Source organism: Mustela nivalis, assembly GCF_964662115.1.
Source record: "Mustela nivalis genome assembly, contig: HAP1_SCAFFOLD_2122, whole genome shotgun sequence".
NCBI lineage: Eukaryota > Metazoa > Chordata > Mammalia > Carnivora > Mustelidae > Mustela > Mustela nivalis.
This window is the reverse complement of record NW_028134542.1, coordinates 16324-77479: the sequence shown is the minus strand read 5'-3', so window position 1 is coordinate 77479 and position 61156 is coordinate 16324. Positions and strand designations below refer to the sequence as shown.

Here is a 61156-nt window from a genome sequence, read left to right as displayed (position 1 = left end):
AAGCATCTTCTCCAACTACAATGCTATGAGACTAAAAATCAACCACAAGAAAATATCTGGGGGAAAAAAAATACATGGATGTTAAATAACATACTAGTATGCAATGAGTGTGTCATCCAAGAAGTCAAAGAGAAAATTTAAAAATACATGGAGAAAAATCAAAGTGAAAACACAATGGTCCAAAATCTTTGGGATGTACCAGTGCTGTTCTAAGAGGAAAGTTTATATCAATACAGGTCCCACAAGAAACAAGAAAAATCTCAAATAAGCAACCAAACCTTACACAGAACAGAACTAGAAAAAGAAAAAAACAAAATCCAAAACCAGTAGAAGATGTAAAGTAATACAGATTAGAGCAGAAATAAATGAAACAGAAACTAAAAGAGAAAGAGAGAGAACTCAAATAAAGTAAGAAAAGAAAAAGAAGGGACACCTGGGTGGCTCAGTTGGTTAAGCAGCTGCCTTCGGCTCAGGTCATGATCCCAGTGTCCTGGGATCGAGTCCCACATCGGGCTCCTTGCTCAGCGGGGAGCCTGCTTCTCCCTCTGCCTCTGCCTGCCATTCTGTCTGCCTGTTCTCTCTCTCTCTCTCTCTCTCTCTCTCTGATAAATAAATAAAATTTATAAAAAAATAAAAAAGAAAAAGGAAAAGGAAAACTAACAACCAACACCACGGAAATACAAAGGATTGTAAGAGAATATGATGAAAGACTGTATGTCAACAAACTGGACAACCTAGAAGAAATGGATAAATTCCTAGAGACATATAACCTTCCAAAACTGAATCAGGAAAGAATAGAAAATTTGAACAAAAAACTCCCAAGAGGGACGCCTGGGTGGCTCAGTTGGTTGAGCAGCTGCCTTCAGCTCAGGTCATGATCCCAGTGTCCTGGGATCGAGTCCCGCATCGGGCTCCTTGCTCAGCAGGGAGCCTGCTTCTCTCTCTGCCTCTGCCTGCCATTCCGTCTGCCTGTGCTCACTCTCTCTCCCTCTCTCTCTCTGATGAATAAATAAAATCTTTAAAAAAAAAAACAACTCCCAAGAAACAAAAGTCAAATGTCATTCTCAATGGCAAAAGACTGAACGCTGTTCCTCTAAGAGAAGGAACACAGCAGGAATGCTGGCTTTCACCACTTCTATTCAACATAGAACTGAAAGTTCTAGCCAGAGCCATCTGGCAAGGAAAAAAAATAAGTCTTACAAACTGGAAAAGAAGAAGCAAAATTATCTCTGTTCACAGATGATATGATCCTATATGTAGAAAACTTTAAAGATTAAACACACACAAATGAATTCAGCAAAGTAGCAGCATACAATGTCAAAAATCAGTTGCCTTTCTACACTTGAACAATGATCATTCTGAAAAGCAAAATTATGAAAACAATTCCATTTATAAAAGCATCAAACAGAATAAATGTGTATCCAAGGAAGTAAATGACACAGAATGAAAACTAGAGGGCACCTGGATGGCTCAGTGGGTTAATAAGCCTGAGCCTTCGGCTCAGGTCATGGTCTCAGGGGCCTAGGATTGAGCCCAGCATTAGGCTCTCTAGTCCCACATGGAGCCTGCTTCCCCCTCTCTCTTTCTCTGCCTGCCTCTCTGCCTACTTGTGATCTCTCTCTCTCTCTGTCAAATAAGTAAATAAATAATCTTTAAAAAAAAAAAAGGAAGAAGAAAACTAGAAAACTTTGCTCAAAGAAATTCTAAATGATATAAATAAATGTTCATGGACTGGAAGGCTTATCATTAAGATGTCAATACTACTCACAGTGATCTACATATTAGTATAATCCCTGTCAAAATCCCACCGACAATTTTTTTTGCAGAAATAGAAAAGCCCATCCTAAAACTCATATGGAATCTCAAGGAACCCTGAACAGCTAAAACAATATAGAAAAAGAACAAAGCTGAAGGACTCACGTTTCCCTATTTCAACACTTACGACAAAGCTCCAGTAATGACAGCAAAGTAATACTGGCACAAAGACTGAAACACAGATCGATGGAATAGAATAGAGAACCCAGAAATAAACCCATGCATATATGATCAAATGACTTTTTTAAAAATATTTTACTCAACAGTTAATACGGATAATAAAAAATAAAGCCCCTCGTCAGAATGGTGATTGTAGTTTTCACATCCATAATTATTCAATGGTGAAGTGATTTCAAAATGGTGCCAGCACGACACGATGGGGAAGGAAAACGCAGTACCCACAACAAGAATGAAATGCAGTTGGATCCTTACCTAGTATCATACGTAAAAACAAACCCTAAAATCTTAGCAAGGCTTTCTGCAGCTATCCACAAGCTCTTTTATAGTTAACATGGAAAGGCAGAGGGAAAAAATCAGCCAAAATAATTCTGGAGAATAAAGATGAAGTATCCCTGTAGCCCATTTTAAGATTTCCTGTAACCTCCAGACAGTGTGATGCTGGTGAAAGATCAGACACAAGATGAATGAAACAGCAAGCGGAGCTTAGAAATAGACCCATACAGGGGTGCCTGGGTGGCTCAGTGGGTTAAAGCCTCTGCCTTCGGCTCAGGTCATGACTCCAGGGTCCTAGGATCGAGCCCCGCATCGGGCTCCCTACTCAGCAAGGAGCCTGCTTCCTCCTCTCTCTGTGCCTGTCTCTCTGCCTGCTTGTGATCTCTGTCTCTCAAATAAATAAATAAAATCTTTAAAAAAAAAAAAAGAAAGAAATAGACCCATACAAAGCTTGTCTCCTGATTTTTGTTTTTGTTTTTAAACAAAGACATAAAAGCAATTCAATGTATAGAGGAAAATCTCTGTCAAATAAAATAAATAAATAAATCTTTAAAAAAAAAGTCTGCCTTTGGCTCAGATCATGATCCCCGGGGTCCTGGGATCGAGCCCTGCATGGGGCTCCTTGCTCAGCGGGGAGCCTGCTTCTGCCTCACCCTCTGCCCGCGACTCCCCCTACTTGTGCTCATTCCCTGTCAAATAAATGAATGAAATCATTTTTAAAATTTTTAGAAAGTAAACCTCAACACATAACCCAACCCTATACAAAATTTAACTAAAAATGGGTCAGGGGTTTTGAAGGGGTTGGGGGTGGGAGGTTGGGGGAACCAGGTGGTGGGTATTGGAGAGGGCACGGATTGCATGGAGCACTGGGTGTGGTGCAAAAACAATGAATACTGTTATGCTGAAAATAAATTTAAAAAAAAATTTTTTTAAATGGGTCGTAGACTTAAATGTAAAAGCTAAAACTATAAAAGTCTAGAGAAATACAAGAGAAAATTTGTGTACTTTGATTTGGGTAATAAGATTTTATTTTTATTTATTCATTTTGTTCAGCAGGCTTCACTCCCAGTGTGGGGCTTAAATTCATGACCCAGAGATCAAGAGTTGCATGTTCCACCAACTGAGTCAAACAGGTGCCCGGCAATGAGATTTCAGATATAAACTCAATCCATTCTAAAAAATAAAATCGAGAAAACAGAATTTATCAAAATCAAAATACTTGGTCTGTGAAAGTCAGTGTTACAAAAATGAAAAGACAAGCCAGAGACTGGGAGAAAACATTTACACATACTTTTTTGATGAAAGACTTGAATCTCAAATAGGTAAAGAACTCTTCAAAATCAATGGCAAGAAAACAACCCAAGTAAAAACTGGGGAAAAGATCAGGCACAGAACAGATACTTCACCAAAGATATTCAGAGAGCAAAATATTAAAGATACTCAATAATACTAGGTATAGGGAAATGCAATTTAAACCCACAATGTAATACCACTTCACATGTACGAGTATGACAAGTTTTATGGACATGACAACACCAAGCACTGGCCAGGACAAGGAGCAACAGGAACCCTCATTCACTGCTGCTAAGAGCACAGAATCGCACAGCCACTTTGGCAGACAGTTTTTTACAAAGATAAATACACGGTTACCATACAACCCAGCAATCAAGCTCTTAGGTATTTACCCAGCTGGTGGGAAAACTCATGCTTACATAAAAACCCATATGACCGGACACTGGGGAGGGTATGTGCTACGATGAGTGCTGTGAAGTGTGTAAGTCTGATGACTCACAGACCTGTACCCTGGGCAAATAATACATTCTATGTTAATAAAAATAATTTTTCAAATAATGAAATTTTAAAAACCCATTGATGAATGAGGACAGCATTTGTAATCACCAAAAACTGGAATCACATGGATATCAAGGCTTACTATAAATAAAGACCGTGAGGCCGGCACAAGGCCAGAAAAGCAGACCAAGTGCGGAGAGCACGGTGGGGTCACTCGTGTCCAATGGCAACACAAGCAGCCAAGGGCACTGCCGGGAAGACCGGTTATCACGGAAACCAGCGTCCAGAACCAAAAACCAGAACAAGAAGAGGCCTGCAGAGGTCTAAGACTGATTAAACTCCCTTAACGATTCATAATACATATTCGAGAGCGAGAAAGAGCACAGAGCAGAGGGAGGGGCACGGGAGGGAGAGAGAATCTTAAGCAGCTTCCGAGCTGAGTGTGGAGCCTGACGCAGGGCTCGATCCCACCACCCTGAGATTGTGACCTGAGCCAAACCTGAGTCACTTAACCTGCTGAGCCACCTGGGCACCCCTGATTAAACTGCTTTGACAAGGGGAGATTTTGCCATACACCATCAGAGTCCTCAGATACTGACTCATTCAATCCAAAGGTATCAGAAAGGCGACTGCCGCCGCAGGCTCTGCCCAAGTGACCTCTGAGCAGAAGAGCCTCCCCACAGCTTGAACAGTGAGAAGCACGTGGCAAGAGCGACCAGACTAGACTGTGTCCTCAGCCCAACTCATGGACACTCATGGACACACTTCGCATTTGGTTTGTTCAGCTCCTACCCCTTGGTACCTCTTGTTTGTTGCGGGACTTTGTACGAAGCTTTGCTCTGTGTGATGTGTCCGAAGCCACAATAAGTGAAATGGCATTGAGTTTGAAATCCTGAATTGCTTCACAGTTTTGTTAACCTTGTTTTGTAACTGAAGACACCAGACGCAGCTCATGCACCCTCACAGCACGCCCGTGACACCGACGGAACGGAAGAAAGAGTTAGGAAACCACACCACACGCATGGACGCCTGACACGTGACAAAGCCGGCACTGCCGGGCCAGAGGCAGAAACCAATCGCTCCACTGGAATCAGGACAGGTGGACAGCTCTGTGAAAAAAATACATCTTGACTTGTACCCACACCAACATAAAAATTCAATCTAGATATATTATAAATCTCAATGTGAAAGGTAAAATAATAACAAAGAAAAACATCCTCCTGAGCTTCAGATTAGAGAAAAGCACTTAAACTGGACACAAGGGGCGCCTGGGTGGCTCAGTGGGTTAAAGCCTCTGCCTTTGGCTCAGGTCATGATCCCAGGGTCCTGGGATCGAGCTCCGCATCGGGCTCTCTGCTCGGCGGGGAGCCTGCTTCCTCCTTCTCTCTCTCTGCCTGCCTCTCAGCCTGCTTGTGATCTCTGCCTGTCAAATAAATAAACAAAATCTTTAAAAAATAAAAAAAATAAAATAAAATAAAAATAAACTGGACACAAAAAGCACAAACAATAAAAATTATATAAATCAGAATAAGTTAAAATGAGAAATATCTGTTCATCAAAAGAGCACTAACAGAATGAAAAGGGAAGCAAAACAAAAAAATATTGAACAAGAGTTAGTGCTATTCATACTGAAATATTTAGATGAAGCATGAAGATATTTGAAATATATTAAGAAATGCACCAAAAATAAGATGGCTTCAAGGATGCAAAGAGAGACAGAGACAAAGGCAGATACTGTGACAGCGCAAGTACAGGACAATGTCAATGGCAGATTCCGGGGGTCGGGTACACAGAGGTCCGCCGACATCCTTTCAACCTTGCCCTCTGTTTGAAGATTTTTGTAACACAGTATTAGAGGTAAAAGAAGCACCCTGAGTAAAATTTGAAAATGGATTTGGTATCAAGTAAGTTTTGAACTTCCATGTGCATGAATCACTGAATCCTGTGAAAATGAAAAGTCGGGGCTCCTGGGTGGCTCAGTGGGTTAAAGCCTCTGCTTTCAGCTCAGGTCATGATCCTGGGGTCCTGGGATCGAGCCCCACATCAGGCTCTCTGCTCGGTGGGGATCCTGCTTCCCCCCCCCCACCCCCACCTTCCCCCCCCCCCCCCCCCGTCTCTGCCTGCCTCTCTGCCTACTTGTGATCTCTCTCTCTCTGTCAAATTAAAAAAAAAAAATCTTAAAAAAAAAACAACAGTATTGAGGTGGGACATGGTATTCTGCATTTCTTTCCTTTTTTTTTTTAAAGATTTTATTTATTTATATGACAGACAGAGACACAGCGAGAGGGAACACAAGCAGGGGAACTGGGAGAGGGAGGAGCAGGCTTCCTGCGGAGCAGGGAGCCCGATGCGGGGCTGGATCCCACGACTCGGGGATCATGACCTGAGCCATACCCAGCCCCTTACTGACTGAGCCACCCAGGCGCTCCAATATTCTACATTTCTAACAAGCTTCCAGAACACAAAAAATCCATGTAAACCAGTAAGAAAAAGACAGAAAAACCAAAGGCAACTAGATGTCAAATAAACACGACAAAAGGTATTCATTCTCTTCAGCTAGCAGGAAATGCAAATTAAACCCACAAAGAGACACCACCACCACACAACCACAACAATGGCTCAAATGCAAAAGACTAACAATAGAAATTGCTGGCCAAGAACTTAAAGCAAGCAGAACACGCAAACACTGTTCTCCTAGCATGAGTTGTAAATAGAAGCCGACGGGTATTTAATGAAACAAAGTGCTTACTGAGGAACAGAAACAGTAAACAGAGACAAACCTGCCACAGCCGGGTGGCTCAGCAGGTTAAGTGTTTGCCTTTGGCTCAGCTCGTGACCCCAGGGTCCTGGGACAGAGCCAGGGAGCCTGCTTCTCCCTCTGCCGCTACCCCTGCTTGTGTTATCTTTCTCTCTCTCTGACAAATAAATAAATAAAATCTTAAAATTAAAAAAAAAGATACAGGTGTCACACCATTAACATAAACTAAAAATGCATCTATAGCAATAACAGTACATATTTTGTGAACACATACAAACAAAAGAAATCCATGGAAAACAAAGTAGTTGGGGGGGGATCGAAATAGACTACAGGAAATCAGAAAATATGTAAATAAAGACAGATAGGGACCTTACACAGACCGAGAGAGAACTAAAGAAAAGCAGGAATAAATAAGCAAACAACTCACCCGAGACTGGGTGGTTTTTGGCTGCTCCTGGGAAATAAACAGCCACTCTAGAACCTGCTCTGTCCTATGATTCTTGTGTCTTTGCCAGGGTCCTCCAGGGAGAGGCCGGTGGTCAGGGGTCCCTTGACCCAGGACGGCGTCCTGACCCTGCAGCTCTCCCGCTCTGAGGCGTGAACTCTCTTGTTCCTGGAGAGGTGGGACCTGTGGGCACAAGAGCAAACTCACGTTAACGACCAGAACTCCCCTGGGCCCCAACCTCAGTCTCCTGTGCCGGAGAACACACTCGCAGGAGGCCGGCTGGCGTCACTGTGGGGCGGAACCCCAGTGCAGTGACGACAGCCCCCGCCCCGCTTCTGCACACAGATGCTCAGGAGCCCCGAAGCTGCACCAGCCAGCCTAGGAGCTGAACAACCGCAGGCGGTCACTCAAATAGAGCGCAACAAGGGCACTTAGGCCGGGCGTATGCAAGCCACAGATTTCAAATGAGCCACACTGCCTTAGAGTCTCTTCCCTCATTATTTAAATGCCCATCAACAAGTCACTTCCTCTCTCCGCGGAGTCTTACTGTTTGCTGCAGTGAGAACACCAGCACAGGGTGGCACCAGGTAGAGCAGCGCAGTTTTTTATTCTTCCAAAAATGCCCAATGAATGCAGATGAGCCCAATCACAGTGGTACAGGAAAAAGCCCGCAGACGTCCACACCAAACCAACACAGTCTAGGTGACAACGTCTCCGCACAAACATCAGGATAGAGGCAGAGGTGACCTCAGAGCACAGGACAGATCCCAGGAGAGAAGAGTGAACGATGAGGGAAGATTCTGATGGGCCACACACCGCAGATCCCCAAAGTCACCGATACTGCGTGCCCCCAATCGGAAGACAATCCCGAAGTCACTAAGTGACCTGATGCACTGCCGCCACCTAAGCACATGGGAATTTGAAAAATGACCGGCAAACAGTCCTCTCCAGACACAAAGATCTTCGCTCTGAGGGAAAAGTGCTAAAAATCATGCCCCAATTGCTCAACACGGAAGATTAAGGTAGTGAGAGGAATGACAGAGGAGGGGAGAGGAAGGGAGGGGAGGGGGAAGGAGGGGCGGAGAGAGGAGAGGTCCAGGTGACTAGAGGGAACGGACAGAGAAAGGAGAAAGGGTACCAGACAGTAAGAGGGAGCACTGAGATCCTATTCCAGAAATTACCACAAAATACGTGAATGTGAAAGAAATGCATTAGAAGACCAGGCATGCTGAAGGAAGCAGAGGCTAGAGGCCAAATAAAGGGCTTCCTGATACGGCGCAGCACTGAAGTACGAGTTTGTTTCTGTCTGCAAAAGAAGCACTGAGAAGATGAAGTGGAACAGTAAAAATGGAGACTTCTGCAGGAGGGACGGAACGGGGCAGAAGGGATAACAGCAAGTCAGTTTCCACTTGTGAATCATGTATAAATATCTTACATAATCAGAAAGAGGGAGGGCAGTCCTTACAGCTGCAAGTAAGTGTCAACAAATATGTATTTATCAAACTGAAAACAAAACTACAAAAGGATAATTTTTCTAACTGATCTTTAGATAAAATGAGCTACCAAGACAAACTGAACTTCATTCAGCATCCTTGTTAGTAAAAACAAATTATAATTTTAAAACCATTCTATGGGGCGCCTGGGTGGCTCAGTGGGTTAAAGCCTCTGCCTTCAGCTCGGGTCATGATCTCAGGGTCCTGGGATCAAGTCCCGCATCAGGCTCTCTGCTTGGCTCTCTGCTTCCTCTTCTCTCTCTCTTCCTACTTGTGATCTTGCTCTGTCAAGTAAATAAATAAAATCTTTAAAAAAAAAATAAAATAAATCTTAAAAACCATTCTATGGACATTGTAGGATATGACAGTTCTATTACCATTATTAAGAATGAAGATATCTGGATTTAACAGATACATTCATCACATCCCCTCATAAACAGCAGATACACACTCTTTTCACATACACATGGAACAGTCTCCCGAGCAGATCACACATTAGGCCATAAAACAAATCTCAACAAACTCCAAAAGACTGAAGTCATTCCAAGCATCTTTTCTGACACAATGCTATGAAACTAAGAATCAACCAAGAAAAAAATTTGGAAAAAAACACAAATATATAGAGGTTAAGTAACATATTACCAAACGATGAATATGTCGCCCAGGAAATCAAAGAAAAAATCAAGAAAACACATGTAGAAAAAACACGGTAGTCCCAAATGTCTGGAATGTTTTAAGAGAAACGTTCATAACAATACAGGCCCACCTCAAGAAACAAGAAAAATCTCAACCTACCAACCATACACCTAAAGGAACCAGAAAAAGAACAAACAAAACCCAAAACCAGGAGAAGGAAGGAAATAATAAAGATCAGAGCTGAAATAAATGTAAGAGAAACTAAAACAAACAATGGAACAGACCAGTGAGACAAGAAGCTGGTTCTTTGAAAAGATCAACCAAATTGATGAACTTTTCACTAGACTCACCAAGAGCGACAGAGAGAGACAGAGAGACATAGAGAGGCTTCAAATAAAATTAGAAAAGAAAGGGGAACTAATAAGTAATACTACAGAAATACAAAGGCTCATAAGAGAATACTATGAATACGTGAATATGAACATTGTCCCAACAAACTGGACAACCGGGAAGAAATGGATAAAACCCTAGAGACATACAACCTCCCAAACTGAATCAGGAAGACACAGAGAATCTGAACAGACCGATTCCCGGCGATGACACTGAATCAGTAAGCAAAAAACTCCCAACGCACAGAAGTCACCTCACGGGCAGCCTCACGGGTTAAGTTCTACCAAACATTTGAAGGGGAGTTAACATCCATTCTTCTCCAAGTATTCCAAAAAAGGGAAGAACGAAAACTTCCAAACTGATTCTATGAGGGCTGCATTATCCTGATCCCAAAACCAAATAAAGACACTACAAAATAAGAGGAACTTGGGGCACCTGAGTGGCTCAATCTGTTAAGCATCTGTCTTTGGCTCAGGTCATGATCCCAGAGTCCTGAGATCAAGCCCCACGTCAGGCCCCTGCTCAGAGGAAAGCCTGTTTCTCACTCTTTCGCTCTGCCTGCTTGTGCTCTCTCTCTCTCAAATACATAAATAAAATCTTAAAAAAAAAAAAAAACAGGAACTACAGGCCAGTATCTCTGATGAATACAGATGCAAAAATCCTCAACAAAATATCGGCAAACCAAATCCAACAATACTCTAAAAACATCATTCACTTCGATCAAGTGGGATTTATTCCTGGGTGGTTCCATATTCACAAATCAATCATCAATCAACACGAAAGATTGCATCAACAACAGAAAGCATAAAAACCATATGATCATTTCCACAGATGCAGAAAAAGCATTTCACAGAGTATAACAGACATTCATGATTTAAAAAAAAAAAAATCACCGATGAACGGATAAAGATACGGTGTACACACACGCACGCACGCATGCACGCACACGGGACTATTAATCAGCCATCAAAAAGAATGAAATCGGGCGCCTGCGTGGCTCAGTGGGCTAAGCCTCTGCCTTCAGCTCGGGTCATGCCTGATCTCAACGTCCTGGGTTTGAGCCCCACATCGGGCTCTCTGCTCAGCAGGGAGCCTGCTTCCCTCCCCCTCTCTCTGCCTGCTTCTCTGCCTGCTTGTGATCTCTGTCTGTCAGATAAACAAGTAAAATCTTAAAAAAAAAAAAAAAAAGGCAAAAAGAATGAGATCGTGCCCTGTGCAATGAGACAGACGAAGCTGGAAAGGATGACGCTCAGTGAAATAAGGCAGAGACAGACGAATACCGTATGATCTCTGTCATATGTGGAATTGAAGAAACCAAACAAAAGGAAAAAAAAAGAGAGAGACAAGCCAAGAAAGAGTGTCTTAGCTACAGAGAGCACAGGGTCAGCAGAGGGGGCGGTGACCCAGGTCAGAGGACGAGGAGCGCGCGGTGATGTGTGGCAGCGCTGCATCAGCACCCGGCTCGCCCGAAACCAACACGACACTGCACGGTCACCACACTGGAATTAAAACGATCACTTCATAAAATAAAAACAAGATACCTAGCACATGACAAAAAAGATGCAACAGTAAGTTGTACACATGTACACCGATGTTTGTAGCGGCAGCTCAGTATTGGGAACCACCCAGATGTCCACCAATGGATGATCGGATACACGAGATGTGGCCTCACCAGCAGAGGCCACTGAGCCACACCGAGGAATTAAGTGCTGATAAACGGTACCACACTGATGAACCCTTGGAGAGGAAGCGCCCAGCAATTAGCTTTTTTGACCGTAATTTAAGTGTCTGAGGCGAGCTTTTCATTGTCAAGCCATCCAGTCTGAAGACACTCATCTTGGACCAACACATCGCCGGCTACACCAAAAGGCAAAGAACAGGGCCGCCCCTCCCAATGACATCCCCCTTTTGGAAAGCGCTGGATGACCTAGATAACTGCTCGACTGAGGGACCCTGGTTTTCCCTGTCTGTGCCCTAATTCCCACCCTTATATTTTAAATTCACCAATAAAAAGTGAACCTGCAAAACACAAGGCACCCCACCCTCAACCTCAATAAAGGCACAAGCTTGAGTGCACCCTTCCCTGCCCAACGACCTTGCTGTCTGGCATACCACATGCCCTCCAGGGCTTACTAAACCTTGTTTTTCCGACATTCCCTGGCGGTTGCTGATGAAGCGTCTTGCCATCATAGGACGAACCTCAAACGCAGTCCAGCCGCAACTCTGCCTCCAGTTGGAAATGTCTGGACGCTCACATGGGCCCAGGGAGGGCCGCAGGCCAACCTACTCGCTAGCGTCACGCCTGACAGGCAGAAACCAACGCAAAGCAACCCTTGAAAACATCATGCCCAAAGAGGCCAGACAGAAAAGGCCACATACGGTGTAACTCTATGAAATTGGTAAATTCAGAAAAACACAAAGTAGATTAATGGTTGCCAAGGAAAAGGGGGAAGAGGGAGGGACTGCAGATGGGGACGGTTTCTCACTGGAGCGACCGTAATGTTTAGAATTAGCGGTGACCCGTGTACAACTCTAAATACTAAAGGTGACCAAGTTGTACATTTTTTTTTTAAGATTTTATTCTTTTTTTTTTTGACAGAGAGAGATCACAAGTAGGCAGAGAGAGAGAGAGAGGAGGAAGCAGGCTCCTGCTGAGCAGAGAGCCCGATGCGGGACTCCATCCCAGGACCGTGAGATCATGACCTGAGCCGAAGGCAGCGGCCCAACCCACTGAGCCACCCAGGCGCCCCTAAAATCCAAGTTCTTAAGGTAATCCTCAAACCCCGCGATGATCTGGTCAGCCTGTGGCTGTGGCCTCCTTTCTCAACATGCACCCCACCGTCACCTACACACCTTCACCCTCCACATTTCAGCAACCCTAAAATGATCGAAGTTCACCAACAGACCAGGGCACTTCAAGCCTCGCAGATTTGCACGTTGCTTCCTTTTCCCAGACTGACCTTCCGTCCCTCATTCACACTCACCTTCCAAACCTCAGTTAAGAGTCTTATTCCTCGCCAAGCCTTTCTTGGAGGACCCTCGTCTCCCGAACGGACCCTGTGCCGTGCGTCCCCATGTCCTTCGGCGGCCTGCTCTGGGTACCTACCGTCATTGTCCCTACGGGCTTCCTGGTGCACCGGCCCCACCAGACCTCCGCTCTCACAAAACAAGGGCAGGAACAACTGATCTCTGCGCTCTGAGCACCTGCCCCCGGGCCCTGCAAGCACAAGACCCTACACGCTGCTGAACAGGGGACACACGAGGACCTGATTTCCCAATGAGGTCCGACGCGCTGAGAAAGAGACGGCGAGAGAGAGTAGGGGCCAGAGCTGGCCGGAGAGAGACGGAAAGCTGAGGGTAGGGTCCTTCCGGCCTCGAACAAACACGCTCTCGGGAGAGTCTCGAGGCGCCGCGGGCAGCGGGGGCGCGCCGTGGGCAGCGGGGGCGCGCGCGAGACTCCCCCGCGCGGCCCACGGACCGGGTCCGCCGGGGGCTCAGGGAGAGCTTCTCAGAACGGAGAGAAGCGCTACTCACCCAGATGGCCGCTGTCCGCACCCGGGTGGCCATGCCCACGGCCGGTCGACGCGTCCCGCGGGCGGCGGCAGGACCCCGGGGCTGCCGGAGGGGCAAGACGCGTGAAGGAGGCGGCGTCCGCGCCGCTCGCGCCCCGCGCCGGGGACCGCCTCCCGCCCCCACGGAGGGCGCCCCGCGGAGACGCCGCCCCGGTCGCGGCCCCGGGGCCCGCCGTCCCCACGCCGCCCCTTCCCGGCACCTGCGCGATCGGGCCGGACACCGCTCCCCGTCTGCGCAGGGGCCCGCGAGGTCGGAGGCGCTGCTACCGTCCGGCCGCCCTGACGCTGCAGCGACCCCTCAGCCGCCGGCCGGGGCACGCGGGGCACCGGCCGCCTCGACCTCGCGGCTCGGCAGCCCCATCGGCTCGGGCCTCCCTTCGAGTGGGCGGCGCCGGCCGCGGGTGCTTCGGCCACGGCTGTCGAGGCAGACGAGCTCAGCCACCTTCCGCTCGGGTCACCGCGAAACCGGGTTCTCCGGGCCGGGCCCAGCCCGCGGCGGCCGTGAGGGACGCGCCGGAAACGCGTCGGTCGGTGCGACCGCAGGGCGGAGAACTACAACTCCCAGAAGTCCCTGCGGGAGCGCGCCGGGCCTCGGGGTGGGTCGGGCGCCGTGGGAGGGCCGCGGGCGCCTGGAAGGCTGCGGAGAGAAGCTCGGGTCGTCGGTGTCCGGCCGTGGACGCGGTGCGGGGTCTCTCGGGGCGGCGGGGAACTGCAGTCGTGGGCAGCAGTAGGCGGGAGTGGTATCCTCGGAGGTGCGGACGCTGGGGTATGTGCTGGGGCAGTGCTGTGAACGGTGTAAACCCGTACCCCTGGGGCTAATAATACGGTACATGTTAATAAAAGATGAAAAAAATTTTTAAATGTTTTTCATTCTCCACTTTCCCGAAATGGGGAATGTCCAGATTTACATGATAAAAACTCAGAAATTCATAATGACATGTTAACATAAATGACACTTTAATGAATATTAGTTAAAAAAAATAATAAATAGGGGCGCCTGGGTGGCTCAGTGGGTTAAGCCTCTGCCTTCGGCTCAGGTCGTGATCTCAGGGTCCTGGGATCGAGCCGCGCATCGGACTCTCTGGTTGGGAGGGAGCCTGCTTCCTCCTCTCTCTGCCTCTCAAAGCAACTAAACAAGGGATACTTTAGTTGCAGTGTAAGTCTGAAACCAGATAGGTGAACTTCCACTCCGTTACATTAAAATGTTTGTCTGGATACAGATGCAGTGAAAAGAAGGGCCATCTGTACCCCAATGTTCCTAGCAGCAATGGCCACGGTGGCCAAACTGTGGAAAGAACCAAGATGCCCTTCAACGGACGAATGGATAAGGAAGATGTGGTCCATATACACTATGGAGTACGATGCCTCCATCAGAAAGGACGAACATCGAACATTGTAGCAACATGGAGGAGACGGGAAGAGATTCTGCTGAGTGAAATAAGTCAAGCAGAGAGTCAGTTATATGGTCTCACTTATGTGTGGAGCATGAGGAATAACATGGAGGACATGGGGAGAATGAGAGGAGAAGGAAGTTGGGGGAAATTGGAAGGGGAAGTGAACCATGAGAGAATATGGACTCTGAAAAACAATCTGAGGGCTTTGAAGGGGCAGGGGGTGGGAGGTTGGGGGAACCAAGTGCTGGGTATTAGAGACGGCACGGATTGCATGGAGCACTGGGTGTGGTGCAAAAACAAGGAATCCTGTTACACTGAAAATTTTTTAAAACTGTCTTGCACTTCAGATAGTTTTATTATCATGCTTCTCTACTATCATGAATTAGTCGTGTGTAAATATCAGTTCACTGACTTACGCAGATATTCCAAATGACACATTTCGCTTTACAATATGAAAAATCCTATTTAATATTGTCATTGATCTTAAGTATTGGAAAACTGTGAGAATCAGTGGCAGACACAAGTTTCCCAAAATCGTACTCTTAATGTGAAAATGCTGTTTTTGGCAGGCACCTGGGCAGCAGTCCAATGGGCTTTTGATCTCAATTCAGGTTTTGATCTCAAGGTCCTGATTTCAAGCCCTGCCTTAGGCTCCACACCTAGAAAACTTGAATTTTAGGTTGTCAATAAATAAATACGGTCATTTGTTTCCCTTGAAATGACAAGCTCACTCAATTTTTGAGACCATGTCTGCCACATCCATGAGTGCCTTGTCTTCAGTCCCTTTTTAGCAAGGTGAAGCCCCCAAATCAAACAACCACACAAGTGCTTTTTCTGGAGATAACTATGGAACTTCAGTATGGAGTCAGAGTGTCTGTTGCACAGATAGTAAAAAGATAAGTACTTGGGTTGATTTGATACTTTTACTGCTCTATCAAGGACTTCATAAAGTGAAATAAATCCTAAATACTAAATGTGGAAAGGAAGAGTCTAAAAGTTTTACACTGAAATGGAGAGTTGTCATCTTTTGCCCACTACTGACTGGTTAAAATAATTTCAATCATATACTACTCATATGCTATTAACTTTCTATGCTTCTGTAACAGGCTACCACAAACTTGGTGGCTTAAAACGATACAAATGTATCTTACTGTTCTGTAGGCCAAAAGTTCCACACAAGTCTTACTGGGCTAATTCAAAAGTGTTGGCAGGGATCCTTCATTCCTGGCGGCTCTTGGGAAAGGATTCTTTCCCTTGCCTTTTCCAGATTTTAGAGGCCACATGCATTTCTTGGATCATGGCCCATTTCCTCTGCATCCAAAACCAGCTACAGAGTTAAGTACTGTCCACCTCTCTCTGGCCTCCTTGGTCTCCCTCTTCCGCTTTAGAGCATGTGTGGATTACATGGGCGATATTTGGATAATTCTGGATTGGCATACTTCATTCTCCTTTGCCATGTAATATATTCAGAGATTCTAGGATTAGGATGGGGACATCTTTCAGGAGCCGTTATTTTGCCTACCATGTGTATGTGGGTCTGTCTCTAGTCTTTATTTCATTCCACTACAATGGAACTACATTGAGGTGCCTACAATGGGGGTGTGCAAACTTTTTCTGTGAAAGTCCGGTGTATTAGTATGATGATGATACAGTACCACAGACTGGGTAGCTTGAACAACAGATTTATTTCCTCACGGTTCTAGAGGCTGGAAGTCAGAGATCAAGGTGTCAGAGAGTTGGTTTCTTCTAATTCCTCTTCTCATATCCCCATGTCCCCACATGGTTGTCCCTCTGTGTGTGTGTGCCTGTCCCCAGCTCCTAAAAGGACAATAGTCAGACTGGATTAGCACCCACCCAGTATCATTATTTTAACTTGGAATGTTTAAACTTGAAAGACCCCAGTCAACATTCTGAGTTACTGGGGATTAGGACTTCCAGCATAGGAATGTGGGGAGGGAGATAACTCATCTAATAACAGTGAGTAAATATTTTAGATTTTGTGCACCAATTACTGAACCTTGCCATTGTAACACAAAAGCAGCCACAGATAACACATGTATGAATGAGCCTGGCCATGTTCCAGTAAAACTTTTAATTACAAAAGTAGACAGAAGGGTGCCTGGGTGGCTCAGTGGTTAAGCCGCTGCCTTCGGCTCAGGTCATGATCTCAGGGTCCTGGGATCGAGTCCCGCATCGGGCTCTCTGCTCAGCAGGGAGCCTGCTTCCTCCTCTCTCTCTGCCTGCCTCTCTGCCTACTTGTGATTTCTCTCTGTTAAATAAATAAATAAAATCTTTAAAAAAAAAAAAAAAAAGTAGACAGAAGGCCATTTGTCCTATGTCCATTGCACTGATTCCTGGTCACCACCATGCCGGTGCACCAGTCTTCTTATTCTATTAGAGTAAGCCTTGATAAGTAGTAGATCAAAATCTTTTTTGTTGTTCTTTTTTTTTTTTTTAAAGATTTTTTATTTATTTATTTGACAGACAGAGATCGCAAGTAGGTGGAGAGAGAGAGGAGGAAGCAGGCTCCCTGCTGAGCAGAGAGCCCGATGTGGGGCTCGATCCCAGGACTTGGGATCATGACCTGAGCCGAAGGCAGAGGATTTAACCCACTGAGCCACCCAGGCGCCCCTTTTTTGTTGTTCTTAAAATTGTTACTTTTATTCCTTTGGTCTTGCATGCATATTTTAAGCTTCAATTACTGAGTTTCATGTAAAACCCTTTATAACAAATTATGATCTATTAGGGTGTCATCTCCATGTGGCAAACACGGTTGCTTCACTGTCCGGTAACTATCCTCTCTCCTTCTTGGCTAGAACTGTGTATGTTTACATATTGGTTGGCCATAAGTTTATGGCATTCCCCCTTTCTAGATTCAATGAATGAATGTTGAGTTCTTCAATTCATTCAACAAGTATTTATTGAATGCCTACTCCAAGCTAGCTAGTGTATTAGGCACAGAGGATACATCAGTAATTAAAACTAGAATCCTTGGGGAGGGGCAGCTGGGTGGCAGTCAGTTGAGCATCCAGCTTATGATTTCAGCTCAGGTCATGATCTCAGGGCCATGAGATTGAGCCCTGGCTTAGGCTCTGTGCCCAGCATGGAGTCTGCTTAAGATTCTCTCTCCCTCTCCTGCTAATGTACTCTCAAATTAATTAATTAATTAGTTAATCTTTAAAACAGACAAACTAGGATCCTTGAGGCATCTGGGTGGCTCTATTGGCTCAGTGTCCAACCCTTGACTTCAGCACAGGTCATCTTAGGGTGGTGAGATCTAGCCCTGCGTTGGGCTCCATACGCTGCAGGGAGACTAAGACCTCTCTCTCTCTCCCTCTGCCCCTCACCCCTGCTGTCTCCAAAATAAGTAAATCTTTCAAAAAAGAAAACCTACTAGGATCCTTTGTGAAGCATTTATTTTGGTAAGGGAAGACAGATGATTGATTGGTTGATAAACAGGAAAGGAGTACTACTGAAAACATGAAAAAAATAGGATTAAGGAATTAGCAGTACCAGCAGGGTGGCTGCAATTTTAAATAAAGCAATGTCGCAGTCCTAGGTCACCGGTAACAAACTACCACAGAGTGTGGCCTTCAACAACAGATATCTGTCTTAAAGTTCTGGAGGCTAGAGGTCCAAAATCAAGTTGTTGGTAGGGACTGGTTCCTTCTGAGGGCTGTCAAGGAAGGATCTGTTACAGCCTCTGTCCTTTAACCTGTAGACCCACCTTCTACCTGTGCTCCCCACATCATCTTCCCTTTATATGCATCTCTGTATCCAAATGTTCCCCCCCCTTTTTTAAATAGAAGTGCACCATTGATACTGGATTATAGCTTCACTAATGACTTAACTTGATGACCTCCATGAAGACCCTTTCTTCATGTAAAACCACATTCTGGTAACAGGAATGGCTTCAACACAGAAAATTTGGGAGCATAAATTTCTATCCAGAACAGGTACAGTAGAGCTTGTTTGTAAGGTAATGCACCCTAAATCTTTTTTCACAGGGCTGTGTGATAAGAGAACTTTGTCAATAAAATATCTAGAGCTAACGGCTGAATTTCTAATGTGTAGAGCAGAAAGCAGTTGGGTCTTTCCAACTCCCTGAAGCCACAAATCTAGGGACCCTTGCCATCCCTAAATTGATGTCATTACTGGGATATCTTGCCAACCTCAACCAACACCCATTTACACACACCCTCTCTTTCAACCAATTCCTATACAGCTGCCAAGACACTGAGCATGTGGTCACCTTGCAATTTATTTAACAGCAAAGTTAACGAAACAAACAATTTTCACCTTTTTGCTGTCTAACAGGAAAGGCAATGCCACAGACTGATCAGTGTATGCTTAATTCACAGATGAATGTTAAGAAAATACTTTCTGGGGCACCTGAGTGGCTCAATCAGGTAAGCTGAGCTGATCTTGGTTTCCACTCAGGTCACAGTCTCGGGGTCGTGAGATCAAACACTGTGTCAGGGAGTCTGTTTGAGATGCCCTTTCTCTCTTCCTCCTCCTCCTGTGCCCCCCACAACATGCTTGCTCTCAATGAATGAAATCTGTTTACAAAAAGGAAAAAGGGAAGAAAGAAAATGCTTTTTGAATCCCTGTGAGCCTATAACAGTGGTGATTGAGAATACTGGGCCTTTAAAATTCCTGTGTCTTCCCATTACCTTCAGGATAGCACCAGGACCCTTAGCCAGATGTACAGGCAGCAAGTAGTGGAAACACCGCATGAGCTGGAGCCAAAGGGATCTGGGTTTCAACCTCGGCTCTTCCACTTCTTACTGTGAAACTTGGGGCAGTCACTGTGAACTCAAAGTGGCATTAATGTGAAAACTAAGACAGTACATACAACTCAGAGGCCACTACTCGTTTCCACAGCAATCTACTTTCTTACCTTCAGATCCTAATCCTAATTTCCACTCAATGTCCTGTCTCCATGTATAATGTCATGTGCCTGTCTTAAAATGATGCAGGTATTAATTCAGCGAATTTGTCTATGGAGAAAATAAATCACAATGGTGCCTATTTTTCATATTGAACTGGCTAATTTTGTAAGATCCTCTACAAAGCCCCAGACACTACCTTGCTTGAGATCCGCACCACACTTGCTAATTACTTTTAATATGAAGCTTCGCTAGCTATGTAATTGGGGCAAATTACCTAAAATTTCCAAATTCTAGTTTCCTTAAACATAGGGGTGAGAAAATGTTACTCATAGGGCTATAGGTGGAAATAATCTATTGTATTAAAGGGCTTAGCAGATTGGTTACTTGTATTAAGCTGTGTATAAATGAAGATAAATTATAAAATCAGCAAATACTACTACTGTTATTAGCTTTCACTTGAAGCTGCGGATTTTCTCAGATTTCCCAGAAATTCCTGTTCTGAATATTTTCAAAAAAATCAATTTTACTGAAGTAAAGCCACATACAACAAACTGGATCCACTTCAAATGTATAGTGTGATGAGTTTAACAGACAAGGGCAGTCATGGAACCAGCACCAGTCAAGACACAGATCCTCCTCGCTGGTTTCCTGGTGGTCCCGGCTGCTGTCTGTTCTCTCCCACGCCAGACCACCAGCAACCTCAGAGTCATCTGCTGTCGAATTCCCTTATTAAGGTTCTAGTAGTTTATCTGTATATGAAAACTTTGGAAGAGAAAATATTTCCTTACTGAAGAGACTGTTTTCCTGATCCTAGAAGTGATATGTATTTGTTGAGGAGACTTTGGAAGAAGTAGAAAAGTACAAAAAAGAAAGAAAGGAAGAAAGAAGGAGAAAGAGAAAAGAAAGTAGGTTAATCTTTTGACAAATTTCCTTAAGAGTTTTGAGCAAGATTCATTTATTTACAATTCATTTATTTTTACATCTGAGTTTACTCCATATTAACACTTATTTATCATGCTTTCTTCAAAACACATGATAGCATCAACATTTCTGTTAACTTTGTCTGCATAATTTTGATGTCTGCATAATATTCCATGACAATGGATATGCTATAAATAACCATTTTGCTACTGTACATTTTATACTGCAAATTTCTGGACTATTATAAGTAATATTTCAGTGATCATCCACAGACATTTCTCTTCCTACACTCCTTAGTGTGTTAGTGTTAGTAATAGTAGCAGTAGCTAACACATACAGTACTTGTGTGCCAGGCACTGTTTTAAATACTTTATACACACTATCTCACTTAATCCACACAACAACCCTCTGAGGTAGGTACTAGAAGTACCTCCATTACACAGTTGAGGAAAATTGAGCCACAGGTTAACAGAAACCAAGCTAAGGGGCTACTCTTCCACTCCCATGAAGAACCGCTGCTTATCATGAAAACTCCTGACAGGAGCGTATTATACGTGCCACTGGTATAAATGCACCAAGGACAGCAGTAGTAACTGAGGGACCAGAGTCTAGTTCTGGGCCTGACTACTCAAAATGTAAGACCTGCGCCAACTCACCGTTTCTCAACTGTATGATGAAGAGTACGAGTTAGATGGTCTTACGTTCCCTGTGGATCCCAAGTCTCATGACATTAGCAATCATTTCTAGAGCTTTCCTGTGAGGCAGGCATCAAGATCTTTGTCCTCTTGCTCTCAAAAATATTTAGCTTTCAACCCTCAATCATTAAGTACCTAACATATATCCTGTTATATGCAAATGGAAGATAATGGCTAGTCCCTACACACAGGAGATCCATTTACAGAAAGAATTTAAACAAGTTCTCTTGCTAAATCTTTTTAGCAGGGACTTTTAGCATGAACTTACCACAGAATCTGAAGATTAGGCTCCTCTCCCTAGAAAAGAAAACCTCTCTACAAACAAGATGACTTTGCATACAATACTACAAGTTGTTTACTGCTCCTCAGAAATGAGTCTACACACCCACTACAGGCAGGGCTTTCCTCGGGCTAAGGGCTGACGGAGATAAGAGGGAAGCGTGGCTGGGAGGGAAGCCAGCACTACGAGCTCTTACACTCAGGCAGGTTAAAGTTCAATGGCACACACCACGGTTGGGCCACGACAACACCAAGCACCATAGCTAGCAATCATAAAGCACTTATGTATAAATCATAAAGCTGCTTATGTGCTTACCCACTTAATACCCACCACATCCTACCAGGTAAGTAATATCCCTAATTTACAGAAGCAGATTCTGTAAGTTAGGCACAGAGACATTAGGCAGCATGCCCAAGCTCACTCAGCAAGATAAGGACAGAGGTGAAATTTCAACTTGGGTAGTCTACCTCAAGCTTATGCTATTTAGCCACTATGCTCCCTTTATAAAGATGAAGGACCACCTTGGAAGGAGGGGCTTGGGCAGAGCTGTTTATTTCATGACCATAGCTGCTCTAAGTATGGCCCAAGTGCCTGCTCCCACTCAGACGGGGACCTTTCCTGGTGTGCTCAAATACCTAATCTTCCTCTAGATCCCAATGTCCACAGAATCACTGTTTCTAAATTCCCAGAAGCATTTAGCACCCTGTCTCAGAGACAAATAGTTAGAGACAAACTCTAACTATGTCCCAAAATAACACAGAACGGGAAAGGCTGCTAACAGCGGGTTCTTGAGCATCCCTGATGATGGAATAGAGAAGCTGGGTATCCTTTTCTTACTATTCAAAAATATCTTCAAATAATTATCAGAGGGACATGGAATAAACTATAAAACTCACTCAATCCCATTACCTAACAAATCATTTCTGGTCATTTATCCATGAATACTTTTCCAATTCTTGCCCACATGCAAATATATTTAAAGTAAGTACCATTACTAATGAATGTTTTCTTTTTCTGCTTTACATTATAAACATTTTCCCTGCTGCTAACCAAAATGTGGTTTAAATCAGACACATAAAACAGAGTAAACACTACTAAACGTCCCAGAAGAGGACAATTAAGGAAGAAAGGGGGGGGGGGCTGGAATACTATTTTTCCACTTTTGTGTATCAATTTTTTTATTCATTGCAGTAGCAACACTCATTGATTTACCTTTTTGAAGAAGGTAACAAAGTTGGTTAATCTCTCAACAACTCACTTAATTAATGGTTCCCTCTCAGATTTTAGCATTTTAAGGCTTGGTCAAGAATGCTCCAAGGACAACTGCTTTTGTAGGAATTTGTGGAAAGAAAGGCTGATGTATTTGTGTACTACAATGAAATCTGTGGGTTATTTCCCCTTCTAGGACCAGCTCTCAAGTGCACAAAAGGATAACAAGACTGACAGCATTTCTACACAGATATGTCTACACAGCTTCTTTCCAGAGTTTCCAATGCAAAATAAAGTTATTGCTCTTTGTAAAGAACTCTCCACATTCGCTATACTAATAAGCATTTCCTCTAATGTGACTGGTCTGGTATCGAACGAGGTTAGGGCTACTGACGAGCGCTGTCCCACACTGGTTACATGTTGAGAACTGCTCTCCAGTGTGGGCTATCTGATGTACGATCAGTGGAGAGTTCTGGCTGAAGATAATCCCACACTGGTTACACTTATAGGTCTCTTCCCCAACATGAATCCTCTGATGCTTAATAAGGTCGTTCTTCCGGATGAAGGCTTTCCCACACTGGCAACACCCATATGGCTTTTCTCCAGTATGAATTCTCTGATGCACAATGAGAGCAGAACTCTGGCTGAAAGATTTCCCGCAATCGTGGCATTCATATGGTTTCTCTCCAGTGTGGGTTCTCTGATGGGAGAACAGGTGAGAGCTTCTACTGAAGCATTTTCCACAGTCTTTACACTCGAAGGGCTTCAGTCCCGTGTGAGTTCTGTGGTGTACCACAAGGTGAGATCTCTGGCTGTAAGACTTCCCACACTCATCACATTCATAGGGCCTCACTCTCACGTGAGTTCTCTGATGCAGAATGAGATGCGTGCTCTGTCTGAAAGACTTCCCACACTCAGGACATTCATAAGGTTTCTCTCCAGTATGAGTTCTCTGGTGCCTAATAAGCCTGGAACTGTGAACGAAAGATTTCCCACACTGGCTACATGTGTAGAGTTTGTCTCCTGTGTGAGTTCTCTGATGCGTGACAAGGTGAGAAAACCAGCTGAAGGACTTCCCACACTCCTTACATTCATAGGGCTCTTCACCAGTGTGCGTCTTCTGATGCCCAATGAGGTGAGAACTCCGGCTGAAAGATTTTCCACATTCTTTACACTCATAGGGTTTTTCTCCAGTATGAATAAGCCGGTGCCTGGTAAGGTTAGAGCGCCAGCTGAAGAATTTTCCACACTCCTTACATTCATAGGGTTTCTCCCTATGTACACCCTTTGATATACCGAGGGATGTACCACTGGTAAGAGAGTTCACAGGATCAGGGCATTTGTAGGACTTATCTCCTGGCTGGGTTCTTGCAAACTGAATAAGGTGAATGTTTTGACAGAAGGTTGGACCACATTCACTGCTACCTGCATAGCTTTCCTGATGACTGCTAAAAACTAAATTCTGTTTTAAACTTTTAGTATGTGAGTCATGTTTGTGGAAATATTCTCTCAGTACCAGCTGAGTAGGAAGAAGACAGTTTCCCCCATATTTACCATTTTCACAGACCCTCTCCTGAGTAAGTACTTTCTTTTGGGTGAACGCCACTTGCCTCAAATGTCTCTCCTGGTTTTCCTGATACTTGTCCAACTGGTCTTCACATCTCCAGACTTCTTCTAATGACAAGTACCAAAGATCATTCTTTGCAATTCCTTCCATTTTAATGCCACAGGACTGTTTATTTTTAGAAATGCTCTTACTGGAAATTGATTTAATTTCAACTGCAGTCTCCAAATCTGGAAAAAGAAAAAAGGAGAGAGAGAGAGAGAGAGAGAAACCTCTGAGTCAGTAAAACAACACTGAGGTCTGCATGGTGGGATGTGGAAACAAGTCTCGAGCTGCCTTCACGGACAGTGGGAAAGGGCAGAGAAGAGCAGCAAACAGGGAAGGCACTGGGCTGTGGAAGAGCAGCAACGAGGCACAAAGACCCAGTACTGGGTAGGACACATGAGATCAGACATTCAGTGCTGCGGGGCAACGGGGACATCCCACAGAAAGGCCTACACTCCCATGATCTGATCTACTCATGACCTACCTGTTGTCAGGTCCTTCTCCTGGCAGGCGTTCTTCCCAGCTACAGCCCATCCCACACTCCTAAGCCATGAGTCCAACACTCCCTGTTCTGGACACTGCTGAAGGACTACAGAATAATGCCCAGATAACCGGCACAGGAGCCCCTCAGAAAGGCTGTGCAACAGGTTGGAAAAGCAAATGGATATACAGGTTCTAAAGCTTTAACTTAAAGTTTAAAGCTTTAATGCTACTAGTGGTGAATTTAGACAAGTTGTTAAACTTTTCAAATATCACTTTGCTTATCTGTAATCCAAGAGACACAGTATATGTGATGTAAGATTATTATGAAGTATTATAAGATATGAGTTCGTCGCAGACTCACACATGCATGGTCAAAGCAATACTACAGTAATCATTATTAATATTCTCCTGGTCTTGTATTTCGATTCCTTTGTTGTGAGACATCAAGACTTAACAACTGGGACCCCTGGGTGGCTTAGCCAGTTAAGCATCTGCCTTCAGCTTTGGTCATGATCTCAGGGTCCTAGGCCCGAGCCCCGTACTGAGTCGCCTGTTTCTCCCTCTGCCCTCTCGCCTACTCACATTCTCTCTTTCTCTAATCCAAATAAATAAATAAAATCTTTAAAAAGAAAAAGGACTTAACAACTGATAGGGACTCATACCACAGGATACTGTATCACAACCTAACCCCTAACTCATATTCTCCTGGACTTTTCTACCCTTTTGCTTATATCTGTGTGTATTATTGCACATTATTTCTCCTAGTTAAAAGCTTGTTTGTCTCTCAATGCCTTTTAGGTAAAATGTTAGGTTCTTAATATTTTTATTAAAGAGCATGCATGCACAAAAGTGGGCAGGGGCAACAGGCAGAGGGAGAGGGAGAAGCAGGCTCCCCACAGAGTAAGGGAGCCTGATGCAGGACTCATTCTAGGACCTTGGGATCACAACCTGAACTGAAGGCAGATGCTTAACTAACTGAGCCACCAAGGAGCCAAAAATGTTAGGTTCTTAACCTGGGATGGGGGGGGCCGTGTTTTTTAAATGATCAATATGCCTGACATGGGACTTGAATTCACAACCTTGACATTAAGAGCTGCATGCTCTATCAACTGAGCCAGCCAGGCACTTCTGAAAAACACTATGTACAAAGTACCACCACTCCCTACACAAGTAAGGTGATATTCTATTCTTACCTGGAGTATGGGTTGAATTTTGACCTTCAAGATCTCAGAAAGCAACCTTATTGGGAAACAGGATCATTGCAGATGTAATCAGTTAAATGAAGCAGTACTGGTGCAGACTGGGCCCCCCTATCCAATATGAATGGTGTCCTTACAAGAGGAGAGGAAACACAAAGACGCACCGGGAAGACAGCCATGTGCAGGGGGCTGACTGGAATGATGTGCTCATAAGCCACAGAACACCTAGGACTCCCAGAGCCACAAGAGACCAAGAAGGATCCTCTCCTAGGCGCTGCAGAGGGCGTGTGGCCCTACTGACACCTTGATCTCACACTTGTGACCTCTGGAGCTTTAAGAGGGCACACTTATATCACCCAGTTTGTGGAACTTAATCTCAGCAGCACCAGAAGAGTAACTCACCTGACAATGACCCCGTGCCAGTCTCCTGACTCCTGCCTTCTTTGTGGGAACCCCATCATTCCCAATCTTCTTTTATTACTGAGTCACTAGTTTCTTCCCCAGCCTGATCTCTTTTTCTGTTCTAATCTTAAATGTTTTTGAAAGATATTTGCGGGGGACAGACGGAGAGGCAGAGAGAGAATCCTAAGAAGACTCCCTGCTGAGCACAGAGCCGGGCACGGGGGTCAATCCCACAATCCTGAGATCGTAACTTGAGCCAAAATCAAGAGTTGGACATTCAACCAACTAAGTCACCCAGGTGCCCCTTTTTTCTATTTTAAATTGTGATAGAACAGGCATAACATAAAATTTCCCATCCTAACCATTTTTCAGGCATACTTCGGGTACTCCACACATTCACATGGTAGTGCAGCTGTCCCCGCATCTCTTCTCATCTGTAGAACTGAAACTTGGTACCTCTTAAAAAGTAAGGCCACTCCCACCAGTACCTGCCAAGCACCATTACACTCTGTCTTCACGATTCTGACAACCAAGCCCGGCTGCATGGCTCACCGGGGGAAGCAACAGAAAGCCACGGGGAAGGGGCCACAGGAAAGGGAAGAGGCCGGCAAGGAGGAAAGAAAAGACTGCATGACGAATGAGATGGAGGTGTGAGAATCAGGAAAGCAAGACCAACAGAGCGGAAACCAAGCTCATCAACAGGTAATTTTCATGAGGAACACATCTTTGTCTCCAAATGCAAATGGCCTGTGACATGACTGCAGAAAGACTGGTCGGGGGAAATGGAAGGTAAATAAACTCAGTGTTCTCTACAAAAATGCACACAGCTAGTGACCACTATGGCCAGGGATTCCCGCCCCTAACAGCTCATCTGGGACACTGCCTGGAATGTCTCTTGACTGGTGCTCACCTGCCCGGGTCTCCTGGTGAATCCCTCTCTCCACCAGCCACGGCTCTTCCCCTTTCTCCAACTGGAGGATCACGTGTGGTTTAGGAAGCTGATGCCCTGCGCACAGCAAAAGATAAAGAACTGGACAGGGGTTGGGGAACTCTGGGCTGGACACAAAGAGCAGCCCAGATTCAGCCCCAACCCCTAACCCCTTCTTAGTCCTGAGGGGACTCTGAAGAGTGGACAAGGGGAGGCTAAAGAGGCAACAAAATGTACATTTTTTAAAATTCAACAAATCAAAACAAAAACACCTTTTTTCCACAAAACCCCCTTCTATGCTCAAAAGAAATTAGGCCCCCTAACACCAAGCTCACACTCTGATATATGTCTCCATACCTTTTGATCAATGAAGAACCAAAATCGTTGCAGGGGGTATCTCTGAGAACAGAAGTTAGTCTTACCCAAGGAAACCAGGTTCTTATAGTTCTCCAGCATCACATCTTTATACATGATCTGCTGAGCAGAGTCCAGCAGCTTCCACTCCTCCCTGGTGAAGTTCACAAGTATATCCCTGAAGGTCACCAGTGTCTACAATGTGGAACAAATCTATAATAAGCCAGAAGTAGAGCTCGGCCCTCCCCTTCTTGAGTACTGACAGAAAGAGAGATTAGGCAGGCAGCATTGGTATAGGAGAAGAGGATGGACCAGAATTTATTTCAAAAGTGAGTAGTACTTATTTGGATTCTGGTCAAGTCCTAAAAGGAATGGCTACTAGACACCTACTGTCCAAAAACCAGTTCCATGTTATGCTCTAGGTTTAGAAACTGTCAGAAGAACATTTTTTTTGGTCTATTTATTTATTTTAGTGGGGAGGGGCAGAGGGAGAGAGAGAAAGAGAATCCATAAGAAGACTCCCTACTAAGCACAGAGCCCAATGTGGGGCTCGATCCCAGGACCCCGAGATCACAACCTGAGCCAAAACCAAGAGTTGGACACCCAAATGATTGAGTGGCGCCACCCAGGCACTCCAAAAGAAGTTTTATTTAAATCAAGTTTGTTATGAACAGTTATAGCAAGGAGTATCAGACACCAAAGTTACTCTACATTTATATTCTGCAAAATAAAGAACCTAATTTAAGGCAGTAAAAAAGTCTTCAGTCCAAGTACAACTTAATGCTTAAAAGACTAATGTCAGGGCACCCAGGTGGCTCAGTAGATTAATCTTCCGACTCTTGGCTTTGGCTCAGGCATGATCTCAGGGTCATGAGACTGAGCCCCGTGTCCGGCTCCACACTCAGGAGGGCATCTGCTTCCCTCCTTCTCCCTCTCCCCCTGCCCCCCCCATACACACATGCTCTAAAATAAATAAATCTTAAAAAAAAAAAAAAGATCAACTTCACCATGTTTTCTGATCTAGAATAATTTTCCAAGACATTTTTCCTAAATGATGAATGGCATTTTTTTAATGTAGATTATATTTTAATAGTAACAAAGTAATTTGACAAAGAAACAATAGATAAAAGAAGCAAAGCCTTCTTGGCTACATCAAACAGAGATGCTGATTACACACAGAAACACCTACTTGAATGAGGATTTTTCTTCAAAGACTAGGAAGGTCAGACAACAGCGGAATAATAATTTTTTTAATACTGAAAAAAAAGAACTGTCAAGCCATTTCTATATCCAGTGAAAACATATTTCAGGAATGGATGCAAAATTCACTCTCAAATGAAGTAAAAGAATTTGTTACCAGCATACCTGCTCTAAAAGAAATACTAAAAGCAGTTATTCAAGCAAAAAGGAAATGTTACCAAAGAGAATTTAGAGTCCTTTAAATCTCAGGACTGAAGGATGAGCAACAAAAACAGTAAATTATCTGGGTAAATATAATGAGCTAGTTTTCTTAAGTCCTTAAAAACAGGTAGCACTGCTAAAAGAAAAACCAAACACTCTCTGGTGGGATTTTTCAATATAGCAGAGGTCATACATGCAGGCTGCTCCAGCAGAAGCTGGGCCCACAGGGGACCCTGTCTCCCGGCCTGGACATCCCAGAGGTTCCACCCTCCTCCAAGCTCCTCATGGCTGGGCGGCAACTACCCCTGAATAAGTCTCTAACTTGTGCCTGAGCTCCCCATGGAGGCCTCACATAGCCAGCTCTACAGCTAGGACAACCAGGGACCAGAGAGACCCTCAAGGCAGAACATTCCCAGTTTCCACATCATTTCTGTGGGAGGAAGTATGCTCTGGACTTCATTCCCTAGTGCGGATCAAAGCATTTTCTCAGAGTGCTCAATATTACCCTGCTTGACTCCTGCCCACATCACTATTAAACCTGCACTTCTTTTTATATAAAAGGTATATGAATAGTATGTATTTTATGAATAAAACTAAATCTACAAATAAAGCAAACGAAACAGTGCTAGTCTCCCAGAGGAGAGTGCCCAAGATATAATTTCTGAAGTTCCCAGGCAAAGGAACTCCAGAACTGAAGTAAAAAGGAATTCTTAGTTGGAAAACAAAGAAGACAGCGCAACTCACGTGGGACCCGGCAGGTACTGACTCGGCCTCCATCCCCTTCTTGTTCTTGATGATGCTTTTTTGACTAACGGGAGATCCTGAGAAGAGGAAGCTGGAGAAAAGAAAGAATCATAAGGGAAGGTGGCTGTGACAGGGAGGTTTTATAAATCACCAACCTAGACTCCCTCCCACCTGGCTGGGTATAGTGCAATACCCACCACACACCGAGGAACATCAGAGATAGTCCAAAAATGCATCTACAAGGTCTGTAATTCCCAGGAGTATGAAGAACTATACAGATGGCCATTTCCCCCTCAGTCTCTAGAGTTCCATGCAAAATCTCATTTGCAATTCAATGGTTCTGCTGCTACAAATCCTCTCTTTTGAGAAAAACAAACCAAGACACAAAACCTGCCTCAATCTAATACCCTTACTTTACAGATAAGAAAACAAGTGTTTTCTCCAGCTGACCAGAGAATGGAAGTCAGAGATTGGAAGCACAAGAAACATGGCCTGCAGGTGGATGGTGTCACAGGGCAAGGAATGGGGGCGGTCTCTGGGAGCGAAGAGCAACACCCAGCTGACAGCCGGTCCTGTCATGGCCCCACAGCCACAAGCAACAATCAGAGCCTCCAAATGAGAACCTAGGGCAGCCAACACCTTGAAAGCAGATGTTGCATATATGAGCAGAAAACCCAGCCAGAGAGGCTCAGACTTCCACCTACAGAACTGTGAGCTAGTGAGTGAGTGCTGTTTGAAGCTACCAAGTTTGAGATAGTTTGTTACCCAGCAATAGGTATTATTATTAAACAATAAAGAAAAAATCATATATTAACCTACGTAGTTACCATTGCCACTGCTTTTCATTCTTTCCTGTAGATCCAGATTTCCACTTGGTTTCATTTCCTTTCTCCCTGAAGGCCATCTCTTAACATTTCCTGCAATGTGGGTCTGCTGAAAATGAATTCTTTCAGCTTTTTAAGTCTGACAATGTCTTCATTTTGTCTTTTTTTTTTTTCCAAAAGGCTTTACTAAGATATAATTCACATACCATACAACTCATCCACTCAGAGTATACAATCCAATGGTTTTTGGCAATTATATTAACTTTAAAATTGTAGTAAAAATTAACTTTGCTATCTTATTAAGCGTACAATTCAGTGGTATTAATTACATTCACAATAGTGTACAACCATCACTAATAATTCCAGAACTTTCTCATCACCCCAATGGAAACTCTGAAACATTAACCAAACTCCCCACTCCTGGATCCTCTCAGACGCCAATAAACTATGATCTACTTTGTCTCTCTGAATTTGCCAATTCTAGAAAATGCATATAAATGGTATCATACAATGTTTGTCCTTTTGTGTCTAGCTTATGTGACTCCACATCATGTCTTCAAGGTACATCCATGCTGTAGCATGAATCAAACTTCATTCCTTCTAATGGCCAAATAATATTCCATTGTATGGAGAGACCACATCCTGTCTGTCCCTTCATAAGCTGATGGACCCCTGGGTTGTTTTCATCTACTGGCTCTTGTGCACATGCTGCTGTGAACACTGGCATACAAGTACCAGCTTGAGTCCCTGCTTTCAATTCCTTCCAGGCTATACCTAGAAGGAATAGAAGTGGGAAGTGCTGGGTCATACGGTAATTGTGTGTTTAACTTCTTGAGGACCCACAACTGTTTTCCACAGTGGCAGTGGCAGTGTGAGTTGTGATGCTGAGATCCAATTTCCCCACATGCTTGCCAAAACTTGTTATTCCATTTTTCAAATCATTATAGCCATCCTAGTTGGGGTGAAGTGGTATTTCATGGTAGTTTTGATTTACATTATTTTCATATACTTAGTGGCATTTGCATATCCTCCTTGGAGAAATGTCTGTTCCAGTCCTTTGCCCATTTTTAAATTGGATAGTTTGTGCTTTTGTTATTGAGTTGTAGTTCTTTACATATTCTACATGTGAGCACATACGTGTATTTATGTATCTTATATACATCAAACCCTTATCAGATATATAACTTCCAAATATTTTCACCCATTCTGTCTTGACTTTGTTGTTGAAATATATTTTTGCTGAATTTAGAATTCTAAGTAGAGTCAATTTTCCTTTCAATGCTTTACATAAATAGTTCCACTCCCAACGTTCCAGGAATTACAAGAGTTTTCCAGTCTGGCTAGTGGTAATAGGCGGTATTCCCCATGCAAATATCAGGACTATTCCCTCCAGCACTGTGGAGGATTCTTTCCCTGGCCTTGTGGAGTTTCCTCACACATATGTGCTGCTCTGTGCTCTTGAGTACTCGTGGGAGACCCTCTGCAGACCTCTCCTCTCTGGTGGTCTGTCCTACGAACTCCAGGTGCTTTGCTCTCCCCAGATCAGATTCTCAGATCCATCCTTGACTCGGAAGTCTGCCGGGCTCCACCTCAGTTTCATCTTCCTCTGCTGTAAGCGGGAAACCCTCTCAAGGCAGTAAACCGGAGCAACCAGAAGGCTTACCTCGTTGATGTTCCATCTCCCAGGGATGACTGTCCTTTGTCATCTGATGTCCAGGGTCTTAGAACAATTGTTTCATGCATTTTGTCTGTCTGTCTGTCTGTATGTTGTTGTTGCCGTTGTCCCTGTTATTCCATGTTGGCCAGAAACAGAAGTCCACAAACATTGCATTTTTTTTTTTTATTTGTCAGAGATGGAGAGAGAGTGAGCGAGGACAGGCAGACAGAGAGGCAGACAGAGGCAGAGGGAGAAGCAGGCTCCTGCCAAGCAAGGAGCCCGATGTAGGACTCGATCCCAGGACCCTGGGATCATGACCTGAGCCGAAGGCAGCTGCTTAACCAACTGAGCCACCCAGGCGTCCCAAACATTGCATTTTTAAGTTGTTTTAAATTTAGATTGTATTTTTAATTTCCACCTTTTGAGTACCAAGCTTGAGTGTTTCTCATGCTTGTATTTACAGTTCTTTTGAATCTGTTTTCTTTTCTATTGTTTCCCTTTGTCTTCTGGAGATCTTATGGATTTCCACCTCAGTTCTATGCAAATTTACTTGAATAAAAGCAGTATGGCTTCTGCCCTGCCACACCACTAAAACGGTTCTCACCAATGACCTCTAATACAGAGGACACTGTTGGCCCTTTGGTCGTTCTTTTTTTTTTTTTTTTTTTTAAAGATTTTATTTTTATTTATTTGACAGACAAAGATCACAAGTAGGCAGAGAGGCAGGCAGAGAGAGAGGAGGAAGCAGGCTCCCTGGCTGAGCAGAGAGCCCGATGCGGGGCTCGATCCCAGGACCCCGGGATCATGACCTGAGCCGAAAGCAGAGGCTTTAACCCACTGAGCCACCCAGGCGCCCCATCCTTTGGTCGTTCTTGAAGCTCTTTATTTACTTGGTTTCCATCCTCACCTAGCTTCCCTCTGTATATCTTGGTTCTCAGTCTTCTCTACGATTTACACAATGATGATAAACTTTAATGTAGGTTTCCCCTTGCTGCATCTCTCGGTCTCGACTTTCCAAGCCCCCCCCCCGGGTACTTTCAGGACACACAGTATACCTACTTGTTTTATTCCCACTGTCTATCCCACTGCCAGGCACACAACAGAACTATGTTTCAGCGACAGTGAGGAGAACACTGTCTTCTATCCCAAGCTCGCCCCTCACCGTCAAGTGCATATTTCCAACCGTGGCTAACACATGGATTCTGTAGCCAGCCTCCCCAGATTCCAGTTCCTGCTCCAATACTTACTAGGAGGTTTCTTAACCTTTCCCGGAACTTACTTTTCAGTGTCACATGAATAAAGGCTGAAATAACGAGGGATGTTAAACTACATAAGAAATTACTTTATGGAACCAAGAGAATGGTTTTCATGTGTCTACAGGTCCTGTGGAACAAGGATATTTATTTTGCATTGCTCCAGAGGGCAGGATTAGAGGAGTAATGAGTGTAGTCACAAAAAAATCTATTACAAGTCAATATTATAATAATATGATACCTGGAAATAGATCAGGTTGTCTAACAAAGCAGGAAATTCTGGCCACCAGTAAATTTTCAATCGGATCTTATTTAAAAAACAACTACAGTACAGCTTCTACTTTATGTAAGTATCTAAGGTCCATTCCATTAATTCCCATTCAGGATTACATAAACTACAACAAGCCTGCAATTAGTATCATGTCATCTTAATTTCCCTTAACCTCCACTTTTGAAAACTTACTCAAACCTTTACCTAAACAAGTGGTTTTCAGCCCTAACTGAACACTGGAAATGCCAGGTATATTAATAAATTATGAGACCTGGGTCCCATGCCATCTTCCCCTGAGAGATGCTGACTTAAGTGTATGGGGAGTAGCCAGGCTTTGTTTCTTTTCAACAGTTCCCTGGGTGGCGCAACTGTGCAGCCATGTTTGAGAATCACTGATCTAAGCCATTATTTAATCTATGCAACTATTCAAATCTATTTGAACTAATCAATTAAATTATATCACTTCTTAGTGATAATCAGATTGTTTTTATTTAAGATTTTATTTATTTATTTGACAGAGAAAGATGGCAAGAGAGGGAATACAAGCACGAGGAGTGGGAGAGGGAGAAGCAAGCTTTCTGCTGAGCAGGGAGCCTGACCTGGGACTCAATCCCAGGCCCCTGGGACCACAACCCGAGCTGTACGCAGACGCCTAGCAATTGAACCACCCAGGCACCCCGATGCTTTTTTTTAAGATTTTATTTATTTTGGAGAGAAAGCATGCACACGTGCACGAGCAGGAGATGAGCCAAGGGAGAGGAAGAGGGAGATAATGTCCAGCAGACTCCATGCAGAGCCCGACATGGAGCTCAATCCCAAGACCCTGAGATCATGACCTAAACTGAAATGCTTAACTGGATGCTTAACTGACTGAACCACCCAGGCACCCTGGAATAATCAGATTTTTTATGAGTCACCAGAACCACAAAGAATCTTTCTGTGCAATTGGCCAAAACTGATTTCTCTTAAGTAACAACTGTCACTATCATGTGGGAACACTGGGATGAGTTTTACTTGTGTTTAGGGAAACAGCTGGTAAGTTGACTACTATCTTAATGTTATAGATTTGGATCTTCTTCTGTAATTTTAATAAATAATTAGTGGTCACTTACTATGCGCCTGGCTCTGTACAAGGCCCAGGAGATAAAAACATGAATAAAGTATTTATTCTTGACATCAAGCAGCTGGGTCTAGCTGAAGACACTGAAAATGGACACCCTAGTCCACTATGATTACTGCTCTGAGCAACAGCATGCCCAAGGGGTCATGGAGCACAGAAAAAGCACCCAGCACCACCTGGCGGTTTCAAGGCTGGGTCCTAGACCTAATCAGATGGACAAAGAAGGGTGGGGACCTGTGTAAACAAAGGAAGAGATGAAGATAATGATTTTTATATAAGGCAGGGAGCTCAGGGCAGCTGGCGTATACTGTGCCAGGCGGCGAACGGCCTGAAAGGAGCCCATAGACGCATAGGTCACAAAAGGACAAAAAAGCCATTTTCAGAAAAATGCCATTTTCAGAGACTTTCTCCTACATGTTACAAACCCAGAAATGATACTAGATTTGCATCTTAAAAATGGTTCCTCTGCATTTGGGGCAGCAGCAAAGGAACAAGGAAGGAAGCTAATACCATAATCCAGAGGATGGGAACACAAATTAGGGCTGTTAGGGGTAGAAAGGCAGAGCAGGTAGACTTTGAAAAGATTGGTATATCCTGGAAATCAAATGGATTATGTATGTGAAGATGGGTTAGGGGTTAAAGATGACTCCCGGTTTCCTGGGTGACTTAATCACCCAGTGATTAAGTGATTAATCACCAATGTATCAGGAGGAGTGGGCACTAGAGGAATGATGGAACTGGGCTGGGTTTTTTTGTTTTGTTTTAAAGAAAGGCAAACTGCCATATGCAGTGCCTCATCTGTATGTGTCTGGGGTCTTGGAAACCTGACTACCCTATGTTCTCCTACAAATGGACCTTGAGAGCTTATCTGGAAGTTCTGGCATGGAGTGCAGCTTCCTGTATACCCTTCACCAAAGAATGGGTCTCCTCTATTGGGGAAGGTTGTCCTCTTTGTGAACCTGCAGCTTTGGGAGGGATGGACACAGAGCAGTGGAGGAGGAAAGGGACACCCACCTAGCTAGCCATATCAGTTAAACCAACCCTGGTGATCAAGGGCATGAAAGATGTCCTCACACCCTGATGGGGTTGGGTTTTAAACTCAGAAACTGGGCCAGAGAAATGGTATTTAGGAGACATATGTACATGTGAGGGTTATCCAGCTCTATCATCTGCTTTTCACATTTCTGTTCTATCTTTATCTATCCAACCTACTCAGCTAGTCTCCAACAAGATTTATTAGGGGGGGGGGGTCTTAAGTCATAGATTTGAGAGTGACTGTGTTCTTCCACTAAGAGATAAAGGTGAAGTAGGCAGATGGACAAGAGTCTAAGTGAGATCATACATTCCTCTCAACAACCCTATGACACAATTCCTATAAAGCCCAGTAAGAAACATTAAGATTTGATAATGCTAGTTAACAGTATTATCAGATGACACCTGGCAGTATATAAAGTCAACCAAAAATAATGGGAAGAGTACAACAAGCTGTAAGAACAGGATCAGATTATGGGGAAAATCAAGATTTAGGAAGCAAAGAGAAGAGAAAGAAAAGACCACGAATGAGGCAAAGACCCACTAGAGAATGAGAAGATCCCGAAGAGAGGAGTATTGAAAGCCAGAAGGAGAGAGAATTTCAAGGAGGGGAGACTTAGAAGAGTTTGGTAAGTTAAAGAACATAATGTGCAGGACTGCTCAGATAACGGTTCACTAGTGATTAGGGGAGACTGGTCTCCATACAGCAGTGGCAACAGCGGACAAATTCCACAAGAGGAACGAAAAGTTTGGAGGTAAAAAAAGAGAAAGGGCGCAGCGGGAAGAGGTGCTGGGGACTGGAGAGTAGGCTGAGAGGAAGGAAGTAAAAGATAAGCGGGCTGGAGCCAGAGGAGAGAGGGGGGCAAGGGATGGAGTCAGAAGCTCAGATGGAGGCATCACTTGGAGGTTTGTAAGGCAGGAAGCTAGCAAAACCTCCTCTCTCTGTGCATCACGTCATCTGGGAGTCACGTCTCCCCCTGATGTTCACCTTCGGCCTCCTTGTTCCAACTCTGATGGACCCCTGTCATTATACTGGGTCCACCTGAACAATCCAGGGTAATCTCCCCCATCTTAAGGTCCTTAGTTGAATCACATCTGCAAGGTCCCTTTTGCCATATAATATTGTAATATATCCACAGGTTCTGGTTCTTTGGAGAGTGATTATTCTGCCTATCATCAGGACACAGATGGGCTGCAAGAAGCTTCTAGTATGAACTAGAAGGCTATGAAAGAGACTATCCAGGGCATAAGAGGTTGTGCAGCATAGCTCTGACCAAGTCACTGAGTATACAGTCTTCACTACTTTCACGGCCTTGACAACATCTCAACCTTAATTTCTGCTGCACTTGCCCCATGCTCTCTAGGCCTCATTTAAACGCCACCTTTTCTGACAAGCCTTCCTGTCGTCCCAGAAAGAATGACTGTTCCCTGGCCAGTAATCATGAACACTTTGGACATGCTTTTAGCACTTCAACACCCTTATTGTCCACCTCCCTTATAAGGAACCACTTGAGAATTGGGATAATCTCGTGCTAAATCCCAAAAAGAGACCAGCATAGTGCTTCCAACTTCGATCTGTTCCACTGGCATTTGTCCAGTACATTACAAGCACCCACAAAGGTAACGTGTCTGTTTCCCAAGGTGTCTGCCCTCCAGTCTCCATTTGAAGACCCAGTACTTGAGTTCCAGTGCCCAGTGACAGGCAAGACCTTGTCAGAGACAGCATTTCATTCAAGTGTATGAAATAAATATATGTGGTTTTTTAAAGACTGATTTATTTTAGAGAGAATGAGGGAGCAGGAAGAGGGGAAGAAGGAGAGGGAGAGAACCTGTCAAGCAGACTCCTGAGTGTGGAGCCTGACTTAGGACCCTAAGAGCATGACTTGGGATCAGGAGACAAGAGCTGAAATCAAGAGCTGGATGCTCAACTGACTAGCCACCCTAGCTCCCCTGGAGTATATGCTTCTTAATAAAAGAGATCAGAATCTCTCTAGATTTTGAGTACGTTCATTAGTCTTTAGTGTGTGCAAAGGGCAAGGAATGATTAGCAAAAGAACCCAGCAGCCACAGAGTTAGAACTCGGGGGCCAGGAGAGATGGCAAAGACATACCTGAAGATACAAAAGGCATGAAGACTAGAAGATAAAAAAGGACCATGCAACTGCAAAAACTCAGCAAATGTATACTTCCATTTTGTGCATTATTTTATGTTAATTTTACATCAAAAGAAAAAGCTAAATAAATACTGAATTCTAGCTAATAACACATACATTTTTAAGTATTTAGGGGAATATAATGATGTATGCAATTTACTTGGTACACAAGAAAATGGACTGATAAAAGATATATGTCAAAATAAGTAAAGTAAAATGTTAATGGTAGAGTCTAGGAGGGCGGTTTACAAGCAGTCTTTTAATTCCGTTGTACACTCGGAAGTTTTCATAGTAAAATAAGAGGAAAGGGAAGAATGAGAGAGCCGAGAGGCAGTGAGGCCCTGGGTGTTGGCACCGTGTCAGGGATCCACATGCAGGCCAGGCCGCAGCCCGACCCGGTGCTGGCTCGGGGCCGGAAGACGGAAGACATGCCCCTGTGACAGGAGCAAGCAAAGAGGAGCACTAAAGGTCAAAGTGTGGTGTCAGGAAAAGAGACATGATTATGAAATTTCGCTTTCCTTAAAACATGATTTCTTAAAGCCAAAAAGCTTTATTAGACCACGTTACTAAGCCTTCAGTGTCTGTCCCGTATTCCCCGTACTCAGGGCTCCGTCACGTCAACGAAGGAACCCGTTATTTCTAGAAGTACTTCTCTTGAACAGAAGCATTTTCTCACCGAATCATGAAAAGCAAGAAGTAACATTTTTAAGAACGAACATATGAAGAACCCAGTGCACGCGGGGGCGGGGGGTCGTCGTGAAAAAAACATCCATTTCTCGTTCCTTGACGACCGCGTTTCATCAAAACTGTTCTCCCTCCTACTGCTCAGTCTTCGGTCTCCGGGTCAGGGCTTCGCGTTCCCCGCACCGCTCGGGCCGTCCCGGTCCGAGTCAGCACCGGCCCCTCCGTCCCCGCGGGGAGCGTCCTTCCAGCCCGCCGCCGGGCACTCGGAAGCCGCCGCCGGACACTCGGAAGCCGCCGCCGGGCACTCGGAAGCCGCCGCCGGACACTCGGAAGCCGCCGCCGGACACTCGGAAGCCCTCGGCTCACCGCCTTCTCCGGAGCTGCTCCTTCGACAGAGACACCAGCCGGCGCAGGGCGGCAGAGAAGGCGAGCCGGCTCCCCGCGGAGCAGAGGGCCCGACGCGGGGCTCGAGCCCAGGACCGGAGACCGCGCGACCTGCGCCGAAGCCGGAGGCGCATCCCCCGGAGCCCCCGGAGCCCCTTTCCCCGGCGCTGCAGTGAGAACTCAGGGCCGCGCACCGAATCGCTTCCCCGCGGCTGCGGCGCCGCTAACGAGTCCACGTCCCGCCTCCAGACGGCTCCGGACCTACGGGACCGCACGGCCAGAGAACGCGGCTCACCCGAATCCAAACCCTGCCGGCGTCGGGCGCCAGCCGCGCGCTCGGGAGCCGCCGGGGCCACTCTCAGGGGCAGGCGGAGACGCGCGGTCCGGGAAGGCGGAGGAGCAGCGCGCGGGGCACGGTCCGGAGCGGCGCCCCCGACACGCTCGCCAGCGGCCGTTCGCGCCACGCGCCGTCGCCCCCCGCGCCGGGGACGGCCGCCGCGCTCCGTCAGCGGCGGGGCTGGAGGGTCTCCGCCCCCGGGGACTCGCGCGGGGCCTGGACGCTCCCCGCGACCCGGCGCCGTGCTCGCCCGCCGCGCCTCGTGAGGGACGACGGCGCGCCGGCCTGGAGCCGCCTCCGCGAAGACCGGGCGCACCGAGCCACGTCCGGCCAGTCCGACTTCACGCGCGCTCCACCGAGCACCGAGGCGGGGGCAGAGATGCGGGGCGGGGTTTCCGTCGAAGCCGCACAGCAGCCGGCCTCCTCCCGAACACTGGACGCAGCGCCGAGAACCCCGGGGGCAACTCCTGGAACCTCGCACGAAGCGGAACGGCTGCGACCGCGGTTCCCGCAGCCGACCAGGAACAGGACCCGCAGCCCTTCGCCGGCGACGCGCGGGCGGACGCCTCGCAGGAGCCGGCGCGCGGGCAGGAGCCGGCGGCGCGCGTTCCAACGACTCGCCCCCCGACGAGGCGAGCACGCCCGTCTCCCGCCCGCGCTCGGCAGCCGCCAGCGCCGTCCGACCGCGGGCCCCGGCTGCGGGAAGACCGGCGGGAGGAGAGGACATCGCATCTGAGTCCCCGAGCGCCTCCGGCTCCCACCGACCCGCACCGCCATCCCCGCAGAGCGCACGCAGACCCTCGGGGCCGCCACGGTCCCCGCCGAGGCGTACCCCGCAGCCGGGAACCGTCAGTCACGCAGCGGCGAGAACGCCGCCCGGACCAGCCACACGCCCCGGGCTGCGGGAAGGACGAGCCGGCGCACGCCCAGCGCGGCGCGCGGGTACCTGCAGCGAGCACGCAGCGGGCGCGCCGGGGGGCGATCCGTCCCAAGGGCAGCAGCAACGGCAAGTCGATGACGAGCCCGGCCTCCGCGAGCAGGGGGGCCGCGGCCACCGGGCCGCGCAGGGTCCGTCCGGGCGGCTGCCGGCTCTCCGCGCGGGGCCTCCTCACCCGCGGCCCGTCCGCCCCGCGGCCCCACACGCCCGCCCCGCGGCCCCTCACGCTCGCGCCGCGGCCCCGGCCCGGCCCCCACACGCTTCTCCCGCCCCGCCCCTTCCACGCACGCATGCTCCTTCGGCACCGAGGAGCGCCGCCGCCCCAGGAGCCCAGAATCCCTCCGCGGGGCGGGTCTGGGTGGCGCAGGGTCTCCTGGGAAATGTAGTCCCCGCCCCTGGACGTTTTGGGGCCGCTGAGTGCGGGAATTTCGGCTGCTGCTTTCCTGCCCCGGCTTGGGGGCCTCCGTACTCCCCGCCCGCCCTCCCCGCCCGTCCAGCGCGAACTCCCCCCTCCTTTCCCCGGCGACCGGGGGGTCCCGACGCGGGAGGCAGGCACCCCGGGGACAAGTGGGCGCGCAGGAGCGCGCAGAGTTGAGACGGGCCCCGTGAGAGGGGCGTGGGGAGCGGTCGCTCCGGTGCTCGGCGCCCGCCCGAGCTCGGCGGGCAGCCAGGCCTGGCCCTGCGGCCGGCAGACGGGGCGGCGAGCCGCGGAGCCGCTCCCGCAGCGGGGGACTGGGGGGTAGGGCGGACCCGGGGAGGGTCGCCTGGCTGAGCGCGGCGGGGGGCCGCGGGGGGCGTCCTGCGGCGACCGGTCCTCTGTGCGGGGGCTCCTCTGGCCTGTGCGAATCCCTTCGTCGGTCCCCGGGCGGCAGCACCGCGCCGGCGTCTCTGCTCTGGGAGGCAGCCCCGAAATTCGGAGGGACCTGAAATTCATGAACCTTATTTGGACCAGAGTCAAAGGAATTGCTGGAAAATCTCTGATATAAGAAAAGTTGGAACACTGCCTATGTATTTATGTATTTAGTAAGCAGTTCCTCCTAATTTTGTGGGCATGACCATATCCTGTTTATGATTTTTTTTTTTTTTAGTTTTTACTCAGAAATTTTGGGGCGCCTGGCTGGCCCAGTCTACAGCATGCAGCTCTGTGGAGGTGGAGTTCAAGCCCCACGTGGGGCACAGAGCTTACGGGAGGGGAGGGGAGGGGAGGGGAAGGAAGGAAGAGAAGGGAAAAAAGAGAGAAAGGAACCCAAAAAATACTTCTACAAAGATAAATGATGAAATGTTTGCAAATAATAGAGCACCCCCCGATCTGCTTCAGAATACAGTGGGTGCAAGAGTGCTCGTTAGCTGATACATTATAGTGGCCGTAGTTTTCCTGCTTCTGATTCTTGCAAATGTTCTTCAAGCCCTGTTGGCATAGATACTGTGCTGTCACTTTGCGACACAGGCGGGTGACGGTAGCATTTTACTTGGGCCTTTTTCAGTGCGGAGAATTAAAATTGTGATCTTCTTTCCTTGTCCTGTCTAGGGGGCCGCATCTGTGGAGCCGCGATGGGGTGGGAGCCGGTGGCCCTGCCGTGAAAGAAGTTTCCCAGGAGGAACAAAGGACATAGACGTTCCTGGAGGCCACCGCGGGGGTGGCAGGGGTGACCGGACAGCAGACCAAAGCAAGGCAGTGGGTGGGGCTGGGTTTTTTAAGGGGGAAGGTGAGAAAGTAGGCAGAGGTATGGCATTTTGCTTTTTTTGGTTACTTCCCTGTAGTAAGTAGCCCACTGGTCAGCTGTTTTAAAGTGGGTCGCCTGGTGGGCGCGTCGCTGTGGGCCCTTTGCACAGCCCACCGCTCCAGCCTCTTTGCCCGAAAGTGGCCTCTGTGCTATGTTTGCAGCACTGCCTTCTGTACCATAGAAAAATTTTGCAAGTCTCGTGAATAATTGGGGAAGCATAGACTTTTTTTTTCCCTCTTATTTTGTAAAGTAGTTTTTCCATTATAAGTTTCGGACCCAAACTCTCTAGGGGTAGATATTTGATTTCTGATTTTTTTTTTTTAATGATTGTTGATGGATTTAATTTTATAGTTCTTACTGAGTCAATTTGGATACTTAAGGTTTTCTAGAAAATTGTTCTCTGAATTTTCAAGTTTGGTGGCATAAAGTTGTTCATACTCATCTATTATAGTAATTTTTTGAAGATTTTAAAAATCATGGCTTTTTAGTGATATTTTAAAATCATTGCTGTATTTGTAACCATTTTTTTCTTTATTGAACTTAAGTCCAAGACAAGGTCATTGATCTGCTTGCTGATGGTGTGGGACCCTCCAGCAGAGTTACTGGCACATCTTCCTTCCCTGTGATGAGCTGCTCAGGGTGGAGAAGTTGCCAGCATGAACTTCCATCAATGACTGTGGATTCCAGGTCTACAAACACCGCCCTGGGCTCACATGTGCCAGTACCTGTCTCACTGAAAAAGTGTTGAAGGAGTCATCTCCTCCCCCAGTGGTCTTGTCAGTTGGCATCTGATCATTGGGCTGGATGCCCTATTCCAGGCAGTAGAGCTCCCCACAGGTATTGCCAGTCTGAACACCAGCCTGGATGGAAATGAACTTGCACATGGTTGCTGCTTTGTGGCTGCGGGGCAGATGGCAGAGAGCAAGAGGAAGGGTTGTTGCTTCTTACAATGCCACTCTTAGGGGGTGGATGGAAGAACTTGCCTTTCCTCCAGGGCATTTTAGGAAAGTGGGCAAAGCTGGGTAGAGAGGAAGCAGTGTTACCATCGAGAAGTCCAGCTCTACACCTGTGACTGTTCTTGTGTATGTGACCTATTTGTCATCTGTTGCAACTTTCAGATTCATCAGTTTATTTTTGGTATTCAAAACTTTCATGTTGATATGTTTAGTTCCAGTCTTTCAAGAAATTGCCCATTTTGGGGCACCTGGTCGGTTAAGCATCTGCCTTCGTCTCAGGTCATGATCTCAGGATTCTGGGATGGAGCCCCGCATTGGGCTGCCTGCTTCTCCCTCTCACGATGCCCCTTTCCACCCCACACTCGTGCTCTCTCTCTCATGCTCTCTCCAATAAATAAATAAAATCTTTAAAAAATACATTGCCAATTTTGATGGGTCAGTCCTTAAATATTTCACTACTTTGAAGAACTTTTTCTGTATTTGTTTGATTCTTTCTTCTGTTTTTTTCTTTCTGGAACTCTGAATTATCTGAGTTCAATTATTGAATCGTTGAAATTCATCATAAAATTTTTTTACCTATTGTTTCTTGTTGCTTATCTGTTTTGGGAGTTCAGCTTCCTGGAAGAATTCCTAAGCTTTATCTTTAAATCTTTTTACCCTTTATTAATTTTTTTGTTACTAGAATTTTAAATTTCCTAAGACCACTTATTTTGCAATTTTGTATGTAAAAAAAAAGCAAAGCAACCATAAATCCTATTAATGTTTTATGAATGAAATACCTCTCTTCATGATTTTTATTTTTTTAAGATTTTATTTTATTTTATTTTATTTTATTTTATTTAGTTTGCCAGAGAGAGAGAGAGAGAGAGTGAGCACAGGCAGGCAGAGTGGCAGCAGAGGCAGAGGGAGAAGCAGGCTCCTGGCCGAGCAAGGAACCTGTCAATCCCAGGACACCGGGATCATGACCTGAACCAAAGGCAGCTGCTTAACCAACTGAGCCACCAAAGCGTCCCTTGATGATTTTTATTTTATTTATTTATTTATTTATTTATTTTTAAAAGATTTTATTTATTTGACAGAAATCACAAGTAGGCAGAGAGGCAGGCAGAGAGAGAGAGAGGGAAGCAGGCTCCCCGCTGAGCAGAGAGCCCGATGCGGGACTCGGCCCAGGACCCTGAGATCATGACCTGAGCCGAAGGCAGCGGCTTAACCCACTGAGCCACCCAGGCGCCCTTATTTTATTTTTTTAAAGATTTTATTTATTTGACTAAAAATTTTATTTATTTGACAGAGACACACAACAAGAGGGAACACAAGCGAGGGGAGTGAGAGAGAGAAAAGCAGGCTTCCTGCCGAGCAGGGATCCCAATGTGGGGCTCAATCCCAGGATCCTGGGATCATGACCTAAGCCGAAGGGAGACGCTTAAGACCTGAGCCACACAGGCACCCTCTCTGATGGTTTTTAGATTTATATTATGAAAATTTCAATACAAAAAAGTGGATCAGACACCCATCACTCTTTTGAAGCAGGTCTTTTCATGATATATTGTAAAATATATTTCAAAATCTGTCTCCAATAATAACTCCTTTAAAAATCATAAAAATATATTATCATTATCACATCTACAGAATTAGCAGTACTTGTCTAGTATGAAATGTACAGGCAGTGTTCAAAATCCTCTGTTATTTTGTGTGTGTGTGGGTGGGTGTTACTTTATTTGACTCTTGGTCTAAAGTCTCATGCAATTTAAGCTTTAATTTAAGGTGTGCCTTAAAGAAATTATATCCCAATCTTGTTTCAACTTGCATTTCTCTTATGAGCATCTTTGAGGATGCTGTTGTCGCTTTGAAATATGCCAGTATTTTTCTCACTTTTTAGGAACTGGTCTTCTAGGCTGAAACTATTCCTCTAACACTTTGAAGATAGTATTCTGTGGTCTTCTGGCTTCTATATTTGCAGCTGAAAAGCCTGTAGTCGGTATAATTGGTATTTTTATAGGTGATTTGCCTTTTCTCTCCAGGAACTTCAAATTTTCACTCCTCATTCCTGACACTCTACAGCTTACATTCAGTGTATCCACGTGGATTTCAGAAATTTCCTCAGGGTAACGTGTGGTACATACACTTGTGGGTGAAGGACTCATATCTTTCTTTCAGCTTGGGAGAAGAAGAATCATCATCACTAATCCTGCTTCCTTTGTATTCCCTCTGTCCTCCTACGCTGGACTTCCTATTACATGCCCTTTTATGTCCTTGATCCAGGTGGGAATGGGAATATGTGAAGCAGAATCTGCTTCCTGGTCAACTGTCTTGACTCCATTTAATAACTACCCGTCCTGTCCCCCGCGATTCATGGTGCTGCCTTTATCGGGTACCAGCTGTCCAGCCACACGTCAATCTGTTTCTGAAGTTCTTTTACTTTTTATTATTGTCCCATCATCATCTGTTTAAGTTCCTAGAAATTTATTTTTTTTAAGATTTTTATTCATTTGACAGAGAGCAAAAGCAGGGGGAGTGACAGGCAAAGGGAGATGGAGAGGGAGAAGCAGACTCTCCACTGAGCAGAGAGCCCAATGTAGGGCTCGATCCCAGGACCCTGGGATACTGACCTGAGCTGAAGGCAGACGCTTAATTAGCTGAGCCCCAAGTTACTAGAAATTTATAATGCATTTTTAAATATAGTAGGGCAGGGACACCTGGGTGGCTCAGTGGGTTAAGCCGCTGCATTTGGCTCGGGTCATGATCCTGGGGTCCTGGGATTGAGTCCCGCATCAGGCTCCTTGCTTAGCAGGGAGCCTGCCTTTCTCTCTGCCTCTGCCTGCCTCTCTGCCTGCTTGTGTGCTTTCTCTCTCTCTCTCTCTCTCTCTGATAAATAAATAAATAAAATCTTTAAAAATATATATATAGTAGGGCAGGGAGGAGCAAGATGGCATTGGCGGAGGAGACCTAAGTTTCGTCTGGTCCCAGGAATTCAGCTGGTTATCAAGCCATTCAAAACACCTACAAACTCAACAGGAGATCGAATAAAATAGCAATTCTATGAACAGAAAGGGGCCAGTTTGTGGAAGGTAGGACTTGTGGAGAACTGAATCCTTGGTGTTATTTGGGAAGATCTACTGCGAGGGGAGGGTGCCTCCTTCAGCCTGCTACTGCAAGTGATAGAGCAGCACAGCACAAAATCAGAACTCTTCTAAGTCTGCTCCATGGAGGGACATCGCTCCAGTGGCTAAGTGGGTGGTGGGACCTCACTGGGAGAGAGTGGTGTCAGGAACCTCAGGGCCACAGAAAGACTGGGGGTGCCTAAGTGTGCCAGACCCCCCAAGTATCAGAGCGGGGAAACGGAGCTGAGGAGTGGGCTCTCAGGATTGCCATAAACTGATCCGCAGCGCAGTCAGGCCACTGCTCTTTGAGCAGGGACCCCACAAGTGGCAGATCCAGGGAGAGCCCCCCGCTTCCTCCAATGGGAGGGGAGCACACTGCAGGAATCTGCTGGGTTTGGAGACTCCACACGGGGTCATGTACCAGAGAAGAGACACTTGGTCACAGGCCAGGTTAGCACAGAGAGCAGCAGGAGACAAGGGAGATCGTTGTGACTGACTAGTTTTCTCTGGGAGCGCACTAAAGAGTGGGGCGCCGGAGCTCATGTCCCCCCCAGGCCGAAGATTGGGAGGCCACCATCTTCATCCCCATCCTCCAGAGCTCTACAGAAAGCTTTCAGGGAACAAAAGCTCCCAAGAGCAAACCCAAGTGTTTGAACTTATCCCAGCCCCTGGCAAGGGCTGTGCGATTCCGCCTCAGGCAAAGACACTTGAGATCCCGGCCACAGGCCCTTCCCTGAGATCGGCAAGAACACCTGCTAAGACCAAGTTTACCGATCAATGCCAACTGTGCAACTCCAGCAGTAGGGGATACAGCACATAGAATTCATGGCTTCTTTCCCATGGTTCTTTAGTATTTCAAGTTAAATTTGTTTAATTTTCTTTATTTTTTCTTTTTTTGTTTGAATTTTTCCTCTTTCCTATTTTAACTAACATCAATAGCTTTTTAAAAAAATTTTTTTTAATTTTCATTTTTTTAAAAATTTTATTTATTTATTTGACAGACTGAGATCACAAGTAGGCAGAGAGGCAGGCAGAGAGGGTGGGGGAAGCAGGTTCCCGCTGAGCAGGGAGCCCGATGCAGGGCTCGATCCCAGGACCCTGAGATCATGACCCGAGCTGAAGGCAGAGGCTTAACCCACTGAGCCACCCAGGTGCCCCTTAATTTTCATTTTTAACAGTCATATTCTATCCCTTCATTGTATTTAACCTTATTTTGTCTGTGTATATATATATATATATATATATATTTTTTTTCTCTCTCTCTTTAAAATTGGGGGGGGGGGGTGGCTGGGTGTCTCAGTTGGTTAAAGCAGCTTCCTTCAGCGCAAGTCATGATCCCAGTATCCTGGAATCGAGCCCCACATCGGGTTCCCTACTCAGCAGAGAGCCTGTTTCTCCCTCTCCCTCTGCCTGCCTCTCTGCCTACTTGTGTTCTATCTGTCAAATAAATAAATAATCCTTTAATAAATAAATAAATAAATAAATAAATAAAATTGTGGGATTGGGGCACCTGAGTGGCTCAGTGGGTTAAAGCCTCTGCCTTTGGCCAGGGAGCCTGCTTCCTCCTCTCTCTCTGCCTGCCTTTCTGCCTACTTGTGATCTCTCTCTCTCTCTCTGTCTCTAATAAATAAATAAAATCTTAAAAAAATAAATGAAATAAAATTGTGAGATACATTTTCTTTTAACAGACTAAAATAGACCCTAAATCTAGTGTATGACTTTGTTCTTGTCTTCTGCCTGAACACACTCTCTCCCCTTGTTTTAATTTTTTTTTCAACCAACTTCTTATGAATTCCTTCTTTAAAATCCTTTTAAATTTTCATCTTTATAGTCATTCCATCCTTCCACTGTACTTACACTTATTTTTTGTGTGTATATATATATTTGTTTCTGCCTTTAAAATTTTGGGAGGCAGTTTCTTCTAACAGATCAAAATACACCCAAAATTTAGTGTGTGGCTCTGTTCTATTCACCAGCCTGATCATATTCTCTATTATTTTTTTCTTTGTTTTCCCACTGGTTGCAGGACTCTCCTGATTCACTTAGTGTATATTTTTCTGGGTCATTGTTATCCTATTAGTATTTTGTTCTCTCATCCACCTATTCCTCTCTGGACAAATGACAAAATGGAAAAACTCACCTTAAAAAAAAAAAAGAGGGCGCCTGGGTGGCTCAGTGGGTTAAGCCTCTGCCTTCGGCTCGGGTCATGATCTCAGGGTCCTGGGATCAAGCCCCGCATCGGCCTCTCTGCTCAGTGGGGAACCTGCTTCCTCCCCTCTCTCTCTGCCTGCCTCTCTGCCTACTTGTGATCTGTCTGTCAAATAAATAAATAAATAATCTTAAAAAAAAAAAAAAAAAAGAGCAAGAAGCAGTACCGCCTGCCAGGGATCTCACCAATATGGACATTAGTAAGATGTCGTAGCTAGAGTTCAGAGCAACAATTCTAAAGATACTAGCTGGGCTGGAAAAAAGCATAGAAGATACCATATAATCCCTTTCTGGAGAAATAAGAGAACTAAAATCCAACCAGGCTAATAATGAGATGCAATAAAAAATGGAGGCTCTCGCTGCTAGGAGAAGTCAGGCAGGAGAGAGAATTAGTGATACAGCAGACAAATGATGGAGAGTAAGGACGCTGAGAAAAAAAGAGACAAACCATTGCTGGATCATGAGGGGAAAGTTGGAGAGGTAAGTGATACCATAAGATGAAATAATACGAAAATAATTAGGATCCCAGAAGAAGAAAGCAGGGAGCAGAAGGTATATTGGAGCAAATTAATAGTAAAATTTACAAGTCTCAGAGACAGAGAAAATCCTGAAAGCATCTCAGGACAAGAGGACTGTAACCTACAACAGCAGAAATATTAGATTGGCAGCAGACCTATCCAAAGAGACCAATCCAATCAGGAAATAAGTAGAAGACATCCAGATGGCCAAGAGACACATGGAAAAGTGCTCAGCATCTCTCAGCATCAGGGAAACACAAATCAAAACCACGGTGAGATCCCACCTCACACCGCTCAGAATAGCTGAAGTTAACAAGCAGGAAATGACAGGTGCTGGCGAGGATGCGGAGAAAGGGGAGCCTCCTACTCTGTTGGTGGGAATTCAAGCTGGTGCAGCCACTCTGGAAAACAGCATGGAGGTTCCTCAAAAGGTTGAAAATAGGGACGCCTGGGTGGCTCAGTCAGTAAGTGTCTGCTTTCAGCTCAGGTCATGATCTCAGGGTCCTGGGGTCGAGTTCTGCATGGGGCTCCCTGCTCAGCAGGGAGTCTGCTTCTTCCTCCCCCTCTACCCATCTCCACTGCTCATGCTCCCTTACTCTTGCTCTCAAATAAAGAAAAAGAATTTTTTTTAAGTTGAAAATAGAGCTTCCCTATGACCCAGCAATTGCACTACTAGGTATTTACCCTAAAGATACAAACGTAGTGATCTGAAGGGGCACGTGCACCCGAATGTTTATAGCAGCAATGTCCACAATAGCCAAACTATGGAAAGAACCTAGATGTCCATCAGCAGATGAATGGATAAAGAAGAAGTGGTATATATACACAGTGGAATACTATGCAGCCATCAAAAGAAATGAAATCTTGCCATTTGCGACGATGTGGATGGAACTAGAGGGCATCATGCTTAGCGAAATAAGTCAGTCAGAGAAAGACAAACTATCGTATGATCTCCCTGATATGAGGAAGTGGAGATGCAATGTGGGGGGGCTTGGGGGGTAGGAAAATAAATTTATCAAGATGGGATCGGGAGGGAGACAAACCATAAGAGACAATCTCACAAAACAAACTGAGGGTTGCTGGGGGGAGGGGGGTTGGGAGAGGGTGGTGGGGTTATGGACATTGGGGAGGATGTGTGCTATGGTGAGTGCTGTGAAATGTGTAAACCTGGCGATTCACAAACCTGTACCCCTGGGCCTAAAAATACATTATATGTTTATTTTAAAAAACTTTAAAAATTAATTTTAAAACCCCGATTGAATATATAGAATAATAAAAATCCAATGCAATTCTAGTTAGTGAAAAATTGAAATCTTTATAATATTTAATCTTTCTATCCATAATCATAATGAATTCCTCCATTCAGATACTTTTTCCTGTTTGTCCCTACAGTGTTTAGTTTTGCTAATTAGTTCTGTAACTAGAAAAGAAATAAAACATAGGGAACTAAAAAACAAGTCTAGAATACAATTCATAGCCTAAAAAGCTTTAAGTAGGGATGCCTGGGTGGCTCACTCAGTTAAGAGTCTGCCTTCAGGGGGGCCTGGGTGGCTCAGTGGGTTAAAGCCTCCGCCTTCAGTTCAGGTCATGATCCCAGGGTCCTGGGATCGAGCCCCGCATCGGGCTCTCTGCTCCACGGAAAGCCTGCTTCCTCCTCTCTCTGCCTGCCTCCCTGCCTACTTGTGATCTCTCTCTCTCTGTCAAATAAATAAATAAAATCTTAAAAAAAAAAAAAAAAAGAGTCTACCTTCAGCTCAAGTCATAATCCCAGGGTCCTGGGATGGAGTTCCTCACTGGGCTCCTGCCCAGTGGAGAGCCAGCTTCTCTGTCTGTCTTCAGCTCTCCCTACATGTAGTGTCTCTCTCTCTCTCTGTCTGACAAAAATAAATTAAATAAATAAATAAATAAAATTTTAAAAGCTTTAACTAAATTTTTAAAAGCTTTAAGTTCCTGGGCGCCTGGGTGGCTCAGTGGGCTGAGCCGCTGCCTTCGGCTCAGGTCATGATCTCAGGGTCCTGTGATCGAGTCCCGCATCGGGCTCTCTGCTCAGCAGGGAGCCTGCTTCCCTCTCTCTCTCTCTCTGCCTGCCTCTCCATCTACTTGTGATTTCTCTCTGTCAAGTAAATAAATAAAATCTTAAAAAAAAAAAAAGCTTTAAGTTCCTTTTTGAAGAGGAAGCATAACTTTCTAATTTTTTCTCCGAACGAAAGAAGGGAATGGATAGTGGGGTGGGGTGGAGGTTCCTTCACAAAGCCTTAATTGCCATGGACTCATTCAGCTTATTCGATAAACATTTGTTGAGTCTGCCATGTGCTACAATGTTCTAGGTACTTGGAATGTAGTAATGAATAGATCAGATGGAAGCCTATCTCTGTATGGTTTACACTAAAGACCTATACACTTCTGGTTTAAGGACATAGAATCTACCTGTCAAAGATATTTGTCTAGGGGTGCCTAGGTGCCTTGGTGGGTTAAAGCCTCTGCCTTTGGCTCAGGTCATGATCCCAGGGTCCTGGGATCAAATCCCAAGTAGGGCTCCCTGCTCAGCGGGAAGCCTGCTTCTTCCTCTCCCACTCCCCCTGCTTGTGTTCCCTCTCTTGCTGTGTCCCTCTCTGTCAAATAAATGAATAAAATCTCTAAAGAAAATAAATAATGTATGTTCAGTGCTGAACAGTAGTCTCCAGGAGGAGCTAGCATAAATAACCCAGATGACAGTGCTAGAAGGGGGCCAAGGATGACAATATTGTCTGTGACTACGAATCCCTGTAAAGAGTTTAAGCTGGCCAAACCTTGCTGAGAGTAGTGGAGAGGGGCTACAGTTTCTCTTTTTCCTTGCCAACAATGGGGCTCTGTTTCCACCTTTCTTTTTTTTTTTTTTTTTAAAGTAAGTTTATTTATTTGACAGAGACAGAGATCACAAGCAGGCAGAGAGGTGGAGGAAGCAGGCTCCCTGCTGAGCAAGGGGCCTGATGCAGGGCTCAATCCCAGGACCCTGAGACCATGACCTGAGCCGAAGGCAGAGACTTAACCCACTGAGCCACCCAGGCACCCCCCAATTTTCTTCTTTTACCTGAACCTGCCTCCTTGGCTACAGGGGGGACATCCAGTGAAATGCATTCATGCCTTGATTGGATCAGAGGAACAAGAAAAGAAATATCCTGATCTCTGTGCCCTACTGTGCAGGCAGATATCAATTTCAGACTCTTAAGATGGAAGCCACTGACCTACCCCTCATATGGGCTCTGAAGACACAGAATTCTGCCTGTTTATACATGAGAAATACTGAGGAAAAAAGGGTAGTGGCCGAATTTCCAGAAACCTGGTTATAGGTACCTGTGACCATTAAAGATGTGGCTGTGGAGTCCACCCAGGAGGAGGAGATGATGCTTGATTCTGGTCAGAGAAGAATTTACAGAGATGTGATGTTGGAAAACTATAAATCTTACCTCACTGAAATATCAGTTATGGAAGTTTATTGTGATCTCCCTGTCAGGTCAAGAAGAGATAAGAACTATGAAAAGGATTATTCTCCAAGGTGCCTATACAGACTGGGAGATTCAACTTAAAACCAAAAATTCAACTCCAAAGCAGAATATTTTTAGGGAAAAGTCATCCCATGGAATGAAAACGATAAGATTCATAATGGACAATAGGTCCTCCACATTAAGTGAAGACCAGGAATGTCATAAGATCAGAAAACAGCACAAGATCCCAGCACGAAATTTAAGGAAAGTGACCCAAAAGAAAACAGCATATCAGAAGAGATTCTTTGACCATCATGAATTAGAGGAAAACTCTAAACTTGGATCAAAACTTGATTTTCCAGGTGCCTGGGTGGCTCAGTGGGTTAAGCCACTGCCTTCGGCTTGGGTCATGATCTCAGGGTCCTGGGATCAAGTCCCGCATTGGGCTCTCTGCTCAGCAGGGAGCCTGCTTCCTCCTCTTTCTCTCTCTGCCTGCCTCTCTGCCTACTTGTGATCTCTCTCTCTCTCTCTGTGTCAAATAAATAAATAAATAAATAAATAAAATCTTTTAAAAAAAAACAAACTTGTTTTTTCAAAGAGAGTTTCCACCATTAAACATTGCCATAACTGTTACTTAGATTTTGAGAATTTGAAACATAATCCAATCCCAAATAATTACAAGAGGAACCATGTAAGTGGGAAGCTTTGTGTGAAAGTCATAAATAGTAGACCTCTGTGACATCTTGAAAAAACTCAGCACAAAATAATTTATGCTTCAGGCATGGTATACACTTCAAACATAATAATACACTTCCTACTTATAACAATTTTCATATAATGGAGAATTCCTATGAACATAATAAAAGCAAGAATTTTGCCATCATCCATCTCATAGGCAACAGGAACAAACTCCTAATGGAGAGAAATGTCTTAAATGTAGTCGATGGGGGAAAGCCTCCAGAAGACCTTGTAATCTTATTTTGCACAAGAAAAGTTGCATGGGTGAAAAGCAGTATGAATATACAGAATGTGAGGAAGTCTTCAACAATTCCTCAGCCCGAAGGAGACATGTAAGAACTCACACTGATGAGAAGCCGTATAAATGTGACCAGTGTGGAAACGCTCTCAGTCAAAAAACACCTCTTGCTTCAGGTGAGAACTCATACTGGAGAGAAACATTATGAGTGTAATCATTGTGGAAAATCCTTTGGCACAAGTTCTTACCTAATAGTGCACAAGAGAATACACACTGGGGAGAAACTCTATGACTGCAGTGACTGTGGAAAAGCCCTTACTACAAGCTCTCACCTTCAAGTTCACAAGAAAATACACACTGGAGAGAATCTCTACAAATGCAATGACCGTGAGAAAGTTCTTAGTGGACTCTCATCCCTTAAAATACCTGTGAGAATTCATACTGGAGAGAAACCTTTTCAATGTAAGGAATGTAGGAAAACCCTCAGTCTTTCTTCTTCCCTTAGGAGACTTGTGAGAACTCACACTGGAAAAAAAATCCTATGAATGTATTCGATGGGGAAAAGCCTTCAGTTGGAGTTCTTCACTGCAAGAGAAACTATAAATGTTATGAATGTGGAATTGATTTATTCATTGTCTTGAGGTGGACTCCAAGTCATTATTTCAGGCTTTATCATCCAAAATAAGCATTTAAGACTATATTCTTCTAAATACCTCTTGAACTATGTAACACATTTTGGCCTATGTTTAATTCTAAATGTTGTATAAGATGTATTATGACTTAATGAGTGTATAGCTGTTTAGAATTCTATGTTTTCAAAATAGTTAAAAGTTTGCAGTTATTTTCTTTTTTAAAAAAGACATTAAAAAAAAAAAGATATTCATTGTAGGGGCACCTGGGGGTTCAGTGGGTTAAGCCTCTGCCTTCAGCTCAAGTCATGATCTCACGGTCCTGGGCTTGAGCCCCACATCCTGCTGAGCAGGGAGCCTGTTTTCCCCTCTTCCCCTGCCTGCTTCTCTGCCTACCTATGATCTCTCTCTGTGTCAAATAAGCAAAATTCATTTTAAAGACAGTGAGCAGGGGCCAAGGGGGAGAGGGAGAGAAAGAATCCCAAGCAGGCTCCCCACTGAGTATGGATCCCAGTGCAGGTCTTGACCCCACAACCCCAAGATCACAGCCCAAGCCAAAATCAAGAGTCAGATGCCCAACTGGCTGAGCCACGCCAACACCCTCATTGTTACTGATTTCTAAATTAGTTGCATCGCATTTAGAATATCTGGGGTATATGATATTACTTTCTTGGTATATTCTTGGGAGTTGCCTTCTGGCCTGTTGTGGCAGGTATTGTTAGTAGGCAGCCAGACACCCAGCTCACCCTTCCCTACTGACAATCCTACTTGCGCTCACAATAGCATTATGTCCAGTTACACAAGTCCTCTCAGTCTCCTTGAACCTCACTGTAGCCATCATCCTCATTCCTGATTAATCAAAAACTATCACTGGAAACAGACTTGTCTGGTTTTTTCTCTTTGCCTTTTGAGGTTTACATTTCTTCCTTCCTCATTCTTTTCCCTTTGAGTTTTCCAGTTCTAGAGCTGAAGGAGCCATCTGTGACCATAAGAATGACACCCATGGCCTAAGGAGGCAAAGAAGGAGATCCTGGTTCCTCAGCAACTCCTTCGAGAGCTGTACCAGAACGGTACTGCTTGTGAGGCACTGGGTGGCTCAGTGGGTTGAGCCTCTGCCTTCAACTCAGGTCAGGATCTCAAGGTCCTGGGATGGAGCCCCACGTCGGGCTCTCTGCTCAGCGGGGATCTTGCTTTCCCCCACCCCCACCTCCCTCTCTGCCTACTTGTGATCTCTGTCTGTCAAATAAATAAATAAGATCTTTAAAAAAAAAAAAAGGAACTGTATTGCTTCTACCTGGATATTTTTGTGTGAGAAAAATCAGCTTATTGACATTATTGACATTAAAAGCACATGCTTATAGTCCACATTATTGACATTAAAAGCACATGCTTATAGTCCACACTTGTATGGACTATATGTCCAACAAGTAACCTTGTTGTTGTTGTTGTTGATGGTGTTGTTTTTAAAGACGGAAGAGGTATGCAGAGTAAATATTTTAGGTTGGATGCATGTGTTTGGATAGGAACATAGAAAAGGGAGGAATGAAACATGTTGACAGAACACTTGTGCTTAGGCTAGAAATAATGATGGATCCAAGGTTACCAAAGCTGAGTGATCAGAGAAGCGGGGAAATCCCAATATTTGAGTACTGGAAATCCAGAGTTTTCAGAGAGAGGAAGTTACCAGTTTTTGTTGCTGAAAGCAGCCCTTAGGATTCTGCTGCTTGGTCTTACAGATCCTGACCAGCTCAGCTCTAATTTATTAAGAAACAAAACATAGAAGGAGGAACTTATGATGGAAAAAAGAGGCAGCAGGTGCAGTTTTAGCCATGATACCTTTACAGAGTTGTGAAGCACCCAGATAACTGGCTGACACGCCGCAGCTGTGCACCTGAGGAGGCACATGCTTCTTCAGCAACATCAGTCCACAGACTGCGGTAGGTCTTGAGGTGGCTGAGACTGCAGAGAGAAAATGGATGTTGGAACAAGACAGTGTCTACCACTGACCACGAAGACCTGCTGTATTTAAAGTTTGACTTAAAAAAGGAATCTTAGTAGATGAGAGGAGGACAATGAAGATGAGTTTTGCCCAACCAAGATGGACTCGTGTCTCAAGAAGGAAGATTGGGGGGCGCCTGGGTGGCTCAGTGGGTTAAAGCCTCTGCCTTCAGCTCAGGTCGTGATCCTGGGGTCCTGGGATCGAGCCCCGCATCGGGCTCTCTGCTCAGCGGGGAGCCTGCTTCCTCCTCTCTCTCTGCCTGCCTCTCTGCCTGCTTGTGATCTCTGTCCGTCAAATAAATAAATAAAAATCTTTAAAAAAAAGTTCTCAATAAAGTACTAGCAGTACATTGATACAACAGTACGTTAAAAAAAAAAATCATTCACCACAATCAAGATGGGATTTTTCCTGGGTTGTAAGGGTGGTTCAACATTCCCGAATAAATGTGATCATGTGATTTCACATTAATGAAAGTATAACAATCACATGATCACATCAATAGATACAGAAAAAGCATTTGATAAAGTACAGCATCCCACTTTGTCTATCTCCAGTGTTTTAAAGGCAAACTCTTTGAAAAGGACATTTGAAAAATATTGCTAAGGGGCATGGGCTCTTTTTAGACTTCATCTACGGGCATCTGGTTGGCTCAGTCAGTGGAGCATGTGACTCCTGATCTCAGAATTGTGGGTTCAAGCTGCATGGTTGGTGTATAGATTACCTAAAAATAAAATATTTTAAAAAGAAATAGACTTGGGGCACCTGGGTGGCTCAGTCAGTTAAGCCTCTGTGCTCGCCTCAGGTCATGGTCTTGGGGTCCCAAAATCGAGTCCCATGTCAGGCTCCCTCTTTAGCACGGAGTCTGCTTCTCCCTCTCCCTCTGCACCTCCCCTCTGTCCGTGCTCACTAGCTCACCCACTCTCTCCCCCTCTCTCAAGTAAATAACATCTTAAGAAAAAGCCCTTCTAAATGGACTTCTAGCTAAATTCAAAATATGAGGGGAAAAAACAAGATGACAGGATAAGCAGCAGGGGACCTGTGTTAGATAAGGAAGGCAAGAAAGATCTCCGTGAGATGACATTCAAGCCAAAATCTGAAGGAAAGGAAGTAGTCCTCCACGGAGGACGGAGAGCAACAGGACAGAGAAGCTTTCTAACGAGAACAGCAAAGCTCCGCGTCTTCTCTCAGACCTGGCCATATTTCTCTCTGCCCGTCTCAGTATTGTTGTTGTTCATTTGCCTTCCAGTTTACTTTTTTGTCTGTGTTCAATTTGCTGTTAAATCTGTCTATGAAATTCTTAATTTCAGATACTGTGTCTTCAATTCTAGAGTAGCCAGCCATCTGACTGTTTTTTCTAGGTTCTGATTACTAGTTGAAGTTGCCCAGTTTTCTTTTTCTTCCATCTTCTTGTGTATTTTAATGTACTAACCATATTTACATCAAAATCCTTGTCTAAAAACCCCAGTACCTAGGTTGCTTCTGGGTGCATTTCTCTTTCTGTGTGGTCTCTTACTACTCACGGGCGCACCTCAGAGACAGGGCAGGCTTGTTTGCAGACCACTGAGTCGAGCCCAAATGCCGCCATAGAGCAAGGCAGATGAGTTTGGTTTCCCCGTGCATGTAAGTGTTATGCCTTTACTACAGTCTATTAAGTGTATAATACAGTTATTTCCCCAAAAAGCGGACATACCTTAAATACTTTCTTGCAGAAAAAAAAAAAAAAAGAAAGAAAGAAAGAAAAAAGAAAAGAAAAAAAAAGGCAAGCTAACCAGCACGTGGGCTTTCACCAAGTCCGTCCTTTGGCTGGGGGAGGGTATTGCCTCACCGCTGACGGCTGCTGACAGATCGGGCTGAAGTGCCTGTGGCATTTTCTTAATAAAGTTTAATCCATTAATTAATCTTCCTTTCTCTATAGCAGATGATGCTGTTTGATAGCATTTTACCCACAGAATTTCTTTCAAAATGAGGAGTCAATGCGCTTAAGTCGTCCCACCGCTTTACCAAGTTTATGTAATATTTTAAGTTCTTTGTCATTCCACAGTCTTCACAGCATCTTCACCAAGAGCAGACTCCATCTCAGGAAACCACTTCTTTGTTCAACCGTAAGAAGCAACTCCTCGTCTGTTAAAATTTTATCACTAGATGCCAGCAGTTCAATATAATGCAAAAAAGATAGGATTATGCGAAAATTCCCAAAATGTGATAGAGACATAACATGAACAAATACTCTTGGGAAAATGGCACAGATAGACTTGTTCAGCACAGGGTTGCCACAAACCTTCAATTAAAAGAAAAAGGCAGTATCTGCAAATCAGAATAAAATGAAGTGTATCTAAATCTTGTTCTTAACATGCCTAGTAATGGGGTGTGTGTGTGTGTGTGTGTGTGTATTTTGAGGGGGCACAGACTTTTTTATGTTTAAAAGAACCACAGAGGGGTGCCTGGGTGGCTCAGCAGATTAAACCGCTGCCTTCAGCTCAGGTCATGATCCCCGGGGTCCTGGGATTGAACCCCATATCGGGCTCTCTGCTCTGCAGGGATCCTGCTTCCTCCTCTCTCTATGCCTGCCTCTCGCCGACTTGTGATCTCTGTCTGTCAAATAAATAAATAAAATAGACCTTTAAAAAAAAAAGAAGAAGAAGAACCACAGGGGCTCCAGGTTCTGTTACCTTCTACCAGAGTTTCTCCTTTCCTCTGCTCGTTTGAGAGGCTAATCACCTCAGTCCAGTAAGATTGAGCTGGGTCAGATCTCCATTGAATATTTTTTTTTTTAAGATTTTATTTATCAGAGAGAGAGAGGGAGAGCGAGCGAGCACAGGCAGACAGAATGGCAGGCAGAGGCAGAGGGAGAAGCAGGCTCCCTGCTGAGCAAGGAGCCCGATGTGGGACTCGATCCCAGGACGCTGGGATCAGGACCTGAGCCGAAGGCAGCTGCTTAACCAACTGAGCCACCCAGGCGTCCCTCCATTGAATATTTTTTAAGGTGTTTTTTTTTTTTTTAAGATTTTATTTATTTATTTGTCAGAGAGAGAGAGGAGTGAGAGCGAGCACAGGCAGACAGAGTGGCAGGCAGAGGCAGAGGGAGAAGCAGGCTCCCAGCCGAGCAAGGAGCCCGATGTGGGACTCGATCCCAGGACGCTGGGATCAGGACCCGAGCTGAAGGCAGCTGCTTAACCAACTGAACCACCCAGGCATCCCTCCATTGAATTTTTAATAAGCCTCAGTTTACCCTTGTTTATCCTCTATGTTTTGGGTAGGACTCTGCTGAGGCTTTTAAGTTGGAGGGCGTGGTAGGTCCTAATCTCCCTAACCTCCCAGCCCATGTGGCTTCAAATTCTGATAGTGTGGGGGGGACTGGCCATATATCTTGGGCGGCCACCCTCTCTAGTGGGCTTTTCACTCCTAAGCTCCAAAGACACTGCGGATACTTCACTCTTCTGGAAGCTTTTATTCTGGCTCCGCAGCCCTCCTGCACAGCCCTAAATTCAGCAACTGTCCCAGGCGAGGGAACCAGCGACATATCTGAAGATTCTCAAGTTGCTGTCCTGCCATTTCAGCTTCAACTGACCACAAAAACTCTTGTGATTTTCTCTGGAATTTTGGCCCATCCAGTCATTGTTTCCACAGCTCAACGATGCCTTTAAAAACAGGATTTTTGAATTTGTGTGGTTGCTGCCACAATTCTGCATCCTATTTGGAAGTAGACTTTTTGAAGACATTGTAAGTGCAGTTAAGCGCAACCTCATACTAACAACTTGCACTCTCTTGAGGAGAGACCAGTAAAAGCTGCTGCAACCCTGAAACAGGCACATCCGCATGCCAGCTGCATGCAAGTGTGCCAGATGTGGAGAGCCACTCAGCTGTACACTCAGATGGACTGTGTGCAAGATAATTATCCTGAAGGTCAACTCAATTAAGCAAGGCTTCCCACAGAAATAATATATGGAGTCATATTCCAGAAAAGACACCATGTGTTATGTGGTCCACTGAGGAAAGACCTCTTCGTTGGGAGAATGATGCTTTTACAACGTACGGATAACTAAAAAAATGACAGAAGAATGAAAGTCTGGTAACAGCCTTGATTGAAATAATGGTTGCAACCATGCCTGAGCTTATTTCACCGAATTTTACACATCTTGAGAATGCAAACATAATAGAATTGTGTCTGAGACACAAACATCTTTTTTTTTTTTTTTAAGATTTTATTGAGAGAGAGACAGCAAGCGAGAGAGAGCATGAGCAGAGGGTAGAGGGAGAAGCAGACTCCCCACTGAGCAGGGAGCCCGATGCCGGGCTAGATCCCGGGACCCCGGAATCACGACCTGAGCACAAGGCAGACTTTTAACTGACTGAGCCTCCCAGGTGCCCTGAGATAGAAACAGCTTAGACTACGAAGTTCAAACTGTCCGAGAAGGACGCCTACCCCTTCACATGCACAGAGACAGTCACACCATGTATCGCCGGTTTCTTGTCTCAGCAACACAAATAGGAACTAAAATATCACCTTCTAAAATGGAACATCATGCGTTTCTACTACTGTTTGCTTTTATATCTTAGTGTATCTGGCTATTGTTACGGAATTTCATCTTCGGGGCGCCTGGGTGGTTCAGTGGGTTAAAGCCTCTGCCTTTGGCTCAGGTCATGATCTCAGGATCCTGGGATCTGGCCGCATCAGGCTCCCTGCTCGACGGGCAGCCTGCTTCCCCCTCTCCCTCTGCTGCCTCTCTGCCTACTTGTGATCTGTGAAATAAATAAATAAATAAATAAAAATCTTAAAAAAAAAAAAAAGAATTCATCTTAAAAAACAGGCAACTTTTTTAACTTTTCTGCTACCTCTGTAAAGCACTATTTTAAAAAATCATTTTATTTAAAAAATTATTTAAGGGACGCCTGGGTGGCTCAGTTGGTTAAGCAGCTGCCTTCAGCTCAGGTCCTGATCCCAGCGTCCTGGGATCGAGTCCCACATCGGGCTCCTTGCTCGGCAGGGAGCCTGCTTCTCCCTCTGCCTTGCCTTCCACTCTGTCTGCCTGTGCTCGCTCTCACTCTCTCTCTCTCTCTGAAAAATA

The 61156-nt window shown here is 45.3% G+C and overlaps 2 protein-coding genes across 2 annotated transcripts; one reads left to right on the top strand and one right to left on the bottom strand.

The window, feature by feature from the left end:
* Window positions 1-9987: 9987 nt before the first annotated feature.
* LOC309858277 (uncharacterized protein) lies at window positions 9988-23057 on the top strand (the record flags this gene model as incomplete). The annotated part of the gene is made up of 5 exons (XM_082750954.1): window positions 9988-10001; window positions 13179-14105; window positions 14574-14806; window positions 19109-19156; window positions 22941-23057. 4 exons carry the CDS (start codon window positions 9988-9990, stop codon window positions 19117-19119), a joined length of 1185 nt encoding a protein of 394 aa, XP_082607080.1. The 3' UTR covers window positions 19120-19156; window positions 22941-23057.
* ZNF10 (zinc finger protein 10) lies at window positions 20578-41501 on the bottom strand. The gene is made up of 5 exons (XM_082750955.1): window positions 40525-41501; window positions 29865-29955; window positions 27788-27914; window positions 27348-27443; window positions 20578-24538 (listed from the first exon to the last, which is right to left on the bottom strand). Exons 2-5 carry the CDS (start codon window positions 29895-29897, stop codon window positions 23079-23081), a joined length of 1716 nt encoding a protein of 571 aa, XP_082607081.1. The 5' UTR covers window positions 29898-29955; window positions 40525-41501; the 3' UTR covers window positions 20578-23078.
* Between the last annotated feature and the right edge of the window lie 19655 nt (window positions 41502-61156).

Coding starts and splice junctions, on each gene's coding strand:
- ZNF10 (XM_082750955.1), bottom strand. CDS start 29,897: ATGGAGGCCGAGTCAGTACCTGCCGGGTCCCAC. Junction 27,444..27,787: donor TAAGAACCTGGTTTCCTTGG/GTAAGACTAACT, acceptor TGCTGTGCGCAG/GGCATCAGCTTCCTAAACCA. Junction 24,539..27,347: donor TCACCAGGAGACCCGGGCAG/GTGAGCACCAGT, acceptor TTCTTTTTCCAG/ATTTGGAGACTGCAGTTGAA.